The following is a 71,651-nucleotide window of genomic DNA, read 5'->3' on the forward strand; positions in this document are numbered from 1 at the left end:
CCATTAAATGAGCACGTACTAAGTGCCAGGCGTTATTTTATGGCCTCCTCGCAACTCGAGGGGGTCGGCAGCGGAGACTAGTGCCCCCACCTCCACCCTTACGTACAGCATGCTCTGGCTGACATCATGTGCCAACCCCTGCATCATTCTGCTGAAGGCTTCCTCCTACTCGAGCCAGCTGTGCCCACTCACCAGCACGCCAGAAGGGCCCCAGAAAGAATCCCCCACCCCCAGAGCAACCTCAGCCAATGACGGATGGAGCTGGTGGAGCAATACCCCAGCTTCTCTGCTCTTTGAGCGGGAGAACTGTGTCGTCTTCATCGGTTCCCAGTTGGGCTTAATCCCAACAGGATGAAGCTCTGGTCACCCAGCATAGTCGTTTGCTTGATAACGGATGTGGTATGGGCTGCCTTCCTTCCCTGTCTCACCCTTGCCTCCACAGTCCTCTTAGTGCGTCCTGGGGTCATTTTCCCAATAAACTACTTGTGCTAGAATGCTTGTCCCAAGGTCAGCTTCTCGGGGAACCCAACCTAAGAGAGTTACAGCACCATTTTACAGGTGAGAAAACTGAGGTCCAAAGTGTTTAAGAACTCACCCTCTTCTGCCTGACTCAGAGTGCTCTCAATGGCTATTCTCTACTTAAAATTACTATGATTTTCTGAATTCTCTGGGTGCCAAGTATACCTTAGTTCAGGCCAGACAAATCCCAGAGGATGCACCCCCACTGAGAGGTGCTTGCAGCATGTGGATCTGGGGTGCCCTGAAGAAACTGGATTTCACCCTACCCGATTAAGAAGACAGGCTTTGGCATCAGGAGACCTGAGTTTTCCTTCTGAAGATGCCACTTAGTTCTGTGGCCTTGAGCAAGTCCCTTAATCTCTCTGAGCCTCCTCGGCAAATGGAAGCTACAGCAACTACCAGGTGAGGTGGAAATTCAGAGCAGTGGCCACCCAGTAGGTGCCCTGGACCCTGCACTCCTGTGAGAAAGAGGACAGCAGTGTGGGAGGGGCAGGGCCAACCAGGGGAACCTGGGTTACCCTGCCGTGTGCCGGCCTCGAGCCCTGGGACAAGCTGTTTAGCCTCTTGTGCCTCCCTTCCCACCTGGGTCAAGTCTGGGTCTGTGAAATCAGACCCTGAAGGGGAAGCACTTGGTGGGGCCCGGATTCCTTCCTTTCTTGTCATTCTTAAGGTTTGTTTCTAACTAGGTTGCTCTGAGCCCCCAGGGACATTTAAATAGAGTTAGAAATTTTTAAAACCACTCTGATTCTAGAGCACTCCATGCAGCTCCCAGTGCTCAATTAACATTGTAAATTGTGCCAGGGAGCCAGCCCAGGAGGGTCTCCAGAGATGAGCAGCTTCTACAAAGTGCCTCCCAAGCCCGGAGGCCAGTCATAGCTGGAGGCACAGCCGTGGGCCACTGGCCAAAAACCTGGAGACCACTTCTTGGAGAGAAGACACAGATCAAAGAGCACTTGAGGTTTAAGGGGAGCTTTAGGATCTCTGAGCAGAAGGTCTCCACTGGGGGAGCACAGCTCCCTGGAAGGCCTCAGAGCCTTCATTGATGGACCAGCGGGCTGGAGACCTCCAGATCCACCGGCCATGTTTGTCCACCCTGCTCTGTGTCCTGGGAGCCTGCCCTGGACAGAGTGTATCCACAGGCTCCTTTGCCCTCTGGCCTTCCTGTTAGCACTGGTAGGACACTGGAGGGTGGAAGGAGAGACAGACCTGTGCTGGGTTACTGCAGGTTAGCAGCATCCCTCTGCCCCAGGTCACACCGCTGTCAGGAAGCTTCTTCCATCTGGCCCCTCTGTCCCAGCTTCAGGTCATGGCTTACTCCCTTGCCCTTTTAGCCTAAGGGTTTTGAGCTCCAGGCTAGTAGCTCTGGGGCACTAACCAATCTCTTATGGTTTCCCTAAACCCTCTGGAGACCTTTGTAAATCGTCCTTTTATTAAAATCTCCTCAAAACCCTGTTTGAATATATCGTCAATTTCCTGCTGAGACCCAGACACAGCCACCAAATTCAAAGCATCCTGTAAAGTTTTCTGTTGCCAGAACTAAGTTTATATGCTGTGAGTATGATATGCATCAGTCTCAATGCCAAGCTGAGCAGGTTATATGGTGCATCTGCTAAAATGCCATTTGGCTGCAAACAACAGAAAACCAAACTCACCCTGGCATAAAGAGAGGGGACCACTTGCTCACATAACAGAAGGTCTAGAGGTGGGTAGTTGACGACAGATTTTAATGAGTTTGGAGCCATCCTCTGTTATCTTCTTGGCCTTTCTCTCGTGAACACAAAATGGCTGCTTCAGCTCTAGACATCTCATCCATGCTCAAGTCAAAAATAAACTGGCCATAGGAAGAAGAGATAGCATCACTCACCTTTCCCAGAGGCCCTGCCCAGCGGATTCTCAGAGACTAGAACTGTAGCTAACCGCCCTGGCTGCAAGGGAAGCAGGGAAAGGAATTATCCAGGTTTCTATCCTCCACTCAGGAAGGCAGCGAGGGAAAGGAGGTTGCAAACTGAGTGAGGGTAACTATTCAGCAGGGTCTTCCAGGTGCACCAAAGAATCACACAGGCACAGAGAGGAATGAACAACAGAGCTCAGGGTCAAGCCAGCCACTGCCACCTCCCACTTCCTGTGTTTACTGGAGCAAGTGAGACTTTTGCAGGTCAAGGGAACAAATGACCCTATTCAGGCATCAACCCTGTCCCTTCACGTATGCTGCCAAAAACCTAGTATTTTGAAAGTCCAAGAGGCCTACAAAAAACTTACAGTGGGTTTCCCTGGTGGCAGAGTGGTTTAGAGTCCGGCTGCCGATTCAGGGGACACGGGTTCGTGCCCCGGTCCGGGAGGATCCCACATGCTGCGAAGCGGCTGGGCCCGTGAGCCATGGCCACTGAGCCTGCGCGTCCGGAGCCTGTGCCCCGCAACGGGAGAGGCCACGGCAGTGAGAGGCCCGCGTACTGCAAAAAAAAAAAAAAGTTACAGTAATTCATGTTTTCCCAGTGCTCAGAGCCAAATTCCAGGCTTGCCCCATAGCTGTATAGCACAGAAGTTTGGGGCAAAGGGTAAAAGCCCCTAAAGGGCAGAAGCCAGTTTGAAAGACTGAAAACAGGATCCAAATTCGGATCCCACCCTCCTAGCTCACCGCTCCCTCCCCTAGAATTCTCCTGTCTTTTCAGCCTCCAAATGTATCTTGTATTGTAAGAAACATCATTCTTCTTCCAAAATGTTTCACCCACCTCTGCCTTCCCTTCCAACTCTGCTTGAATATCTATGTATAGGACCATGGGACCATCCCATCACAGTAAAATGATACCAGATCAGTTCTTATTTTCTTCTTTGTGTTCATCTGTCTCTTCTCGTTTTCTTGACAATGAACATGGATGGTATGTAATCATTTTTTTCAGTTAGGTTTTTTTTTTTCCCACCACACCAGGCATAGACATCAGAAAGGAAATGAAAATACCACCCTAGCAAATTATACCTTTGCCTCCATTCTGCCCCTCCAAGGGTGACTGAAAAATACCCCCAAACGGGCATACGCAGCTGCCAATCATTTTTTGCGTCAGGCTCAAAAGCCTTTCAAATGAGTAGTTCAATTTGGTGGACCTCAACCTGCCCCTGTGAGCTTTCTGCACAGTCTGGGGAGAGAAAAGTTAATTCCACACTGCTTGTGAGGTTTATCAAACATACCAAACTTTCCTTAAACAGTTTCAGAGACGGCCAAGCGATGGAGCAACCCCGCAAAGTACTTTCCCACTTAATTTCGGAGCCTATGTGTATTTTGATGGAAATATAATCCATATGTTGGCTTCATTTCTATATCCTCGTTTACCCAGTTCTCAGAGCTAGCTGATTGATGTCCAAAGGCCCTCAGAGACTTTTGCAAGAAATTTTTTTTCCTCAAAGAGAGGAAGCTGTCTTCGCTGGCAACAGCAAGAGCCTGCCTGCCAGTGCCTGAGAGTGACTCACAGCACGGAAGCCAAAGGTCTGGAGAAGCAGATGAAAGACCAGGTGGCAACCTTCTCTGGGAAGGAGGCTCATGGCGGCTTTCCATACCCAATATTTATTAAGCACCTACTATTTACAGGTTGTGGTGTTGGGGGCAGGGAGTAGGAAGGTATAAAAATGGCTCGTCTGTGGATTCTCTTCCACAGGAGCTACCGCTTATATAGCGAGGCCAGCAACCTCGATCTGCAAAAGGCCAGATAGTAAATAGTGTGCCTTTCAGGCCAGAAGGCCTGTGTGGCGATTCCACAACTGTGCCATTGCAGCCTGAGAACAATCACAGACAACGGGTGAATGAGTGAGGGGGGCTGTAGCGCAATAAAACGTGATTCACAAAAACAGGGGTGGGACCGATTTGGCCCCCAGTCTAGGTGAAGCCACGTGACATTGTTGACATTTGGCCATCCTGACCTCCACAAACAGCAGTTTCATGTGGTTCCACGTAATGGTTGGAGAGATGAAATAAACACAGATGACTGTGAAATGAAGAAGAAAGTATAAAAGGCCATCATCGTGGCAGAGCTGACTTCGTTTCTTTAACGGTTCTTCCAAAACCATCTCTGAGGGAGCTGACGATTCCAGCCAGGTGACCTCAAATGCAACTCTCTTCACCCTGCCTGGCGCCCAACATACACTTAGGCAACCGGATGGAGCATGAAGCCACTCCCTAACTGATTTGTGCAGGAAGATTTCTGTTTGTGCAAAGCATCCCTCCAAATTGTGGTTCTGGGAACCACCCTGTGGAAATAGTGCACTTTGTGTTTCTAAGAAGGCCAGTCTCCCCTCACGACAGATTTCATTGCTAGTGCCCCAGTGACTCTCATGTGACGCTAAGAATAAGGTGAGTGGAGTGAGGTGGGTAAGAAGAAGATTCTGCTGTCAGCCTGACATGTGTCCTGGACCCCAGGGGACAGTTGTAACTGGGGCCGGTCCCTGAAGCGGCAGGCACTGATTAGATAACTGCCACTTTCCTGCTTTAAAGGATGTAATTTGACACCCAGACTTGAACCTTTCTGGGAAAAGTCATGTAATGACATTATGACATCTTGTGGCCACTTTGAGGAACCCACACTATTCCCGCTGGCTTTCGATCCTGAAGGAGAAGAGCCCCATTGAAAGGCCACCACCCAAAGGAGCCCCAGGAGGACGAGTCCCCCTTCCCCGCCCCTCACTGGCCAACTGGGGACATTTCTACCATTATTGTCTTGCTACTCAAAGTGTTGTCCTCGGGCCAGCAGGGGCAACAGCAGTGCAGAGTCTCCGGCCACCCCAGCGCAAGAGTCAGAACTGGAGTTTTAATAAGAGCCCAGGGGACTGGTATACGTGGTGAAGTCTGAGGAGCATCACTTTAGTCTACACTTCTTTGTGGGTAAATGCCAAGTTTTGCTTCTTTTTTTGGTAATGGGAAGAAAAAGGCAAGTATCAGAGGCCAGCGAACAAAATGTGAAGCCAGACAGGCCACTGGGCAGTTCCAAGGACTTCCAAGGGCCCTCGGATAAGGTCAATAATTTTACTTAGTTGTTTTCCTAGTATTTACTGGATATTCTTGCCAGACCCGATACGAAGCATGCCACAGGCACTATCTCACTTAATTCTCACCAACTTTGAGGCAGAAACTATTATGAGCCCATTTTATAGTCGAGGAGACTAAGGCTGTGCAGAGAGGCCGACTTCCAGCTGATGAGCAGACGTTGATCTCTGCTCAGGCCCCAGAACTCATTAGAGTTAGGACGAAGGAAGAACAAAGCTATAAGCAGAGAAGAAGAAAGCAAACAGGAGAGGGAACAACTGCAAAAGGGAAATGTCAGCACAGTTTAGGAAGATGGAGAACAGACAGACGAGTGACAAGAGATCTGGGTCTCAGCTTCCTCCTCTCTGCTAAATGCCTGCAATGAGAAGCAGAGAGAACGCACTGCAGAATCTTGGAAGTTCAAGAGGCACCAGGTACCTATGGAGACAGGTGAGTGGGGTGGCGCTGAAACAGGAGGGTGGGTTGAAAGTTAGTGCAAGCTCAGACGCCCCCCAGCTCCCTTCCCCAGGCCACAGCGCCAGGCAGGTGGCAGCTCTGCAGCTGTGGATGGGAAACTATCAGGACAGGCTACGCCAGGGTCTCTAGCTTGGGGCCACCAGCCCCTGCCAATGGTAGGAATGAGGAACTATACTAAAAACAGGTAGAATTAATGTCCATCCACTGAAGAGTGAGGCTCAGAACCTTTCGCCCAACTCGGCCCCAGAATACCTACTGTCCAGCATCCCGCTGCCACCTCCAACACACGTGTGCATGCACACACCAATCGTCAGAGGGTTCTTATCCAAGGATGTTGACTGAGCCAAAAGGCAAGACCAAGAGAATTTGATATTTGGGGTCCTTAGAAAAAAATGTCCACCCCACTGGTTTTCCAGACAGCTGCACACCCTAGACATTTCAACAGTACTTCTACTTTGACAGAGAGAAACCAAAAAGATGCAAAGGGAAAAATTCAGACTTAGAGAATGCAAGGAATTGAAGAAGGTTCTTGAAAACACCCTAAGAAAGAAAATGTATCCTTTAAACAAGAACAGGATACTCTCAAAAGTGAATAGAAAATGACAAAGAGTATCTGGAAATTGAAAACAGGATAGCAGAAGTGTTCGGTAACCAAAGTGAGATAGCTGATGGGGTCATGATTTCTAGCCTTTGTTTCTTTGCTTCTTCTCTTCTCCAGTTCAACAAATGCTCCACCCAGGCCTCCTTTTAACACTGTCACCAGTAGTCCACTTACACAGCCCTAGGAGAATGCTATGGGCTGAACTGTGTCCTCCTCAAATTCAATTGTTGAAGCCCTAACCCCAGAACCTCAGAATGTGACTGTATTTGGAGTTAGGGCCTTTAAATCAGTAATTAAGTTAAAATAAGGCCCTTAGGATGGGCCCTAATCTAACATTACTGGTGTCCTTATAAGAAGAGGAAATTGGAACACACACAGAGACACCAGGGATGCTCATGCCCGGAGGAAAGGCCGTGTGAGGACACCACAAGACGGCGGCCATCTACAAGGCAAAGGAAGAGGTCTCAGGAGAAACCACACGTGCCAACACTTTGGTCTCGGACTCCCAGGCTCCAGAACTGTCAGAAATAAATTTCCATTGTTTAAGTCACCCAGTCTGGGGTATTTTGTTATTGTAGCTCTAGCAAGCTAATACAGAGGGCCGCATTATTTAATTAAAGATTGACTTGCTTGTTCCAAGAGAAAAAACAGAAAAGCTAAAACACAGAACTGAGCCAGAAAAAGTAAATCTTTTCCCAGAGAACAGAACTGTGTGGGCATGACCGAGGCATAAACGGTCTCGATGGTTTCCTCCATCTTCCCAAGAACCGAGGATGAAATCAAAGGACCCCTTTGGGCAAAGAAGAAGCAAAGACTTCTGGTACAACAGCCACAGACCAACATGGTGCCAGGATGACCAACTGGCTAAGGCCCAGGCCCAGGGACGAGCACATCCAGGCCTAGACTCCCTCTGCCTTCACGTGTTCAGCACCCCTACCCCACCCCCAGCCTCACCCCTGCTAAGCCCCAGGCTCTTTCCCATCTGGGAGTCTGTTGCCTGGAACCTTCTGTAGCCAGAAGTAGCTAATCTAATCAACTTACAAGGTGTTTCCCATACTGCTTGATCGTAACTCTCATCTGGGGCAAGTATTAAATAGACAGCATTCCTAGACCTTCCCTTGGAGATTCCGATTCGGTAGGTTACATTTGGAACGTGTTGGCCAGAAAATTCTAGTGAAGGCACATTTGGAAAACATTAGACTAACGCCGGGTTAGGAGGATGGCATCTCTTCTGGATCCACGGCCCTTTGAAATCCACGAGGTGGCCCTTGGAGTCCCACTCTCTAAGTGATCCTGACGTGAAGTGACCTCTGCCAGAGCAGAGCCATTCAGATGAGGGGCGGCTCAGATGCACAGTGGCTTCCCTGGGTTGGGCTGAGCCACCCTCAGTGGGCATGGAGAGATGCGCTTTCCAGAGATGCTATCTTCAGCTCGATGAAAAGAACTTGCTGATCATCAGAGCTGCTGTCCAACAGTGGAATGGGTCACAGAAAAGAGGGGTTCTGTGGAATTCAAGCCGGAGCTCTGTAAAGGGAGATGGTTCCGTCTGCCTGGCACAAAGGGGCCTGATGGATGCTTCCCAGAAGAACAGGAGGATTGTGTAGAGCCTCGCTACTCAAATGTGGTCCCTGGTCCAGAAGCATGCCTATCATCTAGGAGCTTTTAAAAACCTCTCTAATCAGACCCCATCCTCCAAAATTCCAGTATCCCTCATCCAAGGTCAAGTCTTGGCATTAATACTTTTGGAATCTCCCCAGTTTATTCTCCTGTGAAGCAGACACTGAGAGCCACAGAGTCAGGGACCCAGAGGGTTCCATTCAGCTCTGTGTGAACAACACTCTGTCTGAGCCAGTGGGGGATGGACTTGCTGGAAGAGGGAAGAAACATACATCACAAGCTCCAGTCTCTTTTTCACTTGCTTTTCTGCATGCTTCAGCAGGACTCTGTCTCCCAGCTGCCTCCAAAAGCAATGACTCAGAGAAGTGATGTGACCTGCCCAAGGTTACCCCTCCAATGATGCAGGACAAACAGGACTTGGGATTCCTGCTCCAGTGCTCTTACGGCCTCCTGGGCCACTAAGGCCAGGCTGCGAAGTAGAGAAAGAGGAAGAAGACAAGTCCCCACCCCTAGAGATAGCCTGGCAGCTAAATCAAACCAAAAATCAAAATATCGCAGAAGCAGAAATAATAATAAACTTTTCCTGAGTATTTACTCATGCACACTGGCCACTGTATTTTCTTTGCTTCCATCATGTTCCTTCATCTCTGGAATGATGGGTCCCCTGCGGACTGTTAGGCGCTACTATTCACCCCCATTTTACTCAGGAGGAAACTGAGGCCCAGAGTACTGCGGTCGCTCGTCCGAGGTAGCACAGCCAGTCAGTGGTAGAGCTGAGACTCAAACCCAGGTGGGCAACTCCTTGAGAGCCCAAACTCCTAGCCTCTGTGCCCCACCGCCTGCCCCCAAATGTAAGTGTGGGGCTGGGGTCTTTGTGGGGGCCGCCAAATTTAGGGGGAAGATGACTTCGAGTTTGACCACGGAGGTCAAAGACTAGTACCTACGTGGGGCAAAGGTGAGGCTGGAAAGCTGAGGACATGTGTCCAAGCTGAGCCCGAACTAGGAGTGAGGAGAAAAGGATGGGCTGGTGGCACCCTTGGCAGATGGGGGAGGAAGGTTTCACTCTGAAGCCCTAGAGAAAATGAACGTGAAGGGCGGAGGATGGGAGGGATGTGTTCCCTTTAGACGTGAGTGGACTCTGAGCTCCTACAAGAGGGTGGGGAGGACACAAGGGGCTGAGGAAATCTAAGACCCTGGGAGACATGGGGCCACCCATGCCTGGCGCACGCCCAGGGCTTCCCATGTGTTCTTTGGTTTATTATTATCCCACTCCACTCTTCTGACTTTAAAGGGGACCCAGGCTTTGAAGGACATGGGGCTCAGAGAGATCATGTACTTGTCCAAGGCCACTTAGCTGAGAGACTGAGCCACGGTGGAGACGCAAGTTGGCCTCACACGTGGAGGAAATGAGACTTCCTGCTAAAAATGTCGGACAAAACACGTGCTTTTCTCTGCTCCTCCCTGTGAATCCCTAACATGAGAGTAAAGGAATTTTTTTTCAGTCATAAAGAAGCCTGGCAGGAAAAAAGAAAACAGGAGACAAGAACAAGCAAGAGATGTCGAAATAAATAAATAAATAAATAAACGGGGTGGGGGTGAAAAGCAGGTGGATGAGAGCTAAGTGACGTATCAGAGCTGAGAGAGCTCCAGCCAAGCCCAAGGGAAAACGATAGGAAGCCAGGGGATCTGTGTCCCCAGGACCCCAGAAAATATCAAGAACGGAGGCACCACATAGCCCTGAAAGCAAGGGGCTGGTGGAAAAATTCTTTAAAAAGAGAGTTTAGATCTCCAGGTTTCTTCCTAACCTCAGACATGGAGATGACTAACCAATTCAGTGGAAGAAAAGAGGCTTAATCTCTAGCCAAGTGCGGGCAAATAGGCTCCGGACTGGAGCTTTGGGGCACCATGGAATGCCAGATTCAAAACAGGGGGATGAGGCGAAACCCAACACGTTGAACAACGAGGCTCTCCCCAGCCAGGCTGAAGCCTACGGGACCCACCATCCCTGTTTGCCTGAGACTGAGGGGCTTCCCAGGATGATGGGCTTCCAGTCCTGGATCACCCAGGATGACCTGTCACCCTTCTTAGACCCCTCTGAGACCAAAAGATTCCTTTCTGGGAAAAGGGACCAGCCCAGGATAAAAGACCTGCGAGCTGAGAGGGAGGAAGGAAATGCCCTCAAGATATGGCAAGGCCCCCATCCTGTCATGAAACCAGGGGTCCCCAGGTCCTATCCCGACACAGACCTTGCATCCAGAGCATCACAGGACGAGCTCGCGGGTGGAGGCTCAGGGGCTCCAGCGGTGCCACCTGGGTGTGGCCAAGCTGTCCGCCCACACAAGGCAACCAGAGAAGGTTGCAGAGGCTGCAATCAGGTACCTGGAACAGAGCTTCAGTCATGTGAAACCCCCCAGGGACACCCAGAAATACCTGGGGGAGACTTTGCGGTGGCAGTTGTCACTCCGTGAGCAATTGTGCTACTGAGGGACTGAGGGGGTTACATGGCAGCACTAGTCACAGAAGCCAGAGGATGGAAACCACCAAAATGCCATCCCCAGATGAACCGATACACTGAGGTCTAGCCATACAATGCACCATCATTCAGTCACAAAAAGGAATGAAGCACTGACACACGCTAAAACACGGAAGAACTCCCAAAACACTGTGCTGAGGGAAAGAAGCTGGAACGAAAAGGTCACACACCGTATGATTCCATTTATACGAAACGTCCAGGAAAATCCATATTGTTAGGAAGCAGATGAGTGGTTACCAGGGGTTGGGGGATGGGAAAATGGGGCGTGACTGCTTAATGGGTATTTACCTTTAGGGTGATGGGAATGTTCTGGAACTAGAGAGGGGTGATGGTTGCACAACACTGGGCATGCACTCAATGCCAATGAACTGTGTACTTTAAAGTAGTTCACTTTCGAGTATGTGAATTTCATCCCAATGTCTATTACGTGCATTTCACCTCAATTAAATAAAAGAAGAAAGATCAATCTGGCGAGAACGGAAAGGCCCAATCAACAGGCTCGTCTAACCCAAGCTAAGCCCAACAAGCATGGCTCAGACTCCAAGAGCTGTTCAAAGTTATCCCACCAGGCCCCACTCTCAGGAAGCCCCAGACAAGCCAGGGAGACAGCAGGCTTGCTTCCAGGAAGGGGGTGGCTGAACTGAGCCCCGAGGCACTCCCCGCCCCTAGAGCTGCAATTAACAAGTAAGCCCCAAAATAAAAGAGGAAACACACACAACGCAGCTCTGATCAGTTTCCTCTCCTCCCGCCCCCGCCCCTGCCCCCCCCCCCCGTCACACCCCCAGCAGGCCCACAGGGTCCCAGACACATGCACACACCCTCCTGGTGAGCCCCGCAGGTCTCTGCGGGGCACGAAGACCCGCTGCTTTCCGGAATGTTCTCATGAGAAACTGTCGATAATCAGGCACCACAGACCACGCTTTGTGTGACTCGGGTTAGGTTTGTTTAAGAAACACAATTAGAAAGGAAAGGCACACTTTTTTTTTTTCCTTGTTAAGACCTGGGGAAATTGTTCCTATTCAAGCTGGGTCTCTGGAGGCCTTGCTCTCCTCTGAAGGAGCATAAATACCCCGCATTCCAGCTGCCGGCCACAAACCCACCAGGAGCCTGTTACAGACCCGGGTAGGAATGCACAGCCCCCAGCAGCTACGAGGGCCCAGCACAGCCGTGTCTGCTCCACACACAGTTCTCAGGAACTTGAAAACTCCCCCATCACCTCCTGCGCTGCAGCAATCTTACTTACTTACTTATTTACTTACTTACTTACTTACTTATTTTGGTGGCAACATGCTTTTTCTTTTTCCTCCAGGAATTTTACGTTTGAAGCCTCAAAATACAAGGCAGACTGGGCTTCCCTGGTGGCGCAGTGGTTGAGAGTCCGCCTGCCGATGCAGGGGACGCGGGTTCGTGCCCTGGTCCGGGAGGATTCCACATGCCGCGGAGCTGCTGGACCCGTGGGCTGTGGTCGCTGAGCCTGCGCGTCCGGAGCCTGTGCTCCGCAACGGGAGAGGCCACAGCAGTGAGAGGCCCGCGTATCGCAAAAAACAAAATACAAGGCAGGCTGACAAATGGAGCTTTTCTGGTTGGGGAAGAGACAGGGGACCCTGGTGTCTGACCTCCCTGATCTCGTTAGCATCCACCCTCAGGGATTTCTGAAGACACCCCGGGGTTCCCCAGAGCACAGTTTGTTAACCGCTGATCTATTTCCAAAAAGTTAAGATCACGACCCTCACACAAACAGAAAATGCGCACGTGGCAAAGATTCCTCTAACCTATTAATGGGGGAACCAGCCGAATGGGAAAGCCAGCTCAAAGGCTTATGGGAGGGACCAAAGTCAGTAAAGGACAGAGAGAATGCTGGAAAAAGATTGCCAAGCTAGACACGGAGATGATGGATGTCCTACAGGTCAATAAAATCGTTTTCTTTGGGGGTATCTTTTATACTGGACAGAAATCACTTTCATGACCACTGGACCAAAATCATTTGCAAGTTATCAATCTCCCACAAATTAGCATCACACTTTCCAGAGCCTGAGCCCGAATCAGTAGTAAACAGTAAATCAAATAACACTACGTTCCCCTAGAGCAGAGGTCAGCAAACCTTCTCTATAAAGGGGCAGGCAGTAAATAATTTTCAGCTTTCTGGGCCATCTGGTCTCTGTTGCAACTACTGGGCACTGCCTGTTGTAAAGGCAGCAGTCACAGTCCCCAACCGAATGGGCGTGGCTGTGTTCCAGTAGACTGTCATATACAAAAGCAGGCGCGGTCAGATTTGGCCTGAGCCCTAAAGACTTAGATAACCTTTGGGCGGGCGTCTCAGCTGGTGGTCGGGTATGGCATGCACAGGACACACCGTCATCCTTTTGCCTCATTTCTAAGTTTGGGATGCTTTTTCTTAACTTTTTCTTATGGATGTGGAAATTAGAGAGGGAAAGCAACTTGGCCAAGGGGACGCAGCCCAAGCTGGTTTCAAGTCACAAGTCTCCCATTTCCTGGTTCTTTAGAAGCAGAAACGACACCCATCTCTCCCACCTGGAAGGCAGGCTGGGTCAAGATGGAAACAGCCAAGTCTCCAGGCAAACAGCTCCTCTCACTTTCCCCAAAGGACCAGGCCAGAGGGAATTCCATTCTCTGCCTCTGTGTCTCCGAGGGGGACCCTTGATGGAATGAAGACTCTGCTCTCTTCACTGAAAGCAGATGCTCTAAGACAGAAAAGCACGGACCCTCTGCAGATCTCTGTTCTTTCTCGGGACAGGATCCACCCTTTAAACACAAGTCAAACAGGAAACATCTCTGCCACAACAATGACCCTGAGAGAGCAGTTCATTGTCAGGGTCTCTGGCAAAGTGCTGAGGGAAAAAGTGAGGAAATGATTTGACATTGAGTCTTGGAAGTATTTTCTCCTTCAACAGGGAATAAAAGGACTTTGTTTCTTTTTCCTTCCAAAATCGGTGCCCCCCCCCCACAAATCTACCACAAATGTTTCTCACTGCACTACAGTGATGCAAAGAGATTTTTAATGGAATGCTGTCCCGTGAGCACTCAGCCAAGGCCATATAAGCAAGTAACTCACTGTCCAAGAGGAAAGAGGAATGAGTGGGGAAAGGGACAAACGGGGCTGCTGTGAAATGGTGCCCAAGTAAGAGCGTGAGGAGATGAATCTGTTGCTTCAGCACCCGGCCATTCTCACATCGTGATCTCCAAACTCTAGTTCTATCCATTTTACCCAGCACATGCTACGCGCTTTTCACCCATATAGCCCGTGCCGCCTCCCTGAGTTCAGAAACCTGGCACGTGACAAAGGTTACACAGTGTATCTAAGGTCACAGATCTGAGGAAGAGAATGGGGGCGGGGGGAGTTAGAAGTGAGAGAAAGGAAAGAAGGAAGGAGGGAAGGTGGGAAGGAAGGAGGGGACCCATGTCCATAAGAAGGATGGGGCTCATTTCTTTAAAACCATGGTTCACTCCCGGGAGCTGTATACCAAGCAAAAGCCAAGGAGAATTTCTTGTATTCACTCAAGGAACATGACAGGGATCCAGGATAGAGCCTGGATGAACTTCCCCAGCTCTGTAGCATCCTGGGTCTCCCTGCATGGAATTCTCAGCAGAGGTGCTGGGAGCAGCGAGGTAGAGGATGGAGAGAGAAGGATGAATGGGAGGGAATGGAGGGGGTGATGAGGATAAGAAGCGGGGTGCTGCCCAGAGAAGGGCCCACCAGAAACCCGAGGCCCGAGCCCGGGCTGTGGCAGCAGGACCCGTCCTCTAGGCTGCAGGGCCGGCCTGGAGGCAGCGGGCTTCACCTGCTGGCCAGGCCTGGGACACGCAGCAGGGAGGGACCGTGGCACAGCAGAGGGCCCTTTGCGCCTAAGCCACCAAACTGGGGCCTTTCCTTCATCAGCCATTCCTCAGATGTCACCCGTGCCAGAGAGGGACAAAAGGGCAGTTGGGGGGAGGGGGGAGGGCAGCGGGAGCAGAGAATGCGGAAGATGGGAAAGGGGGTGCCACAGGGATAAAAGGAAGGGGAGCTGAAAGCAAAGAAGGAGAAAGGGAGGAAGGGAACAGGCCAAACGGCGGGGTGGGGGGGGGGTAAGAAAGGGGAAAAAAGATGCGGAGAGCAGGGGAGGAAGAGGTCCTTGTGAATTCAGCAGAAGCCTAGGAGTCTTCCCGGGTCCCTCCTGGCTTCTCCCCGGCCTGTCGCCTCCCAGCTCTAAGGGGGACGAAAGTCCACTCATGTCGCACAGCAGTGGCTCCACCAGGGCACCCTGTCCCTCGGGATGGGTCGGTCGGAGCCACTCCATGCAGGAGTGGCCAAGAGAATGGGCAGTCAGGAAACTGGGGCTCCCCTGGAGCTGGGGTTCCAGCCCCCAACCTCCACTCACTGGGTAATCAGTTGTGGCAAGGCCGCCCCTCTCTCAGCCCCAGGGTCCTCACTTGGAAAGTCGGGGAGCTGACTCAATGATCCGCTGGCTCTCTCTCGGTCTGTGCTTCTGGAATCAGAATCCAGTTTCTCTAGCACCCTGTGCAATAAATTCTATCCCAAGCCTCATTTCACAGATGAAGAGAGGAGGCTTAGGACTTCAGTAACTTGCCCAAGGCCACTCAGCCAGGAGCTGGCAGAACTAGGCAGTGAATCCAGCCTGGACAACCTGGAAGCTCACCTCGTTTCCTGAACCACCGCGCCGTAAAGCCTCTCTAACCTGACAGCGTGCTGTAGAGCTATCTGATTCCCCTGCTACGGTCACAGAACTCAGAACATCCGCTCGACACTGGGCTGCCCAGGATCAAGGTGACACGCACAGCTTCCCTGCCAGCCGTGGCGGCGGTGACCCCGTCCTGGCCATCGGGATGTGTGGGGAGTGATAGGTCTGCCACAGGTCAGGCTCTTGCAAGGAAGGGGCACGCTCCCTTCCCCTTCCCTGCTTCCTGCCGCACATCGTGAGGCTGGAGATAAACCATCCTGGCCAGGAAGCAAGGAGGTGGGCGTCTAGGGCACAAAATGTAAGGAGGCACCCACTGTTAGGGGTGCACAGCCCAGACAGGAATGAATGCCTCACTCAGTTCTGCTTCCTGGGCATCTCACTTACCTCACCCTGGCCCTGGCCCTGTGTCTTGGACCCTGTGGATGAGAAGCCCTTGCTCACATCACAGAGCAGAGCCAGCTTCTCTATTAATATAGCCCTAATGGGGGGGCAGAGGTGGAGGTCGGGGGGTGGTCCTCGTGGAAAGGAACCAGAAGGGCTACCTCGGTGGGCATGTCTGACGTGGTCTCCGGCCACCTTCTCAGCAGGAGCTGAGGCCCTGCTCTCCGCAAACACACTCCCGACCCCCAAATCCATTCTCTAAGCTACAGCTGGAACAATCTCTCCAAGACAAGATGTTTTCCCAGTGTTCTCAGAATAACACACGAGAATAACAAGCAGAAGAGCATCTCTCATCGGCGCACAAAGTCCTGCCACCTCCCGGCCCTTCCTTCCTCCACGGCCCTCTCTCACGCCACTCTCCGTGGTTTTACCTCGGGGCTTTCTTTACTTTTTTGCAGACCCCCATTATGGCATATGAGGTGGCAGTGCCTGGAATATCCTTCCCCACCCCTCTCTCTTTGCCTCTTTGTTTCCCATCTTTCAGGTCTTAGCTGAAGTGTCACTTCCTTGGGGACACTTGTCTGATGTCCTGACAGGTCAGCGCCTCTCCTATGCATGCCCATAGCACCCTGCACCTTCCCTTCATAGCACCCCTCACAGCTGTAGCTGTCCCTCAGAATGTGCAATTCAATCATGTCATGTCCCCTGGAGACTGTGGACACCAACACCATTTCTAGCTCATTCACCTCACCATCGCCCAGGTCTAGCATGGCATCTGGCCTCTGGTGATGCTCAATAAGTATGTCATGAGTAAGTGACAGAGGCTCTGGGGCTCTGCAAGGTCCCAGGCACCGGTCGCATGACTAACATGGCAAAATGCATGTCAGTGTGGACCTTCCAAGAAATGGGTCCTCACCCAAGTGACACCCTCTGACTCCATCTGGTTTGCTTCTCACAATACTGGTTCCAAGGAAGTCATAGGAACGCTTCAGAACTTTCCTTGACCTTTCCTTTGTTCCAAGTCCATGGCTTATGAACTACCTATCTGCCACGGGCAAGCCACACGAAGCCTCTGAACCTCAGTTCCACCACATGCAAAGTGAGAAAATTCAACGGGATCTGCCTAATCTACTTTTTAAGACTATCGTGACAATGTGATCAAGATAATGTGAAGGAACGTGTGGTGAATTAAAGTCCTTTGTCACTGCCCCCTTGAGAAATGGGGTCAGTTTTCTTCATCCCCTGAGTCTGGGCTGGGCCTGTGCCTGCTTTCATCAATACAATATGGAAGAAGTGACAATATGCCAGTTCCAGGTCTAACCTTTAAGAGAACCAGCAGCTTCCACTTCCTCCCCTTTGAAACCCAGTCTCCATGCTATGAGGAAGCCCAAGCAGCCTCATGGAGAGGCCCACAGGAAGGAGAACTGAAACTAGCTGGAGCCCCAGCTGGGCTTGCAGCTGATAGCCAGAAACAGTCTGTCTGCTGTGTGAGTGAACTTTCTTGGAAGAGCCTTTTGCTCAGTTGAGCTGCCCCATCAAGCCCTGCCAAAATTGCAAAACTGTGAGCAAATTTTAAAAAAAACTACTGTTACTACACTACAAAGCTGCAGTCATTAAAACAGCATGGTATCAGCACAAAAACAAACACACAGATCACTGGAAGAGGACAGAAAGCCCAGAAATAAACCCATGCACCTATGGGCAATCTATGACAAAGGAGGCAAGAATATACAATGGAGAAAAAGTCTTCAACAAGTGGTGCTGGGAAAACTGGATGGCTACATGTAAACAAATGAAATGAGAACACTCCCTAACACCATACACAAAAATAAACTCAAAGTGGATTAAAGACCTAAATGTAAGACCAGATACTAAAGATATAAAACTCCTAGAGGAAAACATAGGCAGAACACTCTATGACATAAATTGAAGCCATATTTTTTTGGATCCGTCTCCTAAAGTAAAGGAAACAAAAGTTAAAAAACAAAAACAAAAAAACAAATTGGACCTAATTAAACTTAAAAGCTTTTTTGCACAGCAGAGGAAACCATGGACAAAATGAAAGGACAACCTACTGAATGGGAGAAAATATTTGCAAATGATACGACCAACAAAGGGTTAATAATCCAACATCTATAAATAGCTCATACAACTCAACATTAAAAAAAACAAACCACCCGATTTAAAAAAAGGGCAGAAGAACTGAATAGACGTTTTTCAAAGAAGAAATGCAGATGGCCAACAGACACATGATAAGATACTCAACATCACTGATCATCAGAAAAATGCAAATCAAAACCACAATGAGATATCACCATTCACCACTCAGAATGGCCATCATGAAAAAGAACACAAAGAATAAACATTGGTCAGGATGTGGAGAAAACAGAACCCTCTGCACTGTTGGTGGGAATGTAAATTGGTGCAGCCACTGTAGAAAACATTACGGAGGTTTCTCAAAAAACTAAAAATAGATACCATATGACCCAGCAATTCCACTTCTGGGGACATATCCAAAAAAACCAAAAGAAATAATTCAGAAAGATACATGCACCCAATGTTCATAGCACCACTATTTACAGCATCCAAGACATGGAAACAACCTAAACGTCCATCAACAGAAGAATGGATAAAGAAGCTGTGGTATACAAGTATACAATGAAATCCTACTCAACCACAAATTTTGCCATTTGCAGCAACATGGATGGACTTGGAGGGCATTATGCTAAGTGAAATAAGTCAGACAGAGAAAGATAAAAACTGTGAGGTATCACTTTTATGTGGAATCTGAAAAATACAACAAACTAGTGAATATAACAAAAAAGAAGCAAACTCACAGATACAGAGAACAAACTAGTGGGCGGGAGCAATATAGGGGTGGGGGAGTGGGAGATACAAACTATGGGGTGTAAGATAGGTTCATGGTTGTATTGTACAACATGGGGAATAGAGCCAATATTTTGTAATAACTATAAATGGCAAGTAACTTTTAAAAATTGTATAAAAATTAAAAAAAAAATTTTAAACTACTGCTGTTGTTTTATATCACTGAATCCTTGGAAGGGAGGAAGAAAAGGGGGTTATTACCCAGCAATAAGTAACCAAAGCAACATCTTTGGACTAGTTTATTTCTCAATACTTACATTTATTTCCAACTCAGGGCAGTACTGCTCCCTTAGGGGTGTTCTGGAAATTGGCAGGGTGGGGGGCATATTTTTGTTGTCACAGTGACTGGGGGTGGAGGAGATTTTACTATTGTCATCTAATGCCCATGGGCCCAGGGATATTAACTGTATTAAATGGCCAATAATGCCTGAGGTAGTCACCCACACCTAACTGCCCCCACATGAAATAACAATAGTGCTCCCACTGAAAAACAGTAAGGGCCTGAATAGAAAAGTGGCTTAAAGATAAAGATGAAATAAAAATGTAGGGACTTAATATAAACTGCTTTCTCAGCAAGGAAAAATAGGATCCATCTTGATGCCAACTTTAATCACCGGAGAGGCTGCTGGAGAGTTAGTTACTGAGAATGCCTTGGAGGATCAGCAAGGACTGGGTGCTGCCATCAACTAGTGATGTCTGTCACTGGCAAGGGAAGGGAGAGTGATGGAGTGATGGCCTTGAAGTAGGGTAGTACATAATTTAGCAACCAAACTGGAACACTTTGGGGAGTAAAAGGGGTCACTGTTCGTGAGTACACCAGGAGCAACAGGCGTAAACTAGGACTGCCCCAATAAAACCAGGACATACGGTCACTCCACTTCTATGCCAAGGATGTCATGTCTGGAACATCCTGATATGTAGCTCAGAGGTAAGCAAAATAGGGGTTGTCTGGACCTACAAGCCCCTGAGATCCTGAACGTTAATTTTCCTTTTAGGTACTCTGTTTCAGAATGTGGTTAGGTATGAAGAATTGTTCTAAAGAATGCATTAAAAATTAATTAAAAGAGTTTCCACTAATATTTAATCTTACCAGCCATGTACTCTGAGTGATGTATTCCCAGTCAGCGTGTCAGGTCCTGAATAATTAAAAGAGAAGGGGAGGGTGATTCAACCCCTTGAAGAGGCTTTCTGGAGTTTTAGATGCAGCACAGAACCTGGGACAGTATCACCCCAGGAAAAGTTCCACATTGAACAACAGGGTCCAGTCCCATCAAGACCCCTAACACTGGCATTCATCAAGAGGGTAGCCTCAGGGAGACAGAGATGGATTTGGCTCCGCGGAGCCATCAGCCCCTGAGCTGTCCCAGCCTCGTCTTCTTCCTCCCAGGAGGAAGGAGGGGGAGTCAGTAGTGAGTTATGGAAACCTTCCCGGGGCTCCTCTACATGCTGAGAGCTTCCATATTTCCTCACCTCTAAGACACATGCTTCTTCATTTTGTAACATTTCAGAAATCAAAAGGTGACTTAAAATCGATGGGAGGATATAAGGTAGTATTTCTTAGGAGATGTTCCAGTGAGACAGTTCAGAGCAAGGCTCTGGAGTCACACTCCAGGCTCTGCCGTTTCCCAACCCTCCGGCCCCAGGCAAATCACACCCCCTCTGTTGCCTCATCTGGAAATTGAAGCTATTCGATAATAAATGAAAGAGAGCTTGAGTGTAGCACCTGGCAGATAGTAAGCTCTCAACATAGGTTAGCTATTATTTCCTTCTCTTTACCTTCTGCATGGTGTCGTTAAATTGCCGATGTGTCTAAAAGTTGACAGCATCTTCAGCGTGTTTGCTGTGCTGTCACCTTCAGAAAGAGTTCTAAAGCAATGACTTTTGAGCTCACTCTATGGCGACCCCCAGAGTATTGATTGTGTCCCACGTTTGGTGTATCAGGTAGGGGAGATTCGTATTTGACAGCAGGACTTTGTCGAACATCATTTCTATTTAGCCAAATGTAGGAACCATGAAGAATCTCTAAGAACGACCCCCTCCTAACTTCCAACCCTCCTCCTTCTCTCATTTGATGCACTAAACCCAGGACCAAGGCTTCCTTTTCATTTAGCAGTGGCACAGTGCAAAGGGAGGCAAAAAGAGGGAGTGTAATCTCCATCTGGGCTTTTGTACCAAAGTAAGATAGGAGGTCTCCACCCATCATGGCCTATGAAGGATGTCATAGGTCTGATGGTTCCAAGAGAAGGTGAAAAACACAAGTGTTGCTGTTGGTGGGAATATAAATTGGTGCAGCCACTATGGAGAACAGTATGGAGGTTCCTTAAAAAACTAAAAATAGATTTGCCATATGATCCAGCAATCCCTCTCCTGGGTGTATGTCCAGACAAATCTATAATTCGAAAGACACATGCACCCCTATGTTCATAGCAGCACTATATACAACAGCCAAGACATGGAAACAACCTAAATGTCCATCGACAGATGAATGGATAAAGAAGACCTGGTACATGTATACCATGGAATATTACTCAGCCATATAAAGGAAAGAAATAATGCCATTTGCAGCAACATAGATGGACCTAGAGATTATCAAACTAAGCAAAGTCAGAAACAGAAAGACAAGACAAATACCATATATCACTTATATGTGGAATCTAAAATATGACCCAAATGAACATATCTACAAAACAGAAACAGACTCACAGATGCAGAGAACAGACTTCTGGTTGCCAAGGGGGAAGGTGGGAAGGGGAGGGAAGGAATGAGAGTTTGGGATTAGCAGATGCAAACTACTATATGTAGAATGGATAAACGACAAGGTCCTACTATAGAGCACAGGGAACTATATTCAATATCCTGGGATGAACTATATTCAATATCCTGCCTCCACTGTTCCTGGAGGGCAGACTTCCCAGGCCACCATGCTGGCCGGAAGTCAGGTTCCCTTTGTGGGGCTGCTTCCTTTGGCACCCAGTTCTGAATACTAGGCTCCCACAGATGCACTGAATTTGCAGGACGTTGCAAATAACACTCCAGAAAGCAAGAGACTCTAGCAATTTGTGTCTTCTTCCTTAAGGCAGGATTGAAAAGGGGGAAAAGGATCCAAAATGTAGGGAGAGGGCTCCTGGGTGACGGGCAGCCACAAATGACCATGTCTGTTCCACGCTACTCTGTCCCTTGGGATTTGGGTAAACGTGGCATAGACCCCCGCAGCCCAGCCTGTGTGGTTCACCTCCCAACAATTTCGGCCGATTGCCCAGCTTACCTCTCCCCTCCTGAGCCTACTGTGTCAGTTCACAGAGTCTGAACTCCCACGAAGCCTGGCCCCATCACTCTTTTCACAAGAAATTCTGTTACATGCGTGGATTTTGTGGTTTACTAATTTTCAGGAGGACTTGAAGAGTCCCTGGGGAAATCATGGTGCCCACATCTCAGGCCCCCGTCATCTTATTCATCGCCTCTGCCTCCTTCCAAGAGCCCAGGCTCCCAACCCAGGACCCCTACCGCAGGTGGAATAGCCAGGGAGTAACAGCTCCATCTTCCCTATGATTTTGTGAGAGCAGTCCCACCAGCCTGTCTGACTTCCCCAGGCCTGCGCCCCGCAATTCTGATTAATACTATTCTCTCCCTCTTCATGGTCATCGACGTCATCGTCTTCTTCCTGAGACTGGACCGTCTTTGTGGGCCGTCATGGTCTTCAAAGTCTCCCATGCGGTTGAGGACTAGCTACTGGTCCATTTAGCTCAAAGGTGCCAACATCTGACCTTCCATCTGTGACCAGGAGGAGAAAGAAGCTGCTACTGGAGTGTCATTCCGGGCCTGTCTTTATCTTGGGTCTCCCCAGAGCAGGCCTGAGATGAGGCTTTGGACACAAGCGGTCTGTTGAGGAGCTGATGCCAGGAAGCACCAAAAGGAAAGTAGGGAAGGGAGAGAAGATGGGAAGTTAAGTAAAGGGTACGTTACTGGGTTACCACCGTGGGCAGTGGGAGCTCCATCCCACTGGTTGCCTCTGTGACACTGTGTAGCACTTGCCTCAGAACTGTCCCACCCAGGGTTGAGGAAGCCGGGGTGTTTATCCGCCAACTCCCAGCCCCCACTGGCTACGGGCTGCTCCCAGGGGCATTCATTCTTGGGCACTTGCAGCCTGCTCTGTGCCCAGCTGTACTGGATGGCTTCTGCTCTCAGAGAAAGCCTGCAGGCAGAGAGCCGCCAGTGCTGGAGATGAGAGCCTCGCTGGGTGACCAAACTGCAGGTGACCACCAGGGTAGCGTGGGGAAGCTGGGCAGGCGCCGGTGGCATCTGCTATGAGGAGCCGCTGTATTTTTTTTTTTTTTTTTAAAGACAGTCCCAGTCTTTATTTATTTATTTACTTTTGGCCATACCGGCATGTGGGATCTTAGTTTCCCGAGCAGAGGTAAAACCCATGGCCCCTGCACTACAAGTGCAGAACCTTGACCACTGGACCACCAGCAAAGTCCCGAGGAGCCACTGTTATGTGTTTCTGTCACCACCACCAAAACCCAGGTGGCTTAAACTAATGGCAATTTATTCTCTCATAATTCTGGAAGCTAGAAGTCTGAAACCACGGTGTCAGCTGAGCCAGGCTCCCTCTGAGGGCTCTAGGGAAGAACCTTTCCTCGTTTCTCACAGCTTCTGGAAGCTCCCGCAGTTCTTGGCGTTCCTTGGCTTCTGGCGGCATAATCCTACCTCTGTCTTCCCACGGTTGTCTTCTCTGTGTCTTTGCTCTGTATGTCTGTCTCTGTGTCCAAACTTCCCCCTCTGATAAAAACACGTTATACTGGATTAAGGGCCCACCTACTCCATAGGACCTCAGCTAATTATATCTGCAAAGACCCTGTTTGCAAATTCAGTCACATTCCGAGGCACTGGATAAGGACTTCAACGCATCCTTTGGGGGGCATACAACTCAGCCCAGGGCAGGCACCTTCTACGTGTAATATCCTCTCATCCCGGCAGCAGCCTGCAAGGTAGGTGTGATTATCCCAGTGTCACAGATGAGGAAATTGAGGTTCTGAGGGGTGACAAGGGCCACCCAAGGACACCCAGCCGGGAGACTGCAGAGCTAGAAGCTGCCCTCGGTTCCACGTCAGGCTGGTCTTTCATGGGCTTGCCTCTCAACAGCAGTGTCCCTTGTCACTGACACTAGTCTCAACTCAGACTATACAAGTCCTACCGGGAGGAATAATTAGGGCAACAGGTGAAAAGTACTCAGTTGAGGGCCAGGAACGAAGCAAGTGCACAGTGACTGCTGTCCGCTCTTACGTCATCACAGAAACGTAACATCCACGCTTGAGCCTCCATATAAAGCGCGATTTCCAGGCCACAACCAGGATCACTTTTGCCTTTTGCTTCTTGTCACAGCTGCTCCCAGTGAGCCCAGGCAGGGACCTGACGGGCTGGAGGGTCAGGTGGCCCCTGCGGTCGCTCCCCCTGCCCTAGGAGACCGTGCGAGATCAACACAGCAGCTCTTAATCTCCTGCCCGTGCTGGCGGCTTTATCTCAGCCCCTCCTCCCAGGCCGCTGGGGGCTGGAGAGGAGGTGGGCCGATGGAGATGGGCGTTGCCGACAAGCCCTCCCAGCCCCTGTGAAGTGGGGCAGCCGCCAGCATACTTACCCCAAGCCCAGCGAGGCCTCTGGAGGAACGCAGGGCCTCCCAGGCAGGGCACAGAGGCGCTGTGATGGAAACGCTCAGAGCACACGGCTGGGGGCCGGGCGGACAGTTTCATCTACAACCGTGATTGCACATTTCAAGGGCAGCAGCTGGTAACACGAGACACCCTGGACTCATAACTCATGCATTTCCCCTCCTCCTATTGAAACAATGTGGCGCGGGAGAGGGAGGGTGGAGCGAGGGCGAACCGCTGGTCTGAACAGGTAGTTATTTCTCTGCCTGGGGCTCAGCCTGGCTGAGAACCAACATTTCAAACGTGGAAGGTGAAGGCCAGGTACTGTTGCGTAGGTGGCAGCCAGCCCAGAGTTCCTGAGAGTGACTCCCAAGACTGGCCTTTCCTGCCTGCATTCTGTGTGCTCTTTTCAGTCCTGGACAGGATTGTCTTGCAACAGTTAAAAACCAGAGAGAGGGCGCGGACCACAGCTGTGTGGCTGGGCGCACCCCAGCATCACCACCCGCGCTCAGGATGATGCCCGTGGTACCCCACCCTCTCCGGGCCCGGTGTGAAGCCCAGGATTGGGTGAGGAAAGCCTGGCCCCTTCCCTCAAGCAGCTGCCAGTCCCAGGAAGGGGGGACATCAGGGGAGGAGAATCAAGCAGCAGCGCACACAGATTACCACGGGAGAACTCAAGCAGCAGTCCTACCCCAGCCCGGCAGTCGCGGAAGCTCCCTGAAGAAAGGGACATCCAAGAGGAAATGTGAAGGATGAATAGGAGTGCGCAGGGAGAACCGAAGGTACAAAAACAGCTTGGCACATTCTGGAATATTCTGGAACATGAAGTTGAAGGGGCAGGGTGGGGGCGGGGCGGAATGGAAGGGTTAGAATTAAAGAAGCAAATAAGGTTTAAAGAATTAACTGGAGCTTTCAGCTGCTAAATTTCTAAAGACGTACCAGTAGCCACAAAGAGTCATGAGTGTATTTTACCTGAGAGAAAGCACTTGGTGCTTTCTTTCACGCTCTCACCGTTCATTCGTGTAAATGAATGTGTATTGAACACCAAGCGTGTAGCAGGTCCTGGGCTAGATACTGGTGATTCGAAGGTAGTCCAGATGCAGTTTTGCCCTCAAGGAACTCGAAGAGCTAAGGTTAACCGCACACTCACTCATGAGCCCCACTCACGAGCCCCAGGCGCTCCATGGGTTCTACCCCATTCACGCCTCTCAAGACTCTGCCTCTAGAGTCGGGGGTGGATTCGGGGGGGGATGGAAACTTCGGGAAGCACTTGCCCTCCACAGTCACCCAGGTCCCTGTATCAAAAGGAGCAGGGGGCAGCGCTCAGCATTAATGAACCAGACGGTTGTGGGTTTTGTGAGGCGACGGAAATGCATGGGGTGGGAGTGGGGCAAGATGGAGCGGGAAATGGACAGAGGGAGAGACGGACACTGAGACAGAGGGACAGACAGAGAAACGGAGATAAGAATAGAAAGAGATGGAAAGATGGAGAGAGTCAGACATGGAGCGACAGAAAAGAGAAGGAAGGAGGTTGAGAAGGGGAGAGAGAGAGAGGCAGAGACAGGCAGAGAGACCAAGAGGGAGGAAGTGGGAGCAGGGCACAGCATCATCACAGAAACAGACAGAAAGAAACAGAGTGAGAATGAGAGACTCCAGACTGGGAGGGACAGAGGCTGGGAGGATAAAGCCTGCAACCGAGGGTCTTTCCTAAGAAACCCAGTCCCTTTGGCCGAGGTTGGGCATGGCCAGCCCTCCAGGTGCCCCTAAGGCCCAGCTGAGTCAGGGCCACGCCACTGGGAGAGGCTTGGAGGGGACTGGCTGCCAGGAGAAGTGGAAGGAGGCCGTTTCTACCGAGGCTCCCCACCCCTCCCCTGAGGTTCCCACCCAATTCCTCCCCTCCTAACCCCACCCCCCAGGCCCACAGGCCAGACAGGGACAGGCTGGTGTTCCTGAGGAGTTAAAGTCACCGAGCATCCTCCAGGGCTGCCACCTGCAACTGGCATCCTGCACGGTCCAGCCAAGGAAGCAGGCCAAGAAGTCTGGCCAAAGAAGCAGGCTCCAAAGCCGCTCTGTTGGGATCCCACGGGATGTCTGAGGCACTCATCTCGACAGCCACTGTGTATGGCGGGCTGTATGTGTGCTGCCCTGGTCTAACGGCCATAAAGGTTAAGGTGACTAAATGCTCCCTAGGTGCCAGGCACTGCATCCTCATAGTAAGGCAGGCAGTAGTAGCAGCCTCTATTACAGATATGGAAACCAAGGACCAGAGAGGTTAGGAACCTGTCCAAGGTCACACAGCCAGCACACTCTTAATTATTAGGTTCGCTGTTACTATGCCAGGCATTTTTCATTCATTATCACAGAAACCCCTGAAGTATCAGGACCCCTGTTTTTTAGATTAAGAAAACAAGGTCAAAGAAGTAAAGAAGCAGGGCTACAGAGCTGGAGAGGGGACACGGCATGAGAACCCTGGCACACTCCACTCCAAAGTTGGGAATCCCTTCCCTACACACCCCCAGCTCTAGGACACACACCTTTTCCACTGGAACCTCAGAATCCAGGACCCAGTGGAAAAGCGGGTTGGACGTTGTGATGGAAACACACCATGCTGTTACCGGCGGGGTAACCCCTCTCCACAGCACTCCTGCAGCCAGAGATCTGCCTTCAGTCTTTTCCTCTTTTCTGAGGGTCCTTAACCTAGGGTCATGGAACTCCAAAAGTCCATGGATGGAATTCACAGGGCCAGCAGATTCAGGTGGAAAAAAATTAGATCATTATTTTCATTGACCTCTAACCAAAATTCTGCCCTTTCTTCTACTGTAACATATAGGCAAGAACCCACCGTAGGATTAGCAGTGCCTACAACTTTGTCACCACTATGAATCACAGGTACTTTTATTTATTTATTTATTTTTGCGGTACGCGGGCCTCTCACTGTTGTGGCCTCTCCCCTTGCGGAGCACAGGCTCCGGACGCGCAGGCTCAGCGGCCATGGCTCAGGCGCCCAGCCGCTCCGCGGCATGTGGGATCTTCCCAAACCGGGGCACGAACCCGTGTCCCCTGTATCAGCAGGCAGACTCTCAACCACTGCGCCACCAGTGAAGCCCCACAGGTACTTTTATATCACAGGACAGTTGTTGCAGACATCTTAAAATATTATGTAGCTCACCACTACTCTGAACTTCCAACAGTTACTAAACTCACTGCTAGATCTTTGTTATTTAATATGTTAATAAAGCACATATATTTTAATCATAACTTTTTTCCTTAATACCTTGAAAATTGTATTTCCAAACAACTGCTTTCCTTAGTCCTGTCGCATAAAATGAAAACATGTTTCTGAGAAAGGTCCAGGAGTTTCCGTAGATGCCAAGGGATCAATAACACACAAAAGATATAGAATATCTGGTCCATCCCCTTCTCACTCAGGTGCAGAGAGATGGTCTTTGCTTCCGACCAGCCCCACGGAATCCTTGGAGTCAAGGCCAAGGGTCCGAGCCCATTGGCTCCCAGGTGCAAAAGCTGAATGTCTGAGGCACGTGAGCTGGAAGCAGGCAGCACACATTCCCCCGCATCCCCTCCTAGAGACCAGCAGAGCACATGTTCAGTGTTGGACGGCAGGACTCCTCACCAGCAGTGGGTTTGCAGCCAGCCACTCAGAAGCGTTCAAAGCAGAGCCTTCTTACAGTCAAATTAATTTAGGAGGCAAGAAAGTGGAAGGCACTGGTTCTCTACCTTGGCTGCCCAGAGGAATGGCCCATGGGAATCTAAAAGTACTGATGCCTGGGTCTCCCCCAAGAGATTCTGAGTTGATTTGGGGTGATACCTGGGCACTGAGATTTTTTAAACTCCCTGGATGATTCCAACGGGTAGCCAAGGCTTAGAATCTCTGGTGTACTGAGGACAGCAAATCCCCAGACTAGCGCTGAGGGCACCCGAGGTCCAGTTCTGTGTCTTGGGCATATGGGGACCTGACTCAGTTTCCTCATTTATAAACATTATGGGTGGGGAGAGGGGATCAATGCTTATGAAGCACCCACCACATGCCAGACACGCTACGGAAGTTATTTCCTTTATTCCCCTCAACAATTTTCTGAGGGTGGTGGCATTACCCCATGCCTGAAGCGACCCAGCAAAGTGACAGCTAAGTGATGGAGCAGAAACCCTAGCCTACCTGCTATACCATTCTCTTAAATCAGGTTCCCCAACTTGCCAAACCTTGTTAAAGGTTTAAAGATGTTGTAAAAATGCATATTCCGATTCCATACATCAGGGGAAGGTCCCAAGATTCTACATTTCCAACAGCCTCCCAAATTATGCCAATGCTGCTAAACCAGTAGCTTGCTTTCAGTAGCAAATGGTTAACAGGTCTTTGTGGTCGCACTGGTTGTGACTGGTGAGTGCCTGTGCCAGGCTGGTTGGTTAACTACTTAGGCTATTTCCCCTGAGGACAGCACCCAGGATGCTGCCCCTTGCCCTGCTCAGCCACGTGGCCTGCGTGAGATTGACATCACCCCCACTCCAGCCTGTGGCAATCAGCACGTCGCCTCCCTCAGCCAGGCGAGATGGTTCAGGGATGGGCACCTGGCTCATTCCAAGCAAATGGGACACCAAGAGTTTGAGAGTAGAAGTTCCTCTATCTTCCATGGGAGCTCCCAGAGGGGAAGTTCTTTCTTCCCCAGGCTGAGGATTCAAAGGACGTAGCTGCTGCAGCTGTTTCCTTCCACGAGGGGAGAGTCCAGAGCAGCGGACTGTAAACCCAGTGGCATGGAGCCTAAGAATGAAAGCAGGCAGAGCAGAGAGAAACCAGGTCCTTGGGCAAAATGGCTGGATTAAGCCTTGCCTGAAACCCACATCTGGGCTGTAAATTCACAAAGGCCATTCAATCCTCTTAGTGTGTCAAAACAAGTTGAGTTGGGTTCTATGTCTCTTAACATCAATAGTCCTGACACAAGCTCTAGCATCAGCAAGACTAGAGCTTGAATCTCTCAGCTCAGCTACTCACTAGCTGTGTGGTCTCCAGCAAGCCATTTGGCCTCCCTGAGCCTCAGTTTCCTCATCTACAAAATGGCACTAGTAATGCCTATCCCAGGGTTGTTGCCCAAAGCCTGGCATCTATGACATAAATGATATTATTATCAAAACTCATCATTAGTCCCATTCTGGCAGGCCTTCCTTCTAAAAACTGTATATGTCAGCAGTTGTTTCTAGCTGTTGGCAAAAAAAAAAAGGAAGCAAATTAACTTAAAAGATTGGGGCGGGGGGTGGGGGGGGGGCGGCGGGAGGCGGGTGCTGCCTCAAGGGTTATGAGTAACATTGAGAAAGAAGAAAAAAGAGGTTGAATTCTCTCAGTAACCAGGACAGATGAGAAAGCTTGTCCTGGCGAAGAATGCAAGGCTTGCCCGGGCCACAACTGAGTTGGTCATAATACGCTCAGACCTTGGCTCCGTCCAGCAGGGCTTATGGAAGCCACGATCTGCCTCTCTGGATATTTGATGGTCTGATTGGCTCAGCCTTCCTAATTGTGTTGTATTGACAAATATATTTGTTTGGAACAAGCAAATGTATTGCAGGCAGGAAACAGACCAACTCCAAGAATTTATTTTGCTTTCTGGCACTGCTGCACTAAGTTTGGCATTCATTATGCGCCCGTGTAAAGCAGCCTCGGGGAGAGCTGGCCTGAGCTATCTTTTTTCTTTTTTTAATAAATTTATTTTATTTTTGGCTGTGTTGGGTCTTCGTTTCTGTGCGAGGGCTTTCTCTAGTTGCGGCGAGCGGGGGCCACTCTTCATCGCGGTGCGCGGGCCTCTCGCTGTCGAGGCCTCTCCTGTTGCGGAGCACAGGCTCCAGATGTGCAGGCTCAGTAGTTGTGGCTCACAGGCCCAGGTGCTCCGCGGCATGTGGGATCCTCCCAGACCAGGGCTCGAACCCGTGTCCCCTGCACTGGCAGGCAGATTCTCAACCACTGCGCCACCAGGGAAGCCCCGATCTTTTTAATTATATTTATTTTTTCAGCTGCATTTCAGATCATGAACAGACTTGCTGGTGCCAAACAGGCCTCATTGGGTGAAACCTCCTGCCTCCCTCAAAAACACGTTGCACAGATTAAATGTTCAAAGACATCAGACAAACCTAGGATACTGCCATGGGTCGTTATCACTAATGGACGAGAGATGGGGTTAAGTCAGTCAAATCCCTGCTCTGAGCCCAGAAAAGTCCACAGAAACCAAATCCTGGTCACCAGATTGAAACTGAAATCAGGTTTAAGCAGAGAGATGGAGAGACGAACGGCAGGCAATTGGCATGGATCACGTGAGGATGACCATGACCCATTCCACTGTACCCCTCACCACAGTGGCACCTGGCAGCCATACTGGAACCATGCGGCCCTTCTACCTGATTGGATAAGGAATAAGGACCTGACCTCAGAAGAGCCGATCAGAGTCCCCTCTGGGGTTACTAGGAGAGAGAGTAACAGCAGACAGACACACTGACTCGCCGCATGGCAGGAGCTGTAACAAGAGAACTGGAAGGTGTAGGCAGCCATCTTGGATGTCATGTGGACAAAGGTGCAGCAAAAGACAAAGGAAAGGAACCAAATGATCACAGGGAGGTACAGAGAACAGACAAAGGGCAAGATCTTTACGTAGGTCTCCGGGTCCTGTCCTGGGTTCTAGGCGCTGAGGCACTCTGCCTCTTAGAATCCATCTCCCCTTTCTGTTCCAGCAAAGTCAAGCTGTTCTCCCACTTACATCCATACAAGGGCAAACTATGCAACCAACCAAACAATGCTGGGGAAGAATATTTATTAACAGGAAAAATGTACACAAGAATATTGTTGAGCGCAGACAGTGTGTTTCTTTCCTCCCTTCAACAGCTATATATTGGGCACTTCCCACATGTCAGATGTTACATATACACTGGGGAGTAAGGTCATGGCCTCTGCCCCTGTCAAGTTTACAGTCTGGTTACCAAATGTCAGGTAAGATCTCACTTTAGTAGAAAGACAGGTATAATATAATTGGCTTGCGATGGGTTTCACACCTGGGAAAACAAATGCAGGGCACTTATAACAACTGCAAAACTAATGCTGCTCCAAGTACCGCCTGTGGACCTCCAGCCCGGGCACCACCTATGAGCTTGTGAGAAATGCAGATTCTCAGCCCCTGCCCAGATCTACTGGCCATAGGGTCCAGCAATCTGGTTTAGCAAGCCTTCCAGATGATTCTGACGCACTTCCAAGTTTCAGAACCACTTGCCTAAAACACAATAGCTCAAAGCCCTGCTTTCCAAATCAATAAGAATTTCCAGCTTTTCCCAGGGTTTCCCTTCCCAAATGCTGCATTTTCAAAACGACCCAGGGATGTATGTGAGTCAACAATTAGTTGTAAAAACCAGTTATGTACAAAGTTACATATATTAATTAATTTGATCCCCACAATAACTCTATTAAGATAGGTACTATGTATCTCCCACTTCACAGGTGAAAAAACTGAGGAACAGAGAGGTTAAGCCACTTGCCCAAAGCCACACAGCTAATAAGTAGTAGAGATGGGATTTAAACCCAAGCAGTCTCGCTCCAGAATCTGCACTCCTAACCACTAAGTTAAACTACTTGGCAAATGAGTCCTGAGCATCTTTGCCACCTGGTGGAGGTGGGGAATCCGGTCTTTAGGACTTTACCCTGCAGCTGCTGCTGGTTCCCTGCCTTGGTCTACCCCTCCCTGAGCTGATCATGCTGGGACCTCACATCTGGGGAGACCTCATTGGCCCTTCAGATCAGGGTGTGATGGCTCCCGCAGTTGAGATGGGCCCTACAACAGTGCTGCCCGAGCTTCAGAGAGTGAGAGCCTCTAAGTGTCACGTACTCCCCTGCCCCATGGGGTCCCCACTCAGCTAGGGTGGGCTCTAGTACTCGCCTCAAACCACGTTCGGAAGAACCCTCGTCTCCAGCTCCCTGGGCCTGAGTGCTAAGTCTTGGCTCTATCCAGGCTCTCCCTTCCCTTATAAGGAAATCTAGAATCTAGAATCCTCTGACTATCTAGCCTTGATGAAAGCCAGCCGAGCCCAGAAGGTAAGGAGGTTTTACCTTTGAATCCCAAGGTGAAGGCCGGAATCCTAGATTCTTCTCTTCTAGGGAAGTGCTTGGTTCCTGTTGGGGGAAATATTATTAATTTAAAAAGATAAGGGGGTATGTGTGGCCCAGCTCAACCTCCAGGATCAACAACGCTCCAAAAGCAAATAGAAACACGGGCTGGGAAGTGGCCTCCTAACTCCGCCCACCAATCACCCTCCCCAGCCCAGGCCAGTGTGCCCAGTCACACCCTCAGAGGAGTGAGGATGGGCACCACCGATCATTATCCGGAAAGGACCAGCTCAAGTCGTTCAAAACTTAAACTATTTCCAGTCTGGTTGATAAACGTTGCTGCCTTAACTCCACGCACCACATGTCACCCCACCTGTCCTGGCCCCAGACCCAGGACCCTAGACCGTCCCGTAATCCAGCAGCTCGAGGGTTAATGCCTGGCCCAGCAGGGGTCCCACCCCGCCCACCCCAAGGCTATAGCCATCATCTACTCTGATGGACTAGTGTCCGCGCTGCCCACGTCTGGAAAGACAAACACCAACTTGCTGAAATAGTGCTTTTCTCTAGGTATTAGGATGACAGGTAGGTCTGCTGATTCACGTTTTTCAACCTTTCTGCAATAAGCATGGTTTCCTCATGTAATCAAGATTACTTTTTTAAAACGTTAAAGATAACGGCAGGTTTTCAATTTCCTGAGGTGGAATAGAGGGCCCATTTTTCACTCCTGCCTTCACCCCCACCATGACTGCTGGCAGGCCCCCATTACAACACAGCAAGCAGGATCAAGGGTGGTGTCAAGAGCCTCCTGAACATGGCCTTGAATATCTGCAGAAGGAAGGCCCACGCCCTGGGTCTCAGCAAAGAAGCATTGTACTTCTCTGGCCATGAGCCCACCTTGTGCCCCTGGTCAGCATGACTAACCATCTAATTCTGCAGAAATGGGAACTCATTGAGTGATCTGGCTTCCTCCAAAGAGCAGCCCATTCGTTTCCTGAAGTGACTGGTCCACTGGGAAGTGGGCCAGGATGAACCTTTGAAATACTCAATGGCAAGAGAAGGAGAAGGAAGGGAAAGCACAATAGAGCAGCCAGGGACTAGGAAAGGGATGAAAGAGTTCATGTCCTGGTCAAGAGCAAAGATTAGATCAAAGCTAGCAGATACATGACACACACACCACTACACTCATCTGCTACCCAGGGCAGACATTGCCAATCAATCACAGCACTTTCTCCTCACCGAGACGCAGCCTCAGAAGCCTTCTCAGTGCAGCTCCAGGCAACCTTCTCATCAACTGCAAGTATCACTAGAGCAGAATCTCATTTGTTATCCCTGGAGTGCTTGCTGCTGATGCTAACCCTCCAGACGAGTCCACGGGGACATCTTGGGTTCAGGGATCATCCGTTTTCCCTGGATCTGTAGCCTGTACTGAACGGCATCGGGAGGTTTGTTGTTGTTAATTCCCTCCAACTCATGGAGACGTCACTCTTTCTAGCATCAGGGAAACTCCCAACTGGGTGTGACTCTACCCTCTGCCAGATGGAACATGAGAGGTCATCTCCCCATCAGCCTCTCTTGAGTCATGGAGCCCTTTCTTCAAATCAAAACTTAGAGGGCCAAATTACAAAACAAATCACGGCGGAACTCCTGTGCCTGAAGAGAAGGTGACAGTCCCAAGCCACAGCCAACCAACACCTCCTCAGCCGCTGCCATGGCCACAGAAAGACTTCCTGAAACTCCGAGGGCTCGGAGGGACAGTGGAAGATCACTGATCTTATCCAAGTGCCGTGTTTTATAGATGGCGAGTCTGACGCCCAGAGAGAAGTGACCCATCCAAACTCACACAGCCAGCGAGTGCCAGACAAGAACCCAGGAATCTCCTGGCTCTTGATCCAAACACCCAACCCAGTGTCAAATGTTCGGTGCCTTCTTTCCTTGAATGGCACAGGCTCTGTGAGCTACTGCAGCTGCTCTTTGCTTCCAGTCCTGTTTGTCTGGCTTTACCTCCCAGGTCTAGATTTGCAGCCCAAACCTCCCCCTCACCTTCCGATTCATGAAACTGCCTCGTGCAAACCGCCACTGTGAGATTCACAAGGATCCCCAACTCATCATCCAACCTCTCCTCTTCCCAAACAGTTCCCCACCCAATGTCCCGCTCCCTGCCAGCCCCACCAGCCCCCGCGACTGCTCAAGGCGTGAAGCTGGGGTCCTCCTGGATCCCTCCTGCCCCGAAGAAGCAGTCCCTACGGGCATTCGCCTTGATCCTGACCTTGACCTCCATGCATTTCTCTCCATCCCCACTGCCATTTCCTTATTTTAAGCCACTATAGGTTCTCGCCTGGATTTTGGCAACAGCCCCTTAACCGATCGCTCCATCTCCAGGTTTCCCCACTCCGTTATTCAGGATGCAGCCAACGTAATCTTTCTAAGAGACAAATGTGAGATAGCCACTCTCTGGCTTATAATTCTTCAAAGGCTTCCCACTGATCTTTGAACAATGTCCAACCCCCTTGGTGTGGCGTATTATACCGTTTGTAATCTGACCCAATTACCTCCCCACTGCCATTGCTTGCTAGACTCCTGCAAGATGGAACTACAGCCGTCCCTCCCTATGAGTGGAAAGATTGGTTCCAGGACCCCGTGGGTACCAAAATCCGCGGATGCTCAAGTCCCTTATATAAAATGGTAAATACAGTTGGCCCCCTGTATCAGCGGGTTCTACATCCCTGGATTGGATCGCACTCATCACCCCAAAGAACCTTTGCTTAGCGTCCTGTCTGCCACCCACACTAAATTCTAAACCCCTGAGGTCAGGAATTCTGTCTTGCTCCACACTGGAGCATCACCCTATGGAACGTAGTACGTGCTCAATAAATTGTCAATGAATTGATAGTGAATTGATCCCATGACATATCTGTTCTTGATGAACCTCATTGGGGCAGGAAGTTAACGCCCTCATCTACTCACAGGGCACTATTATTTAATGTAGAATAGAAGATGAGAAAGGAAAAAAAAAGACAAAAAAAGAAAAGAAAAAGGACAAAGAAAAAACTGAGAGCAGGCCCTGCTATGAAGGGAATGGCGCTCAGGGCCAGGCCTTGAGCAACGTGCTCTGTACACAGATGCGGGCTCCCTGTGCATCCCAGAGGGTGCAAAGAGTTTTCCAATCTCATGTATTTTAATTTTGTCTACAGTCTCTTTCCATGTACAAAGAGGATCTAATTCCCAAAATTCATCTCAGTATTGTTCTCGAAGAGCACACATCTCTTCTCTAAGCTGATACTGCAGTTTTATTTATGGTGCCGCCCTAATTGTTCATACTGTGCCTTGAGGACAGAAGCGCCTTAGTCATGGCAGTGTCCCCAGAGCTTAACACGGTATCTGGCACATAGTAGGCCCTCAGTAAATATTGGGTGGGTGGATGGATGGATGGGAAGTAAGGAGTGAGGGAGCGGGAGAGAAAGACGGGGAGGGGAGGGAGATGAGAGGGCAGAAAGGGAGAGGGGAGGGGAATGGGAAAGATGGCTGAACCAGGGAAGGAAAGTGACATCACTAAAGAAAATGTGCTCCGTACATGCTGGGGGCTGGCCGCTCTCTGGACTGCGGTCCCTGGCACAAGCGTGGCTCAGCCCAGCAGCTGCTGGCCACTGGCTCCCAGCCTGAGTGACACACCTGCCTGGCAGGGCCGGGCTGTGCTTGGCAAGTCAGGAGCCCAGCCCTTCAGCGCTGCAGGGCAAATCTGAGCCAGGAGCCACCTCAAAGACTCGGATACATCGCGCTCGGCCTTGGGGCCTCCCTTAGCCCTCCAAAGCCAGGGGCGGGATCAGCCCTTGACAAGCCAGGGGCGGGATCAGCCCTTGACAAGCTGCCGTGTTAGGGATGTTAGAGAACGTCTGGTCAGCCTGGAGAGCAAGGTGGCCTCTGTCCTCTTGATCTAAAATAACAGCCCTTCCTTTCTTCTGCCTTGTTTCTCTTCCCAGCACTCATATTGCCGCTCTATTCATTGGAGGCAAAAGGAGGTGATGAAAGCATTCGCACTACAGCCAGACAGCTTGGGTTCAAATCCCAGCACTGCCCCTTCCTGGCTGGGCAACCTTGGGCAAGTTTCTTAACTGCTCTGTGCGGTTCTGTTTTCCCACGTGAGACGGTGACGTTAACACCTGCCCCACAAAGTTAGTTACCGTGAGGGTTAGAGGAGATGGGGAACATTGAGGGCACCCAACAGCAGCTGGCACATAGTAAGGGGCTCACCTGGTGTTAGCTGTCATTATTATTATTACCATTCCCAGGCCAGAATGAAGCTCTGGGAGGAGAAGTGTGTGCTCTTTCCCAGCCACTCCCAGAGCCTACAACAGAGCATGGTGTAGGCACTCAGTTTGACAGCTGGCAAAAGAAAAGCCTAGAGAGGTCTAGCAACTTACCCAAGGTCACACAGCAAATTGGAGGCAGAGTTTCTTCTACCTCTACTGCTCCACACGCCTTCTCTGGGAGGTCAGCTGGGGAGCAGCCGTGGGCACCTGGGTGCAAAGGCCAGAGCTGTGCCACCCAGTATGGTAACCACCAGCCACGCGTGAGACCTGGCAATGCGATAAGAGTGCAGTTAATGAGCTGAATTGTTCCTCTTATTTAATTTTAATTTACATTTAAACTGAAAAAGATACTTGTTCAGTTGTTGGAATACTTTTCTCTGGGTCTGAAACAACTTAGGTAGGTGAATCTACTCTTTGAAAGATTCATTCTGTGAAATCTAAATACAGATCAAGTATTCCCACGAAAACTTAGCATCCGATTTGAGATGCGCTGTAAAAGCGTAAAATGCACACCACGTTTGCAAGGCTTACTAGGCGTGAAAGAACGTAAAATATCTTGTTCATAATTGTGCATATTGGTTCTATGTTGAAAAGATCACATTTGAAATACTTTCGGTTAAACAGAATGTGCTATTAAAGTTTCATCTGTTTCTTTTTATTTTTTTTAACATGGCTACTAGAAAATTGAAAATTATTTACGTGGCTCACGTTATACTTCCACCGGACAGTGCTGGGCTAGGGGAACAAAGATGGGGTGAAGAGGAAGGTGGCTTGCTGGCTGCAGGGCTGCCCGCCACAACTCCAGGATGACTCCAGGACCAAGGGCCGCGATGCTGGGCTCCGAGCTCGGCTGGGCTACTTGGGAGGCCCGAGCAGGGCTGGCTCCCTGCTCCCGGCACTCACAGGCTTCCCTGACAGGGAACGGGAAGCAGCTCTGGGGATTAACGTTAATTCTTTCCCTGGAGGGCAGATGGGGAGAAGGTTAAGTACCGAGTGACTGCAGCTGCCCAATTAAGCCCCCGAGAGGGATGAGGGCGGAGGAGGAGGCTGGAGAATGTTCTTAGGGATTCCCAGGGAGACAGGAAACAGCAAGGGCTTGACCTCCTTTATCTCATTTCCCCTTCACCCATCAGTCAGCCGTTTCCCCCCAGGCTCAGCAGGGATGGTTCACTTTCCCAAGACCACACAGCAGGTTCAGGCCTGACCCCGACTCGAATCCCTTGTCCCAGTCTCCACTCCAAGCTCTTTAAACAGCAGCCCCGGGTTCAAAAACAGTTGCCTGCTTTGCCGTTGCTCGGGGAGGACACTGGAGGCAACGGGACGGTGCAGATAGAGAGGGATTCAGCCAAGACTGACCACTGACACGGACCCAGCAGGCACCCTGGGCCACTGCTTCCCTACATCACCCCACCGAATTCTCACGACTCTCCTGTGCTGTCAGTACTGTCACCACTGTCCCCATTTAAGAGATAAGGATGTTGAGGCTCAGAGAGGTTCAGCAGGGTGCCCAGGGGCACCCAGGTAGACAGTAGGGAAGCCAGGGGATCTGTAAACCAGGTGACCCGGTCTGACCTAAGCTCTGAGCTTAACCACCATGTTGTGTTACCTCTTGTCCCAGGCGTCTTCCCCCCAGTGTCAGACTTGCCAGCAGGGAGGCCGAGGTGGTGGGATGGCTGCCTGCCTGGAGCCTTCCTCTGGCTGTCAGATTCCCTGACCTGGAGGTGAGGGAGGAGGGATGTCATGATCCCCCAGCTGACTCTTACTTGCCCCAGCTTAGATGCCTCCTCCTCCAGGGAGCCCTCGCTGACTCCCCACCACTTCCCTTCCAGCCGAGTTACCTGCCCACCCTCCCCACTCCCTCTGCTCTCCTGAGCTCTATATTCATCCACATAAAAAACAACCAATATACAGTATCTCAATTTACCCTTGTGACAGTTTTCTATGTCTACTTAATGAGGACCTGGGATGCCCAGATTAAACATCATTTCTGGGTACCCCTGTGAGGGTGTTTTCAGAAGAGATGAGCATTTAAATCAGTGGACTGTAATGCAGATGGCCCTCCCCAATGTGGGAGGGCCTCATTCAATCCCTTGAAGGCTTGAAAAGAACTAAAAGGCAGAGGAAGAGGGAATTTGCTCTCTCGGCCTGACTGCGCAGTTGAGACATTGGTCTTCCGGGTCCTTAGCTGGGACTTACTCCACTGGGCCCCACCCCCCGCCCCCAGTTCTTAGAACCACTGGCTTTCTTGGGTCTCCAGCACACAGATGGCAAATTGTAGGACTTCTCAGCCTCCATAATCACACGAGCCAATTCCATATAATAAATCATATATACATCTATATCCTATGAGCTCTGTTTGTCTAAAGAACCCTGGCTAATCCAACCCTCATAACCATCCAATTAAGAAGGTACCAGTATTACTTCTATTTGACAGTTGAGGAAAAAGAGGCATAGAAAATATCAAATTAATTGTTCATGGTCACAGAGCTCATAAGCAGTCACAAGCCAGACGTTTCCAGCCAAAGTGCCCACTCCCTAAGCCACACGATTCCTACTTCCTACACAACATCCTGTCAGATTACCAGTTTTCCTCTGGGTTTTCACAAACTACACGAATGTTCACAGCGGCGTTATTCATAAGCCAAAACAACGCAAGGTCCACCAACCAACGACTGGATAAATGAAACGTGGATAAATGAGCCCATGTTCCCAGCTAGGTGACTGCAGCACGTTATGTAATCTTTGGGGACCTCAGTTTCTCAACCGTAAAATGGGATGATAATAGCATCTCCCCCCAAGGAGACTTCACTGAGTGAATACTCATGAAGTGCTCAAAATAGTGCTGGGCACACGGGCAGGTCCATAAGAGTTTGGTAACTTATATAAATAAGAAGGTCCTCAACCAGGTGATTCTCACCCACCTGGGGAGGGAGGCCAGCCAGTTGAGATCCGCTCTTCTCGGCTCTGAAGAGCTCTTATTACCCTCGCCAGGCTCCATCCAAATAATTGCTCCCGAGGCTTCAATACAAATGGGCTGTAAATCAGAGGCCAGGGGCTCCTGTTACCCGCAGCTGGCTGTGCAGTCCCTCCGCAAGGTAATGGGAAGCAGATGCGGCCCGCTCCTCTGGCCTCCGGAGGCCTGTGTACCTGAGCGGCTCACGGCCCAGCAGGAGGGGCAAGAATTTCCACGAGCCCTTAAAGCGAGGGTTGCCAAAGAAAACGGCCTCCTAGGGCTTCCAGATGTTCAGCGGCTTGTTTCAAGGAGGAGGTGGGGAGCTCCTGGGGGTCCATGCAGGCTGAGACAGGAAGGCAGGGTCGTGAATAGCACTGGGTTCCTTCCAAAGGGCTGACCAGCAGGCAAAGGTGTGGGAGCCAAGAGGTGGCAAGCTGTAAGGGACCAGCGCCGGCTTTGCAGGTGTGAGGACCGGTTTAAAATTCCCCGCTTCTCACTTTCTCAGCCTGTGCTCTAAAGCCAAGGATGCCACCTTTCCAGACCGCTGTTTTCTCACCTGTGAAATGGGTGTGATGTTACCAAAGTCCAAGACATTTGAAGGGTGGGAAGTCATTTAAGTGAAGTCCCCAGTACAGTGTCTAGCACATAGTGAGACAGGCTGGGACCTGGGACCCTTTGCTGCAGGGCTGCGATGCTTGCACCTGGACACACCTCTCCTCCAGCAACAAAATACAAAGAAACTATATGGGACTAAAAATAACTGCGTGCACGGACAACTGGGGCAAATTCTGGACAAAAGATACAAAGAGACCAAAAAACCCAACTGCCACTTTTGAAGAGCCTGGAACAAAAGCAGGGCATCGGGAGCAAAAGCAGGGCATCGGGAGCAAAAGCAGGGCGCTGCTCGCATGCCCCCTGCACACACCACCACCTAAGGGGTGGGCAAAACACCTAAGCCATCCCTCTGGCCCAACCCCTGGACACACCCCTACCCTCACCCCATTGCAAGGAAGCAGCTCGCAACCCCCTCGGGGCACAAGCAACTGTTGCTTGTTCCCACTCCCCCCTGCGACAGCAGGGGCCCCAATAACGCCTTGCCTGAATTTCTTGTCTGGCCTCTGATCAATTTCTATTGATTAAAGAGGCCGAGAACCCTGGTCGGTAACAATAGTAGATGCTCAAAGAAATAAAAACAATTTATTATAAGGGAGCTAAGCCCAGAAACTTGTTGTTCCATAAACCTTTAATCCCTGACCCTGAGCACGGTGTCAGGACAGGAGGAAGCATAGGACACGCTTAGGAGGCTTTCTTTCCAAGCTTCCCAAGGCCAAGACTTTGAGAAGGTCCAGAAAATTCCTTAGCAGTTTTGCAGCTGTAAATCCCTAGGTAGTTTGGCTTTAGGTAAGTTTGAATTTATTTCATTATCACAGTGATTCCCAATGGAGGGAGAGACTAAGGGCTCAGATGGTGTCTGTCACCAGGAGCTATCTCCTCTTTAGCCTCCTCTGATAGGTGGACAGATTTAGCAAATAAAAATACAGAATGCCAGGAAACCCTTGGACACTGTTGGTGGGAATATAAATTGGTGCAGCTACTATGGAAAACAGTACGGAGATTCGTCAAAAAACCAAAAGCAGAACTACGATAGGATCCAGCAATCCCGCTCCTGAGTATATAGACGAAAAAAACCATGAAAACACTAATCTGAAAAGACACATGCACCCCAATGTCCACAGCAGTACTATTTACAATAACCAAGATGTGGAAGCAACCCAAATGCCCATCGATAGACGAATGGATAAAGAAGATGTGGTGTGTATATATATACAATATATAAACAAGAATGCAATTCTGCCATTTGTAGCAACATGGATGGACCTAGAGAATATTATGCTTAGTGAAATATCAGACAGAAAAATAAAAATACTATATGATATCACTTACACGTGGAATCTAAAAAATAATACAAGTGAACATATACACAAAATAGACTCACAGACATAGAAAACAAACTTATGGTTACCAAAGGGGAGAGGGAAGGAGGGAGGAACAAATTAGGGGTATGGGTTTAAGAGATACAAACTCCTATAAAGAGAATAGATAAGCAACAAAAGTATATTGTATAGCACAGGGAATTATAGCCATTATCATGTAATAACTTTTAATGTTGTATAATCTGTAAAAATACTGAATCACTACGCTGTACACCTGAAACTAATATTGTAAATCAACTATCCCTCAATAAAAAAATACAGAATGTCGGTTTAATTTGAATTTAAGATAAACAAGAATTACTTTTGTAGTATGTCCCAAATATTTAGTGGGACATACTTTAAAAGAACTTTTTTATTCACTGTTTATCTGAAATTCGAATTTAACCAGCCTCCTGTATTTCATCTGGCAGCCCCTTAGGCTGAGCCCCCCGGGGTAGCCATAGGGCAGCAAACCTCTCGGAGCTTCTCACTGGCTCAGACTTGGTCATCCCAAAACAGTCGCTGCAGCCTAAGAAAAGTTACCCACTGGTGCCATCACGCTGATTCCGGGGTCAGTTTGCCCCAGGCTCCTAGGAGGAGGGCGGCTCCCTGAAAGCAAAGTCCAGGAGTTATGAACACAACACGTTCAGAAGTAGAGGTGGAATGGACAAAAACAGAAGCTGTTGTGAGCAAACGCAGAGGGGGGAATTCCTGAGCTGGAGGCGGAAAAGTGGGGCCCCCAGGGGGCGGGGTCACCAAAGCAGGTGGGGTGCCAAGAGACGAGAGTGAATCCCTTAGGGCCAGAAAAACCCCCATGTTGTGCCTGACTCTGTGGCAGCATCTTCGGGTGAAGCCCACCTCCAGGAAGTCCTTCCCCAATTACTTGTCTTCTCTGAGCCTCAGTTTCCTCATGAGCAAAATGGGGTAACAGTTCAGACTCCTTTGGGGTTGTGAGGATTACCTGAGGTTCAGTCGACCCTTGATTTGGGACCCCATCAGTTCTTACAACATGTTCACAAATTCAGTGGGCATCTCTCAAAACTTCTTTTTTTTTCCTTTTGCGGTACGCGGGCCTCTCACTGTTGTGGCCTCTCCCGTTGCGGAGCACAGGCTCCAGACGCGCAGGCTCAGCGGCCATGGCTCACGGGCCCAGCCGCTCCGCGGCATGTGGGATCTTCCCGGACCGGGGCACGAACCCGTGTCCCCTGCATCGGCAGGCGGACTCTCAACCACTGCGCCACCAGGGAAGCCCCAAACTTCATTTCTTAAGGATAGATTTTCACAAACTGGGCTTCCAGTCTTAGAGATCTATTTCATTCCTTGAAAATAGCAAAATGAATTATGACTGCTGGATAATTCTTTGCTGTGGGGGCCATTCTGTGCAGTGTGGGATGTTTAGAGGCATCCCTGGCCTCTACCCGCTAGGAGCCAGTAGCAGATTCCACCACCCCCCCCCCCCACCCAGCTGTGACAACGAAAACGTCCCCGGACAAATGTCCCCAGAGGAAGGGGGAGGGTAAAGTCTCTGTGAATCACTGTGATAAGGAAATAAAATACAAATATATGTGCTCATATAAACAGGTTTTAAACTGTTGGATCAAAGGTATATCGTAAACCCTATATTATACGTGTCCCATCGGGAACACATCTACATGGGTTGAGCCCACTGTAGTCTCTGAAAATCAAGTCCAGGTAAATTGGAGTGAAGATACCACTTCCAGAAGTAAGCAAGCCTAAATGTTCTTCCTGCCCCCAGGGACTTTCAGACTGCACTGGAAATGAGAATCATCGTCTCAGAAATGTTGGCTTGTCAAGTTAATTGAATGGGGAAGGCCAGGCACGGGGCAACGCCCGAGCCTCTCTTTAGCTTCCATTTCAGCACATGCCAAAGGCACCGGATTTGTGTAGTGTCTGAGTCTTACAGTCCTGCTCTGCCTTTTACTATTCTTTTTAAGTCATGGAAATCAGGGACAGAGCCAAGCTTCCATCAGCCGTGGTGGGTGGGAGGGAGGGAGTAGGGGCACCTGCAGGTGAAAGACAGGAGACAGCAAAATTCAGCTTAACGCTGTCCGAGGACTTGTGCTGAAACCTGGGCTTCCGCGCACTAGCTGTGCTCTTGAGGTACTGCCTCATCTCTCCGACAGGTCTGGCTCCGTGGGCCCGGGTGTTGCGCAGTCACACAGGGCCCCAAGCTCAGAAGGGTCTCACGCTTGGTTCAATGCTCTGATATCAACATCTTGAAAATTCTTAGTCATCTCTGAAAAAGGACAACACATTTTCATTCTGCACTGGGCCCCGTAGACCATGTGGCCCCAGCCTGCTCTCTGAACTCAGTGTTTGCATCTGTAAGCCGGCAGTAAGGACTCCCTCCCTCCGTAGGTCCCGCTGTCAGGATCACAGACTGGTCCGGCTGCTGACAATTCAGGACACTGCCAGTCCCCGCCTGGCCATCCCGGGAGCTCAAGGAACAGTGGCTGCAGTCATTTTCAAGACCTATCTCAGAAGGAAGTCTTTAACTACAGGCCTGAGACCATGACTCGAAGCTTCCGGAACCTTTGAAATTCTCACTGTTTATTATTTTTGTGACTCCCATCTGTTTCCTGCAGCGATGAACTCTTTAAATAAAAAGGCCTGTGCTCTTGTGAGGGGTTGGGGACTAGGGCCAGGCAGGGCCATTGGGAGACTCCACCCCTTGGGCGGCCTGGCTGGGGAGGAGAGGCCCCGGGGGAGAACTGTCAAGCTGAGGAAATAGACTACGTCCTCTGAGCTTCTGCAAGGGAGGAAGGAAGGGGGGCTTCTGTCTTACATTTGCACCCCGTTAAGGTTTCAAAGAGGAACAGAAAAGGTGGAGTTACAGCTGGTCCTCATGAACCCCCAGCCCATCTTATTCCTCCTTCCCATGCTGTAAGCTAAGGAGCTTCTAAGAGCCCTGGGGTGCGCCCTGCCCCACCTCAGCAGGTACATCTTGGCAAGTCCACTTGGGGTTGGGGGCTGGGAGAGATCAGCAGCTCTGTCTCTTCCATCTCTATCACCCCTGCAGGTGCCCAGGACCCCAGCCACCTGTACAGTTTAAAGCCCCTGTGCGTTGATGGTGCATGATGACCACGAGAAGAGACTGCACTGTCGGGAGGTCCCGACTGAGCTCCCCTGGGCATCCCTGCCTGAGGACCCAAGTGCTCTCTCCCAGGGGGCCAGGCAGTATCTGGAAGCCGAGTCCTCTCTTGCCCACATGGCCCCAGGTCCACCTTCCTTTATCATATCCCCTCCATCTCTCTCCCTTCCCCCACCCAGGGGAATCCTTTCCATCACCAGGTTGAGAATTTTCCCTCTTCCCCAACCCTTCTCCCACATCTATTATTTATGCCTGTCACTCCCTCGTGTCCCCCTGAGGCCTAAGCTTTTGAAACTCCAAAGCCTAGAGCTGACACTCTTTGACCTCAGAGTTTCTGCTGAGTCATTCCCTCCCCGAGGCAATAAGTACAAAGGGCACCGCTGGCAGCATGAAAGAGGCGGCCAGGTAGAAACACCAGGGGCAAAGAACACATTGCATCCCACCACGTGCTATCGGGTAGTTCGGTCAAGACTGGGATGATGATGTCTACCTGTTTCCCGGAAAGTAGAGCTATGCCTGTGGGTATGTGTCACATAGGAAAACCACCGCTCAGGTGACAAGATGCTGGAGGAGGGAGTTGTAGTCCTGCTGAGAGAAAGCCCCACAGCCCAGCATTGCCTGCATTAGTACTGTTACCGAGCAGGGCCCTGTGGGGCTCCTGGGCACAAAGACTTTCTGTGTCTCCCTTTTCTTTGATTACAGGAAACAGCCTTCATTCAGCCTCCATGACCTTCCCTGAGTTCCACTGGGCAGGTTCAAGCAGTAGTTGGTTAGGGAAGGGAAGGGAGGGGGTGCGAGACCAGGGAGAAACAGTTAAGAGCAGCCTTGCCACAAGGCCCTGTTTCCCTATCAATGGATACACACGACAATATGTTTGAGCTATTCTGCAGATACTAAACCCCCCCAGGTGGGAGAAGTTAGCGATTAATGAAGGTACGCTGCCCACAAGCATGCAGACCCCAGACCCGCTGGACCTCAAGGTTAATGATGCTGACTCCCACGTACCTCACCACCAACCCATCAGAAGACCGTCCAAGAGCTGATCACGTCCTCTTTGAACCATTACTAGGAAACCTCTCACTCACTTCTCCAAGTGGGGACACATAGTTTTTCGAGGCAGGAGCCCGCTGTGTCCCACTTGGCCTGGCAAAGTAATAAAGCTTTCCTTTTCTACTTCACCCAAAACTGTCTCCGAGATTGGATTCGGCACCGGTGTACAGAGAAGACGCTGAGCTTTCAGCATCAGTACCAGCGTCTTGAGGTTGAGACTAAGCAGGGCTTCTCAGCCCCCTGCCCCTTTCCTTCTCCCCTCTGAGGCCTTCATCCTTAGGAAAGTCACTTTATCTGAGACAGTGTGGTGGTCACAGAGTCCGTGATGGGGACCGTGGGAATGGATAGGGCTCTAAAGCTCAGTCAACAAGGAAGCCCGGGGCTTCCCTGGTGGCGCAGTGGTTGAGAATCTGCCTGCTAATGCAGGGGACACGGGTTTGAGACCTGGTCTGGGAGGATCCCACATGCTGCGGAGCAACTAGGCCCGTGAGCCACAACTACTGAGCCTGCGCGTCTGGAGCCTGTGCTCCGCAATGAGAGAGGCCGTGATAGTGAGAGGCCCGCATACCGCGATGAAGAGTGGCCCCCGCTTGCCACTAGAGAAAACCCTCGCACAGAAACGAAGACCCAACACAGCCAAAACTAATAAGTTAAAAAAAGACAAAAACAAGGAAGCCCACTTACAGGGAAGTTAGATGTGCTTCAAACCCGAGCTTCTGAATGGGAACATTATTGACTCAGTGAATCTTAATAACTCCATCAATTACCATACAAATTTTTTGGAAACATCCTCACCCACTTGGGGAAGACTCCCAGTCAGGGGATGAGGGGAACTCTTCTCTTTTCCCCTTGGTGAGCGGGACCAGCCACCGACAGTTCACCGTGTTCTACAGTCTTGGCGGCAGCAACTCTGCCATCGCCAGCACCAGAACAGTCCCGAGAATGAAGAAGCTTGTTCAGGGCCTAAGCTGGAAAATAAAGCGCCTCATCTTAATTTGGAAGACATTTCCATGCATAGCTTTGCTAAAAGACACCTCCTTTAGGTGTTCCATGCCAAATCAACTCCTTTCAGTCAGTGCGTTTTCAAGCTCAGGGCTGGAATGGGTCTCTGGAGGTCTGTGAGGCCTGGAGGATGGGAGGGAACCAGGGGCAGTGAGAGGGAGTGTGGAGCTGCCATCGCAGGGCCCACTGGGACCCTTGTGTAGTGTTGGTCCTCCGTACAAGGCCAAGCCACAGAATTTCTCTGCTGAATTTGTCCCAAAGTTAGTAGCACTTCTTGTGCTCCTCCCAAGTTCCCGCATGGTACTGAGGGAGAGCCCCACCACAAACCAGTCAGCTGATCTTGGGCACATTTTATAACCCCCCCGAGTCTATCTCCCCAGCCATAAAATGGGAATAATTACACTAATCCTCCCTCCTAATACAGTGAGCCCCTCCTATCAGATCATCAGCTATCTGCAGACAAGACCATGTCTTATTTATTTTCCACAGGGCCCAGTAGAGATGTCCATGTTGTTCAAGAAGAACAACAATGATAAAAGTACCCTCTATTGAGGACCTACTATGTTCCTGAACTTGGCAAATCACTGGGCTTATATTATCTCATTGAATCCTTACAACAAACTTCAGTATGGTATGCTTATCATTCCCATTCTACAGATGAAGAGACTGAGGTTCAGAGAGAAGTATAACCTATTTGATTTTTAATACAGGCACACCTCATTTCACTGCACTTTGCTTTAGGGTGCTTCACAGATATTGGGTTTTTTTTTACAAACTGAAGGGTTGTGGTAACACTGCATCAAACAAGTCTATCAGCGCGATTTTTCCAACGGCATTTGCTCACTTTGTGTCTCTGCCGTCATATTTTGGTAATTCTAGCAATATTTCAAACCCTCCATCAGTGAAAAGATTACAACTTGGTGAAGGTTCAGATTATGGTTAATATTTTTTAGCAATAAATTATTTTAAAATTAAGGTAACTTTTTTTGACAATGCTATTATTGCACACTTAACAGACTATAATGTAGTGTAAACATCACTTTTATATGCAATGGAAAACCAAAAACTTTGTGTGACTCACTTTCTTGTGATATTCACTTTACTGCGGTGGTTTGGAACTGAACCCGCATATCTCCGAGGTCTGCCTGTACTTGATCCTCGCTCATCTGCTTTTCCTTCTTTCCCCTCCCCAATCCTTCCCCTTTAGTAAAAAAAAAAAAAAAAAAATACAGCCTGGTATATGAAAGGATGTTCCGTAAATGTAAATGCAAATAAATTTTGTCCAGAGCATCTGCAGCTCCCTCTCCTCCCCCAGGATCATTGGCCATTTACCTATTCAGGAAACAATTATTACAAGTCTCCTCTGCACACGCTGAGGATAAAATAATGAGCAAAAATAATTATTATCCAGCCCTTACAGTCTAGGAATATAGTCAAAACTGCTGGGCATCTTTGTAAGCAAAAGGTGCTCTCTACCTTACCTCCACCCCCTGCCTAGAGTTTATTCATTCATTCTTTAACATGTACAGTTTTTTGAACTAAGATTGGATTAGGCTGCAAGTAACATGAAACCCAAGTATCACTGGCTGCCTGAAACTATAGAGTGAAGAGGTTTTTTTCTCTTATGTGACATTATGTCTAGTAGTAAATTGTTTTCTTTTTTTTATGAATTTATTTATTTTATTTATTTATTTTTGGCTGCATTGGGTCTTTGTTGCTGCGCATGGGCTTTCTCTAGTTGTGGCAACTGGGGGCTACTCTTCATTGTGACGCGTGGGCTTCTCATTGCAGTGGCTTCTCGTTGAAGAGCACAGGCTCTACGTGCACGGGCTTCAGTAGTTGTGACTTGCAGGCTCTACAGCTCAGGCTCATTAGTTGTGGCACATGGGCTTAGTTGCTCTGCAGCATGTGGGATCTTCCTGGACCAGGGCTCGAACCTGTTTCCCCTGCATTGGCGGGCAGATTCTTAACCACTGTGCCGCCAGGGAAGCCCAGTAAATTGTTTTCTAATTAAAAGCTGTAGGAACAGTGAGAAATCTTGATGGTTCTGTTGGTCTTTTCCTCGTGGACATAATATGGCTGCCACAGCTCCAACCATTAAAACTATATTCTAAGCAAGAGGAAAGTGGGAAGGTCATAAGCAAAAGAGCCCTTAGCTGAGTCAGGCTACCTTTTGTGGGGCTTTTCAGGAAGTTCTTTGCAACAACTTATACTTCTATAAAAGACACTGTTGGTGCCTGCCCCTCCCAAGTCCCCTGGACACTCGCCAGTTAAGCCACAGAAACTACTTCTACAAATATTTTCCTTTGGCCCCAGTAGCTTGCTCAGGTCACCACATAGAGCAGACCCAATGTGCCAGAGTTAATGGAGCCCAGGAACAGCCGCAACCAATGACAGACAGCAGCTGGTGGACAAATACTCCAGCTTTCTCGCCCTCAGAGGCTCCCAGTGGGACAGAGCCCCAGCTGCCCCCAGCAGTGCCTCGCTCACTCACAGTGTCTGCGTTTGGCTCCTCCTCTTTGTCTCATTCCTCCACTGCCATACAAATCCTTCCTGGATTTCTCTTCCAAATAAACTGCTGGCCCTTGAATCTTTGCCTTAAAGAGTCTGCTTCTGAGAACGCAACCTCAGACAGCCTGGTTGGTCTGCGGTCACAGCATCACGTGGCCACTCTGGCTGCCAGAGCCTGGAAGGTGTTATTCTTTAGATGAATACATTAGTGCTCCCATCGACAATCAGGCGAGAAGAGGTAACACCTTGGATGAGATTGCCTCTAGCAATTTCTACCACACCTAGATCGGGTAACCTCTAGATCAGATCCAGAATTTCCCACGTTTGCACCAAGGACTCTCCCAGAACCGTGTCACACCCAGCATCATGGTGGGCACAGGGTTCCAGGGGAGACTAGGACAGCCTCTGCCCTCAAGGGGGCTTACAGTCTGAAGGGGGAATCAGACAGCCGAATAGCAACCATAACGCAGAGGTGAGGGCAACAGGGCAGAAACGGGTGCTGACTTTTGGCAGCGCTAGTTCTGAGCGAGGCTCTGTCCTAAGAGCTTTACACGCATGAAAACGTTTAATCCTCCCAGGAGCCTCAGAGGCAAGGACTATTTTTACTCTTTTCTTTCTGCAGATGAAGAAACTAAGAATCAAGGAGGTTGAATAACTTGCCCAAGAACACCGGACTGGTACATGTCAGAGTTCCAACTCAAAACTCAGTTTGCCTGACTGTTGGAGGAGGTGATAGCTCAGCTACGCATGGACGGATTCACAGACAGACAGGTGGAGAAGAGGGCAAGACAGTTCCAGGCAGAGAACAACACGTGCAAAGGCCAGGAGGCTTGAGATGCTCAGGAAGGATGCCCAAGCCTCAACTGACCCACCCACGCAGAAAGGGAGCCACAGCTGGAGAGGCCCTGCTCCAGCCTCCAGCGTTGCGACCTGGAGCTATTCTCACCCACCCATCCTGCCCCACCCACCAGGACACTGCGCAACCATTCCTTCTGGCTCACTCGCTCACTGGCTTGCCGTCTCCTGCACACACACACCGCTCCTACCTTCTGAATCCACACTGACCTGCCAGCCTCACCATGTCACCCTATCATCTCTAGCTCAGGTCCAGAACTCCCCATGTTTGCACCAAATCTTCTAAGCATCACTTTGAGAATTAGAGTCAGGTGTTCAAATCCCCGCTCTGGGACAATCACACAGGCAGTCTGATCCTCAGTTTTGTCACCTGTAAAACGGGAATTAAAATACCTACCTTGGGCTTCCCTGGTGGCACAGTGGTTGAGAGTCCGCCTGCCGATGCAGGGGATGCGGGTTCGTGCCCTGGTCCGGGAAGATCCCACATGCCGCAGAGCGGCTGGGCCCGTGAGCCATGGCCGCTGGGCCTGCGCGTCCGGAGCCTGTGCTCTGCAACGGGAGAGGCCACAACGGTGAGAGGCCCACGTACAGCAAAAAGAACAAAAACAAAAAACCTACCTCACAGAGCTGTAGTGAGGACCAAATGAGATTGTATCTGTAAGTTCATAACACAGTGTTTACACGTGGCAGTCTTATCTTGTTACTATTACCATCACCAAAAGCGCTACCTTAGCAGATCCATCCATATGCTGGATACTCCTAATATTGCAAAGCACGTTCTCACCTGGTCTCTTTTGCTCCTGCTATTCCACTCACCTGGAGTGCCTTCTCTTGCCCTGACTAGTCAAGCCATTCCCTCATTGAGGTCTGGGAATCTTTCCCCTCCAGGTATTTCTCCTCTGGCTCAGTGGGTCTCAAACTTGGCTGCAGAGTAGAATCACTGGGTAGCTTTTAAAAATCCCCCTGTGAGGGGGGTGGGGGGAAGGATGAAGGGAAGGGATAGTTAGAGAGTTTGGGATTGACATGTACACACTGCTATATTTTAAAAGGTTAACCAACAAGGACCCGCTGTAGAGCACAGTAGCAGTCTGCTCAATGTTATGTGGCAGCCTGGACGGGAGGGGAGTCTGGGGGAGAATGGATACCTGTATATGTATGGCTGAGGCCCTTTGCTGTGCACCTGAAACCATCACAACACTGTTAATTGGCTATACTCCAATATAAAATAAAAAGTTAGAAAAAAACAATCCCCCTGCAAGACCTGGAGGGCATTGTGCTAAGTGAAATAAGTTGGATGGAGAAAGACAAATACTGCGTGATTTCACTCATACATGGAATATAAAAAAAATAAAACAAATGAACAAACCAAACCAAAAGCACAGATACAGAGAACTAAGTAGTGGTTCCCAGAGGGGAAGGGGCCAGGGGGAGGGTGGATGGATGAAGGGGCCCAACAGTATGGTGACAGATGGAAACTAAATGTTTGGTGGTGAGTGGGCTGTACACATGAAATTTTTATAATGTTATAAACCTATGTTACCTCAATAAAAGATAAATTTTAAAAAATCCCCACCCCTAGGCCCCCAAGGGACAGACTGCTTCAGAACTGAGCGGATGGGACCAGGACATCACTAGGTCATCAAGCTCCCGCAGGTGATTTTGATTTGCAGGTAGGCCGGAGAACCGGGACGCTGACCTCTCTCTTCTATGGAAGACCTGCACTTTGACCCAAACTTACCGAGGGACTTGTGTTATTCAATAGCTGGCTTATGTGTCTTTTTGTCTCATGGAAGCAAAACCAAGTTCTGGCGAGGAAGCACCACGAAGAATCCCTCACGGGTCCCTGCAAGCCAAGTGCTGACTCTCCTTTCCACACTCAGTCAAGATGCTGGGCCGGGAGGTCAGTGGACACACAGGGGGTCATTTATCTCTGTCTCTCTCCTCCTCCCCTCAGCCCTTCCTGCTCAGCGGCGGCCGTCACTCGGATCCCCCAGGAGCTGGCCTCTGCCCTGTCCACATGGCGCTCTCGGTGGGGACTCCTCAAAGCACATCCAGAGGGCCTGCCCTGCCCTCCAGGCAGCCTGCCCCTGACACGGGTGAGGCAGAGGGCCCCCGGGGCTGGTGGGAGCACAGCCAGCCCGCCCCTGTCCGGCCACTCCCAGCCCCTGTAGCCACCCCAGGGCCTCCTCCGCTGCTCGCGCATCCTCGGAGGAGGCCTGCAGGGAAGAGAAACGTGCAGACTGCTGCAGAAAACGCTCTCCCAAATGGCCCTGGAAGCATCTCTCACTCCGCAGACTCTTCTCCCCGTGAAATCCTGCCCCTGCACCATCAAGGTGGAGTTCGCATCCGCCCCCCCGACTTTTGTTTCTGTCTCCACCGATAAGCACATCGGCAGTGACTCAGACGCTAGATCATAAAGGTGTGTCAGCTTCCTCCTGGCTCTGCGTCTTGGGACCGTTGTCCTGAGTGCCAGTCGCTCCTCGATGAGGAAATAGGGGGCCCTAGAGAGGCCACGTGCAGATGTTCTGGCTGGCCGTCCTGGCCCAGGCCTCAGCTGACAGCCAGACCGACCTTAGACACGTGGGTGAAAGAACCTCAGGAGAATACCAGCCCCGGCCGCCACTGACTGGACGGCAGGAGAGACCCGCGGGAGGACTGCTGCGCTGACCTCACCGGCCCCAGAGCCATGAAAGGTAATAACAATGAGGTGATTGTTGGGACTTCCCTGGCGGCCCAGTGGTTAGGACTCCGCCCTTCCACCGCATGGGCCACAGGTTCGATCCCTGGTCAGGGAACTAAGATCCCACATGCTGTGCCGTGCATCCAAGAAAAAAAAAAGAGAGAGAGAGAGAGAGATGACTGTTGTTTCACACAACGCAGTTTAGGTAGCTTTTTACAGCAACAGAAAACTGATACACTGGTGCGAAAGCAGGCTCAAGGCCTTGGGGTAGGGAATTCTGAGGTCGCCAGGCCCCAGAGGCTGGTCTAGAAGAGAGGGTGTGAGCTCTGGGTGGGCAGAGCCCTCGGTCCAGCAAACTCTCCTCTTCTTCATGGGCGGGGGCACAGCGGAAGGTGACCTTCTGAAGTGTGGAGCCAGCGGGGGCCCTGACTATCTGGATCGAAGGGTGCCACTGTCCCCAGGCATCCAGCCTGAAAGTGGCCCAGGGGTGGCCATCCAGACCGTGGGCCTTGAGCTGAATTCTCAGTCCTGACCCCTGCGTGGAGGAAGCCGAGGGCCGGGCAGACAGACTGGGCTCTGCGGTGGGAGCAGAGCGATTGCCCCAAGCCATGTTTGACTTGGCTCCCACTGTGCTTTTTTAAGAGAAGGAATGTGCTGCCAACATTTAAAAATTGGAATACTTCAAATAAAAACCTGTAGATGTATAAATATATATTTTCCCCCTGATTCTAGAAACAAGCATGCCAAGATTTTCTCTTGAAAATCAGACACGCTGACCCCAATGGGTCCACATTTCTTTGTGGCAACAACTCACTAGAGCTGAGGATTCCACAGGGGTTTCCTCTCCCCTGTGCTCCAGTCCCAACCACTCCCAATTGCCGTACACTTACCAGGCTTCGCTCATTAACCTTCCCATTCCCTGTAGACACTGAGCCTTAGAATCGCCAAGGCTCATATGCTCAGCTGGCCACCCAGGTCCACCACTTACTAGCTGCGTGACCTTGGACAAGCTACTCACTTTTCTCTGCCTCTGTCTTCTACCTTGTAAAACTATGACACACCTGCCTTGAAGAACCGGGGTGAGAACTAAAACTGAAATGCATGGGAAAGACTTATCCCAGCATCGGACATATAGTAAGAACTTTGTAAGTAATTGCTATTCTGATCACTGTAGTTATTTTTGTTATTTGAGGCCTTGGACCTGATTCCCTGTCCACCATCTCCCATGGCTCCCGCTCAGCCCACACAAGTAGTCCCCAACACCCCCCGCTCTGCAATTCCATCCGCTGGGCCCAGGAGAGCCACGGGGACGGGAAGCAGCCCTGAGCTCCAGCCTTGCCTTCAAAAGTAAATATTAGTGTTGACCCAGCCTGGAGGTGCTGGATGCAGGAGAGCGAGCGTGCAGGAGCCCAGACAGCACGTCTGCCAGGAGCTGCCGGGCACAGGGACTGCCCCTTATCCCCAGCACCAGCCTGCAGCGCTCCGGGTTGCTTGCAGGAGACCAGGGCCGGGGAGAACTCAGTTGGCAACATGTGTGCCCTCGCCTGGGGTCAACCCCACCAGGCCTGGGGTCTCTGACCGCAGGGGAGCAAGAGATGATGCTGGGGTCCAGGACTCTGACTTCCACATCGCTCACCCCAAAGTAGGCAGTGGAAGACCAAAGGCTTCCCTTGAGAGGGGCAAGTCCAGGAGGGAGGCGACTGGCTTCTGCAGCCGAAGCTGAGTGATCAGCTTTGCTTCAGCTGCCATGATCTGGTTATTTTAGGCAAAAGCTAGCAAACCAAAAACCACGGGCTTTGGATCGGATGGCTGCCTGAAACCAGAGCCCCACCCTGGCTACTTAAAACTGTTGAGCTGGGGCAGGGAGGATTATTGTCATACCCGGGACTTTAGGAGGCTCGGGGACTAAGGTGCAGCTGTGTTCTCCTATCTTCCCAGCATCAGCTGACCTCAGCACGTTTCCCGAGGACCAGGCCATCTAGGGATACGGCAGTTACAAGAGTGGGCGGCCTTGGGGTCACTCAGGGCCGGGTTTGCATCTGTTCTGCTATTCAGCTGTGTGATCTTGGGCAAGGCTGTTAACTTCTCTGGCCGTCAGTTTACGCATCTGTCAAAGGGTGAGAATGGTACCTACCGCATAGGGCTGTTTGGAGGATGAATGAGACGCTCCCCTTTCCCACAGCAGAGGGATGAGTATATCTGGCCCGGAGGTGAGTGCTGTGATACCGACCGGGCAGGGCTTCATGCCTGGCACCTCCTAAGTCGCTGACCAGCCTGTGGGCCATCAGCCCTGTGCCCACATTGATTTAATCTGTGGCTGCCTTCTCGCCCTCACAGCTGCTGCGTCACGTATGTACAAGGGAACATAAGGCAGCAGTTGGAAAAGGAACAAGGCCTTCCTCCGTGACCTGATGTGGAAAGATGGAGCACCCCCCTCTGGATGGGCTGGCGGACAACCAGGATGGTTGAGGGGTAGGGTTTTCCCGGCTCATCTATTCCTTCCCTGTTTGTGGGCAGGCACTGCAGGTAGATGCCCAGATGCCCATAACCTCGGCTGGGCACGGAGACCCTGATGGCTGCAACCCCCCACACGAAGCCACCGCCTCCCCCTGCCCCCCAGCCTTCTCGCTCCCCGCCCCAACTCCAACTACAGCATCCATGACAAATAACCATGGACACGCCGAGTCTCTGCTGGGGAAAAACTCGTTCTCCACTCCATTCGCTACCAAGCCAGGTGAGCGCTCCAAGTGGACAGAATTATCAGCTCTGAGCTAACAGTGAGAGATGGACGGAGAGGTGAGTGGGGACAGCCCGCAAACACCTCTATCTCCCAGCTCCAAGATTCCATCTGGGCTTGCCCCCAGCAAAAGATGACTTCGCTGCGGAAGTGTTCATGGGCCCTTGTGGTGGAGTCAGTTTTCTTCCCCTTGGCCTTTGCCGAGCACTTGAGGGAGGGAGCAGAAGAAGCCCCGGCAGCAGACCCCTGGCTGCAGCCCTGAGCATCTTCCTCCCCAAGGAAGCTTTCCTTTGATCCTGCCCAACATGCCCATTGGAGGACCAGGGGGATAAAAAGAGTCTGAAAAATGCAGTTCTTTTGTGAAAAGATTGGCTGTCTGGGGGGCTGAATGGAAAACAGTCAACTTCAATCCAATGGGAAATTCTTCTTTCCCCAGGCGTTCTATCTGATGAGTTTGCTCAGCCCATCTTGAGGCCCCGGCAGCCCTCTAGGGATTGGAACTGCTTGTGCAGGGGCTGCGGCTCCTGGTGGGAAAAGGCGCCCAAGCTGATAAAACTGCAAGGCTCCCAGTCCACGATCTGCGGCCTCGGACAGGCCAGGTGGTGCCCAAAGATGCATAGCCGTGAGGGCTGTTGACCCCTGGAGCTGTCGCTCTGAGTTGAGGGGAAGCCAGCGCCAAGGGCTCCCCAGTCTCTGGTGGGTTCCCAGGATGAGCTGCTAAGTGACTTCACAGCTCGAGGCCTGGACAGCCCCATCCATCAGATGGGAGGGGGGACACCTGCTCTTGCCAACTGGGTGTCCACCTAAAGATCACTGTTGGTGTGTTGTGGTGTGTAGTGTTTTGGGGGGCTGGACACCTGGAAGTAGCACACTGGATCAAAGGGCATACCACTGGATCAAAGAGCATACCACGAAACATGCTGACAGACGGCCAAAGCCCTCACGGTTTTCACTCCTGGGTCAGGCAACTTCTACTGGGTAACAACCTGGCGATTTCAGCTGCACAAAAAACAAGCATTTATCTTTCAGCTCACTTACCTGCAGTTCAGCAGGGGTTGGGCTGCTCCAGGCCATGTCTCCCATCTCCTTGGATTGGTAGCTCCCTGGGGAATGTCCCTCTTCTGGTGATGGCAGAAGGACAAGACGGACGATCGGAAACATTTGAGGCATCTGAAGGCTTAGGGCACCGTCACCCCTGCCCTCACTCCACTGGGCAAAGCAAGTCCTGTGGCCAAGCCTGGCGTCAATAGGACAGGGAGGCATCCTCCTGTCACAAAGTTCAGAGTAAGGGAGGAGTGAGTACGTGCTGAACTGTGATCTGGTCTATACAAATCTGTCTGTCACGTGTGTGTGTCAGCTTATGCTCACTCGTGCACAAAGAGGTGCAGACAAGAACATTTGCTGCAACACAGGTTGTGTTACTGACACCTAGAGAAACAAAAGTATCCATCAACAAGGAGTGATTAAGTAAACTATACCACATGGATATGGTGGGATACTATGCAGCACTTCAAAAGGAATGGGGCCGAACTCCATGAACAGATAGGGCAAGATGCCTTAAGACAGGGTAAGTGAGAAAAGCAAGTCACAGAAAAACAGATTTACTATGATCCCTTTGGGGGAATAACACCCCACCTATGTGTCTGTGTGCGTGTCTCTGTGTGTGTGTCTGTAACTGTGTGTGTCTGTGTGTATGTCTGTGTGTGTGTCCGTGTATGTCTGTGCGTGTGTCTTGTGTGTCTATGTGTGTGTTTCTGTGGTCTGTGTGCGTCTGTGTGTCTGTGTGTGTATATGTGTCTGTGTGTGGTCTGTGTCTGTGTGTGTCTGTGTGTGTTTCTGTGTGTGTCTATCTGTGCATGCATATATGTGTTGCCCAAGAAGGCCATGGGCAATTTTACCTGTAGGGAAAACCTTCTGAATTATTTTAATCTTTTACACAGGGAATGTGTTCATATATTATATACAAAGGTTTTTTTTCAATTAGAATACCAGAAGAAAAAATTAGAAAATACCAGTGTTAGGGGCTTACGACCTCCTTAGGTGCAAATATTTTAGAACCTCGGGTATGCGAGGGCCCTGCCAACACAGAGCCACCCACTCTGCCCCGCCACACACACTTCTGTCCCACAAAGTCCCTGTGGAAGACAAACTCACACGAGAGATCAGGAAAGAAATCTAAAAGTGGCTTTTTTATTACGAGCTGGGCTGGTGCCCAGGCAGGCAGAGCCCTTGGCCGGGACACCGAGCTGGAGCATAGGCGCGGGCCCACGACCTCCATGGGCTTCTCCACTGAGCCCCGGCCTCACGTCCTGCTGTCTGCTGGGTGGATAAGACCCGGATGTCGGAGATGCTCCTGGGAAACGGAAAACAGAGAGGCCAGGGTGGGCACGTGGGCCCCAAGGGGGCAGCCCAGGCTCTGCTTGGCTATCCAGCCCCGTGAGGAGGGAACCAGGGCAGAAGAGAATAGACTCTTGTCTTTATAACCATGCAGTTTCTTGCAAATCTCTAGACCTGCACTGTCCACTCAGGCAGCTGTTAAGCCCATGAGGCCACTTACATTTAAATTAACTAAACGATCCCACTGCCCAGCCACACTCAACCCGCCTCACGTACTCAATGGCCACGTGTGGCCCCTGGGTACTGTACTGGGCGGCCCAGATGGAGAGCACTGCCATCGACGTGGAGACTTCTAGCGGGCGGTGCTGCTTCAGGCTTTCACAGTAACTCCCAGTGGAGGGACTGCGGTGTCCGGCCGAGGCTGCCCTTGGTACGCAAGTGCGGGCGGGAGCCACAGACCTGAGTCTTCCGTTTTGAACGTGGTTAACATTTAATTTCAAAATGTCTGTGATGTGCAGTATCCCAGGAGGCCTTCGAAGGATGTCAACAGTTCAGCCGCCCTTCACGGGGGCAGGGGGCACTGGCCTCACGCTGGCTGCTCTGTCCCGGCCCCATTCTTTTCTAGGGGCCGCCCTGGTCTGAAGCAAAGACACTGCCATCTGTCTCCCCTTGGTTGTCCCTTGCAAGGAGGGTGGAACCCTTTCGGTACAGGAAGGCGAAACCTGGCTTCTGCCCTTACCATTCCACAGAGCTGCCTTGTGAGGCTGTCCTGTGATGCCCTGAAGGCCACGTTTCTGTTCTAAGACTCCTGGCCCTCGCCTGACGTTCAGCACTTCAACCCACTGCTGGCTGAGCATCTCAACCTCCTGTGCCTTCGGCCACACAGCACCCGCTGTGACTCCATCCCCCAGGTTCTGCCCGAGGGCCTTTCCCTCATGATGTCAGCTGATTGCCCATGGGCTGAATCTGGCTCACAGACATGCGTTCTTTGGCCCATACAGCACTTTTGCAAAGCTTGAATAAACTATCTCAAAACAACAATCAATTTCACATGAAAATCCAGATTTCCGGCTTCCATCAACAAACCAGAAGATCTTACAAGCCCAGACCTGTCTTCCCACCTGGCAGTGAGCCAGTGGAAGCCGAGAGAGGCTCCATCTTCTTCCAGCAGGGATACGGGCACTTGTGTTTGCTACAGGCCCCAGTCCTCCCACATGTGACCCGCCTGGTTCCTGGGGGCCTCTGTCCTCACTGTTCTCTCTTTGTTCTCACAGTCCGATCCCTCGGGGCTCCACCCTCCTGGGATTCCCAGGATTCTTCCATGCCGGGGCTTTCCACTACACCCCGTCCTCACTTCCGTCACTGACCTAGACCTCACTTGGACACCCCAACAGCACCTCCACCTCGTCCCACACCAACACAGCATCTTCCTCTCCCTCCACAGCCAGCCAGCTCCTCCCGCTGCATCTCCAGGGATGGGAGGCTCCCCGCATGGACCAGAACACCAGGAGTCATCATCACTCTTCTTACCCGCCACCAGATTCCACACCCCTCACCTCTGTCCTCACCTGGAATAGCTCAATAGTCTCCTACCTGGGCCCTCCAATAATGACAGCCAACAGCCATTCATTCATCACTTGGCAAGTATTTATTGAGCACCTGCTGTGTGCCAGGCACTCTCCCAGGGGCGGTGAGCAAAACAGACAAAGATGTCTGTCCTCACGTGCTCACATTCTGGGGGACGGAGACACAGAAAACAAGGTGAATGAGAAAAAAAAAGACATCAGTGTGTTTTGTGGTGACGGGTGCCATGGAGAAGAATGAAAAGGGGGAGGACAGTAGAGAAGGGGACTGTCATTTTATTTGCTTTTTGGTTTTCTGTGGTTGTTTCTGGCCGTGTGGCAGGTGAGGTCTTTGTTCCCCAACCAGGGATCAAAGCTGAGCCCCCTGCAGTGGAAGCGTGGAGCCCTAACCACTGGACCTCCAGGGAAGTCCCAGGGGCTGTCATTTTCAACAGGAGAGCCCACCAAAAGAAGGTGACATTTGAGCCATGGCCTGAAAGAGGTGAAGGAGTGAACCACGTGGACGTCGGCAGGCAAAGCAATTCAGGCCGAGAAGCAGCCCAGGATGTGCCGGCTCGTTCTAGGAAGAGCAAGGAGCTCCTGTGACTGCAGTAAGTACATTGGGCCTGGCGGGCATCTCATGACATGCATCAGGGAGGAATGTAATGACAAGGGAGTCGCAGATCACGTAGCACCGTGCAGGCCATTGAAAGGACTTGTTTACGCTGACGGAAATGGGCTGTTCCCAGAAGGTCCGGGGCAGAGGTGAAAGATCTGACTCAGGTTTTATCAGGATTTCTCTGGCTGTTTTGTTGAGAAGAGACTGAAGGGACCAGGATGGGAAGGAGGGAGAAGGAATGACTTTCTGCATCCAAAGGAAGTAGCACCAGATGGATGTGCAGACATGTTAGATGGGTGATGTGAGAGGAAGAGAGCATGGCGGCTTCAAGGCAGCCCGACTTCCTTAATGAAGGTTCAAGGCTTCAGAGGCACATGTCTCAAGAAAGGCAGAGCCAGGAGGAAGCTGTACCGCCATCCTGATCTAGTCTCCGAGGTCACATCGGCCATCTCTATCTCATTCTACCCTTCAGAACCGAGTTGTTAATCCCAGCTCATATTTAAGGGAAAGAGAATCAGACTTCATCTCTTGAAGGGAGCATCATAGAATTTTCAGGCATGTTTTAAAACCATTCTAGCACTTTCCTGGCGGTGCTGTGGTTAAGAATCTGCCTGCCAATGCAGGGGACACAGGTTCGAGCCCTGGTCCGGGAAGATCCCACATGCCGCTGAGCAACTGGGCCCGTAAGCCACAACTACTGAGCCTGCGCTCTAGAGCCTGCGTGCCACAACTACTGAAGCCCGCATGCCTAGAGGCCGTGCTCCACAACAAGAGAAGCCACCGCCATGAGAAGCCCGCGCACCACAACGAAGAGTAGCCCCCACTCGCCGCAACCAGAGAAAGCCCGCGCACAGCAACAAAGACCCAATGCAGCCAAAAAGAAAAAAGAAGTTAATAAAACCACTCTAACAACTTCTGTCCCTCAATTTCCCCTTCTGTAAAGTGGGGAAGATGGTGATAATACCAGTCAACCTCAAAGAGCTATCGCAAGGATGAAATGAGATATTTCAGGTGAAGGATTTATACAAGGTCCCATACATAGCAAGTATTTTTTTTAAAAAAACACATGGTTAATCATTTCATTCAGATCAAAACCAAGTAACTTTCAAGCCAACAACCTGCCTTTTCCTAGATTTTTCAGGCACCCACCTAGGTTCTGGCTAAGATGTTCTGAATTCTTTGCAGGTGCCTGTCAGCCCTGGAAGGACCCCGCAGCTGAGTGGCACCCGGCTGGGCCTGGGAGTTGGGCCCTCCAGGTTCTGCTGTACACCTGGCAGATCGAGGTTAACTCACTTCTGGCTTGTTAGTGAATTCAGTTGCCGAGCATAGGTGCCAGGCTTCCAGCCAACCTCCCCCGCTCTCCCTCAAGGAACCATGTGAGAAGGGGAAAAATAATTAGTCATTAAAACAAGTGCTTCAGGAACATGACAAACGTCAAGACCCAGTCTCCCAGCTGGGTGACATCCTGACATTTAAAACAGTTCCACAACCCCCTCTCGACACACGATGCGTCACCCACCTGGCTTCCCAAGTCATAGCTGGTGGCCCAGAGAACCCTCAGGCTGCCCTGCTGGCTGCAGACTCCATGTGCCCTGGGCTTCCGTACATAACTCACCCTTTGTCATCTACCTGGCAGAAGTGGCATCACACACAGAGTGCCCATGCTAACAAGGCCAAAGTCATGGACCTGTCTCCCACCCACCCAGCTGCTTATCTAATCATACACCCACCAACCCACGCAACCATTTCTCTATCTATTCACCCATCCATCCAATTATACACCAACCTACCCATCCATCCATCCATCCACTCATCCACCTATACTCCCACCCATCCATCCAGGTACTCGCCCACCCACCCATCTCTGCATCTATTCACCCATCCACCAACCTACCCAACCAGCCACTCTACCATCCAATCACCCATCCATCCACCTACAGCCCAACCCATCCAGCCATCTACCAACCAAGCCATTTATTCACGCAGCCAGGCAAGAGACACTTAATGAGCACCGACTGGCCATTCAGGTATTCATTAATATATCCAGCAAGCATTTATTAGTAGCTACCATCTATTCATTCATTCAACCAACACGTCTAGAGAGCTTACTATCTCATTCATTTATTCCAGCAATGAGCACCTGCTCTTTATGCATTCACTTAAGAGTGATCAGGCAACAACCATTTATTCATTCACTTAACAAACATTTAAGTAACCATTATTCAGTCAGTCAGCCAGCTAGCAAGCATTAATTGAGCACTTACTAATGCCAGACCCTGTTCCAGGCACTTGCGATGCTATGAGTTAGGACAAAGTCCATGCCTTTAAGCAATAAACATTCTAAGCCAGCAGACAGACCCATCAAAAGATAGCTATTCTACAAGGCTGCCAGTACATTGATAAAGACACACATGGAGTGTAGGAAGGCTCCAAGACGGTGTACAAAATCCAGTGTGGAACCTTCAGGGGAGGCTTCCAGGGGAGTCAGGTGAGCTGTGACTTACCTACGGGCTTGAAATTCAGACCACCTTAAATCCCAGCTGTTCTCTAGCTCCGTGACTTGGGGTTATGGCTTGCCACCTGAGTGTCAGTTTTCTCATCACAGAATTGAGTTAGTGACAGTGGATAGAACGTAAATAATAACAGTGCCTACCACATAGCATTGGGAAGAGGGAGGCCTATATGGTGATTCATCAATAAGCAGTCATTCTTACTACCTACACTTAAAACGTGAGTAGCAGTTAGCCACTGCTAACTGGTGGAAGTGGGGGGAGGCGAGGCAGCAAGACCCAGATCCAGGCCAGAAAGTCTTATCGACGGCAAGGCCAGGGCACTGTGGACTAACAGTGATGTAGGGCTGCTACAAGAGGTGATGCGAACGGAGAAGGAAGGGAAGGAGCGACTCGGGGAAAATATGGGCCACAGCATCTAGGGCAGCGGTTCTCAAAGTTTGCTTCCTGGAGCACAGTGTCCGCATCTTGTGGGAATTAACTAGAAATGCGAATCCTTGATTCCAACCCCACACCAGAGCTTGGATGACAAACTCTGGGGCAGGGACCAGCATCCAGTGATTCACAAACCCTCCAGGTAACTGTGAGGTACTCAAGTTTGGGAGTCTGGAGACTGGTCTAGCGGACTGGGAGTTATACTGGGAGGAGGAGGGGCAGAGGTGGGGGGAGCCCAGCAAGCTTTCCATGGGAGAATGTTTGTCCACAGGTTTACTTTCATTACCAAACAACAGAATACCTTTAGTTGCAAGTTGTTGACAGGAGAACAAGGGGTAGAAAGTGTAGGTAACAGAAAAAAACCCCCCAAACCAAACATCTTTCCTGCTGGCAAAGCAATTCCCTGCCTGCTCCCAGGTGGAAGGATGGGGTCAGAGGGTCCACACATGGGGAAGCTCTTGCCTTGGGGTCCCCCTACTCCTGAAGGCGAGGGGCGGCTTCTGGCTCGGACCCGAGGGCCCCAGGCTGTGGATCTGCCAGCTGTAGGGGCTCTGCCTCCCCCGTGCCCTCACCCTCTGCCTGTCACACGCGGGGATGTCACAGGAAACAATGCGCTTTTGCTAGCACCCTGGCTGCGTTGGCGGCGGCCTGGCGTCAGGCATCACAATGACTCTCATTTCCTAGGAAACAGGGAGTCGCACTTGTACCTTTGCTGGGAGCCTCCGCATTTGGAGCTGTCATGTGACTCGGGGAGCTATTTTTAGCCTCCCCCAGCCCTGTGTTGTAGGAAGAATGATTTGATGAAAATACTAAATTCATTAAAAGCCTGGGGGGTGGGGACGGGGAGGAGGGGCTGCCCGAGCAGAGAAACTGCAACCTCCAAGCTTCTGGTCCAGGCTGAGCAGCACAGAGGGAATGACAGCTGGGAGCTGGCATTTCCTTGGCATCTGTGCCCTGGGGAGGTGGGTGGGGGAGGGACGATTAACTCTAGTACCTGCTACTGCTGCTATGAACTGTGGACCAGGCGCCGGGCTCAACACTTTACCTGCATCATACTATTTCCACCTCACAATCCTCCTAGAAAATAAGAGCTAACAACACCCACTATGCAGATGAAGAAACTGAGGTTCAGAGGGTTAAAGAAGTTGCTCAGGGTCATTAACTAGGAAACTGGGAATTCAGGAATCAAACGCAGGCCACTTGACCCTAGAGCTTGCCCTGTACTCATCCTGCCACAGAGAAGTCCATCTGTTCAAAGCAGGAGTACAGAGCCAATGACCTTACAGGTGCGTGACCCAAGTGGTCACACGGGTCCTGCACTTAGAAGGGCCACGCATTCAGTTTAATGCTGTGCTGTCGCCATCTTGAAATTCTCCATCGTTTTGTAACCAGGGGCCCCATATCTTCAGTTTGCAAATTATGGAGTCCAGCAAATTATGTAACCAGTCCCGCTGGAGAATTCTCCTGCCCTCTTTGCAAATTCCTCTGAGCTGCGTGCTAGACTAGTTCATCACTTGGTTTTTCCTCCTGTTCAGAATATAGCAAGACTTTCTTTTAATTGCATTTGTGGAGAAGATCCATATTGTAGAGTCACCCCCCCAGACATGGGTTCAAGCCCAAACTCTGCCACTTATTAGCTGTGTGTCCCCCCGGGAAACTGCTTCTCCCTTCTAAGCCTCAGTTTCCTCATCTATAAAACAAAGGCAATAATATTCCCTACCTCATTTCATTGCTGCATGGATAAAATATGATTTTTTGTGGTAAGCACTCAGCATGGTGCCGAGCACGTAGTAGACACTCAGTCAAGGCTAGTTTTTGTGAGTAAAACAGCAAAGCATTGGGACTTCCCTGGTGGCGCAGTGGTTAAGAATCTGCCTGCCAAGGCAGGGTACACGGGTTCCAGCCCTGGTCCGGGAAGATCCCACATGCCGTGGAGCAACTAAGCCCGTGCGCCACAACTACTGAGCCTGCGCTCTAGAGCCCACGAGCCACAACTACTGAGCTCGTGCGCCACAATCACTGAAGCCCACGTGCCACAACTAATGAAGTCTGAGCCCCTAGAGCCCGTGCTCCGCAACAAGAGAAGCCACCGCAGTGAGAAGCCCGTACACCGCAACAAAGAGTAGCCCCCGCTCACCGCAACTAGAGAAAGGCAGCACGCAGCAACAAACACCCAACGTAGCCAAAAAATAAATAAAAGTAATTTAAAAAAAAACTATTCCATTAGGGCTTCCCTGGTGGCACACTGGTTTAGAATACGCCTGCCAATGCACGGGACACGGGTTTAAGCCCTGGTCCGGGAAGATCCCACATGCCGCGGAGCAAGTAAGCCGCCCGTGTGTCACAACTACTGAGCCTGTGCTCTAGAGCCCGCGAGCCACAACTACTGAAGCCTGGGCGCCTAGAGCCCGTGCTCCGCAACAAGAGAAGCCACCGCAATGAGAAGCCCACACACCGCAACGAAGAGTAGCCCCCACTCGCTGCAACTAGAGAAAGCCCGTGCGCAGCAACAAAGACCCAACGCGGCCAAAAATAAAATAAATTTTTTAAAAGAGGCCCAATGCCTTCTTTAAAAAAAAGAAAAATCTGATATTAAAAAAACAAAACAGGGCTTCCCTGGTGGCGCAGTGGTTGAGAGTCCCCCTGCCGGTGCAGGGGACGCGGGTTCGTGCCCCGGTCCGGGAAGATCCCACATGCCGTGGAGCGGCTGGTTCCGTAAGCCATGGCCGCTCGGCCTGCGCGTCTGGAGCCTGTGCTCTGCAGCGGGAGTGGCCACAGCGGTAAGAAGCCCGCGTACCGCAAAAAAAAAAAAAAAAAAAAACCAAAACAAAACTACTCTATTAATTAAAAAAAAACAACAACACAGCAAGCATTGTGTAGCTCCATCCCCACGGCACCACCAGGATCCCTCCTACTCTGCCCTGTTTTCCCTGGGTGTGGTGAGTTTCACACAGTCTTATGAACCTGCTGCCTCCAGAGTTCGCCACGGACACCCTCCCCTCTGCAGCTCCTCCTCCATCAATCTGCATTGCCTGGAGTCTCGGGAGGGGGTCCTCAATCATGTCCCCATTGCCAAGATGGCCAATAGCGTGTGTGCCTCTCTGGATCCTCAAAGGCTCAAATCCTCCAGGAACACACCCCTAGAAGCCTCGGTTCCAGGCTGCAGTGGGGGACACTCTTCAGCCCACTGTATCATTTACCAAACGCATGCAGATCTAGTGCCATGCTCACGTTACCCCTGTGGGGTAGAGGTGAAATAGAGGTGAAGAACTGGCCCCGTTTTACAGATGCAGAAGGATGAGCCTGGAGAAGAAAGTAACTTGTCCAAGGTCACGGCCAGAAGGTAGCTCAGCCAGGCTTAGAATCCAAGCCTGACATCAAGTGCAGTGCCGAGGTCAGGCCCCATCTTGTGCTAAGCAGACAGCTTCTCGCCTCATCCCACAGAGAAGGGTGACCTCAGTTTCTGCTTGTAGCCCCTTGCTCCAAAGGACCCAGAGCCACACGTGGGGCTGCAGGGAGGAGCTGGGGAACGCAAACAACAGGCCAGTGGTTCGTGCCCAACCTCCAGACACCTGTGCAGGAAACCTCCCTGCTCCTTTAGCCGAAAATGTTTTAAATGCTCTCGTCCGAACCGACTCCTCCCAGACCTGTCCGCCAATTTCCCAGCCGGCCCCAAATCTGCAGTCTCCGGTGGGATGACCTGGTTCACAGGCTATGGGGAGAAAACGCCGGAGAAGATGCCAGCAGGAGGAAGGTGTGCTCAGACAGACACCCATCGTTCTGTGGGGACATTCAGAGTGTAAGGGACGGCGGAAGACCACAGGGTGACCATGTACAGAATCACGTGTTGCCTTTGAAGGACGTCCAGAACCAGGGAGCCCTGAGAGCCCAAACTGCACCCGTAGGTGCTTCACCTACATCCCTGCTCTGACACCCAAAGGCTTCTCAGGCAAACACCTGGGCTTCCTGTCCATGGGAGCCCCTGGCCTCTGGAGTGAGCCTGGCCGTGCAGAGTTTATGCCCTTAACGTCCCCAGGAGCAGCCTCAGGCCAAACAGTCGGGAGGTGCAGACCGAATACCCAGCTTTCTCACACCTCACGAGGGACAATTCTCCCGGCCACCCAATGGCACTGAGTCCCAGTTGCCCACAGCAGTGACCTGTTCATTAACGCACCCTGTCTAGGCTGCTTCCCTTCCCTGTCTCGTTTCTCCACACCCCTACCTCTGTTTTCTGGGGTCCTCCCCAATCTTGGCACCAGAGTCTGCTTCTGAAAGGACCCCAGCCTAAGACAGAAAACATTCATTCATTCATTCGTGTATGTCACAGGTCCTTCTTACATTTCTGCCTTTGTATGGCCATAAACAGTGATTTCAAGGAGCCCCTCCGTGGGCCCCACCTCTGACCCAACTCCGTTTCAGGTGCCTGGGAGGCAATGGATACGAATAAAAGTAGACACCTCTACAGAGGGTGTCACGTGTGCTGGGGGTGGTCCTGAGCAAAGACCTCCACATGCACCATCTCCTTCCCTACCCACAGTGAAGCATCCATTCTCAGACTCCTTTTTCAGACAGGGAATTGAGCTCTCGGGGAGGTTAAGTGTTTTCCCAAGGGGACACGACAAGTAAGTGGCACCAGCGAGGTCTGTGGGAATCCTGAGTCTGTGGAAACTTGACTTGGTCACCAAGCTACACTCTTGGAAGCCAGTCACCATGCTGTGAGGAAGACCAAGCAGCCCCATGGAGAGAGTCACACGAGAAACCAAGGTCCCTGGCTCACAGCCCTGGCTGAGCTCCCAGCCAGCATCTACTTGCTGGGCACACGAATGAGTCACCTTAACTCCAGCGTCAGTCAAGCCGCTTCAGCATTCATCACATGGAACTGAGAAAAGCTCTCCCCACCGAGCCCTGCCCAAATTGCAGATTTGTGAGCAAAACGTATGATACTTGTTGTTTTAAGCCCCTAGACTTGGGAGTGCTTTGTTTGCTGCAGTAGATAACTGACTCAGAGGAGGTGAAGGGACTTGCCCAAGGTCACAAAGCTGGTCAGTGGAATAAAGTCTTGAACCGAAGTCCCCAGCATCCTGGAGCAATGCTTTTCCCTTTCACAACCCTCGTTTAACACATGGGAAAAACAGGGTTCAGAGAAATTAGGTAACACACCCAAGGTCACAGAGTAATTTTAGGGGTTGAACTGTGTCTGCCCCAAAAGATACCTTGAAATGCTAAGCCCCAGTACTTCAGAATACGTACAACCTTAATTAGAAATAGGCTTTTTACAGAGGTGATTAAGCTAAGATGAGGTCATTAAGCTGAGCTCTAATTCAATATGACTGTTGTCCTTATAAAAACAGGACATTTGGACACAGAGAGACCACACAGAAGGGAGACAGTGCAAAGACACCGGGAGAAGGGCATTTACAAGGCAAGGAATGCCTGAGGCTCCCACAAGCTAGGGGAGAGGCACGGAACAGCTCCTCCCTCACAGCCCTCAGAAGAATCAACTCTGCTGATGCCTTGATTTTGGACTTTAAGCATCCAGAATTATGTGACAATACATTTCAGTTCTTTGAATCACCCAGCTTACGGTACTTTGTTACAGCAGCCCTAGGCAACTAATACAGCCAGTAAGTGGGAGTCTAACCCAACTGTGCCTGAACTCCTAGCAGTTATAAACTACTGCCCCTCCCCTGAAGCATTCTGGGAAGGTTTCTTGGAGGAAGTGACGTCTCGGTCCTGAGGGCTGCATAGGAGTTGGCTAAGAGCTAATGGGAGAGAAGAGTGTTCTCTACAGATGGGGTAGCTTGGGGTGCCAGGAGACCTGTTCCAAGGACTGGAGAAGTCCTAGTGGCTGGAATAGGCTGCATGTGACAAGGGCACAGGCTGGAGCAGTGCCCCGGGGCGGGATGAGGATGGCCTTTGTGGATCCAGCAGGCAGGCCATTTGGATGTCATCCCGAGGGCAGTGGGGAGCACTCTGCCTTTTCCTTCTGCCTTGTCACCGCTGCAGGATTCCTCTAAGAGCATTTCGCACTGTGGCCTGGCCCTCCTACTTGGAACCTGGAAGTGAGGGAAATGGTGGGTTTGCACTCAGCAGGGGAGGAACCGTCTTTGCAAAGCCCCCTCCTCTCGGAATTAAGGGCTTCTGACGCTGCCTTCCACCCTGCAGGCCCTGCAAAAAGTCTCATCACTGCCAAGCGTGAATCGAAATAAAGGCCTTCACGGAGCTGCTGGGGACGGGAAGGGGAGCAACGTTGCTGGGAGGCCACCAGAGGGTCCCTTCGAGAAATCTCTCCTACAGGGCAGCCCCATCTCAGGAGGCACTGGGTGGGATCCTAGGCCCTTATTGCTAATGGGCAAGTTTACAGATTAAGACACAACCCTCACCCCCTGCAAAGCTGGGGCCTGTAAAGAGCTGTTGTTATGATTCCTGTTGTCTGGACCAAGGCTCACATGATGTGGAGATGTGGACGCCAGAAACCTTTCTTCTACCACCTCCTGCACACCCAGAGGACAGCTTCTCTGTGTCTCCCAGTCTTTGCCTACATTCCTTTCATATCCAAATTCCTCAGCCAAACCAGAGTTTCTGAAGTGTCCCTGGGGCTGCCATGTCCCCCTTCCCAGTCTCCCGAGGGCCTTCTGTCTCCACTGATATCTGCTCAACTGTTCACCCACCCCAGGTCAGCAAATCTTGTCAGCAAACATCCTACCAGATACCTACGAGATGGAGAAGCCTGGTGGGGGGTGGGGGAGGGAGGGGTCACTGGGATAAGGAAAACAAGCACCCAGCCCCTCTGCAAAGGCCCCTAGCGCTCTTTTCTAAGAAAAGCTTGAGTTGTCTTTAAACCGGGAGACTGTCCAAGTGGAGGCTGTCAGGAGAGCCTAGACGGCTGGGTGGTGGTCCTGGCGGGAACTTGGTTGAACGGTGCTCCCACGTGGGCCCGCTGCACATCCCCTGCGGGACACAGGGGCTGCCTCCCACACCTACACCCAGACAGGGGGCAAGGCTCAACGGAGATCAAGGGCGTGGAAAACAGGGACTTGGGAGCAGAGAGAAGGAAGGGGGTGGGGAGATGTTTAACCGAGGCCTCTGTTTATGTATGTTTGTTTTGTCTCTGCTGCTGGGAAGGACCAGAAGGGAGGAGAGCTGTTTGTGCTGGTTCACAGTGGCTCCAGCAGGCAGCCAGGCCCTTCGGGGTGACTGCAGGGCTTGGAGACAGCCTCTGGCTGCTGTGAAATCTAGAAGGTGAGGCTGGGCTCCCCCGAGGGAAGAGAGGGGAACACTGCCTAGAAAGGGGAGGGAATGTGAAAGTGCTCCGGGCACCCCCAGGGTGGGGGGCGGGGCTGGAGTGAGCAGATGGTGGCCTCTCCGTGGGGTCCCTAAGGACGCTGATCCCCCAGATCTGATACCAACAAATGCCAGACCTGACTGTGGCTTAGAAGGAACAGCCCTGGGAGACTTCAAAGGATGGGCTGGACTTGGCGATGAGGCGGCCCTATCGTGCAGACAAACCCTGCAGGAAAGATGCTGGGAAGGCTCCATGGGGACTGAGACCGACGAGATGATCCTCCCGTCCCACGAGCACGCAGCCTGGGGCTTGGAGTCCGGGTTAGGTTATCTTACAGAACATGCAGACGTGAGGGTGGCTCCTGCAAACCTGAATTCACCAGAGGAGGAGGGAAGGAAGGAAGGAAGGAAGGAAGGAAGTGGGGGAGAGCTGAGAGGCAGGGAAGGGAGCCGGGGAGGGCCGGGGAAGAAAGGCCGAGGGGCAGGGGAGGGAAGCTGAGTAAGGACAGTCCCAGGCCCCAGAGCTCCAGGGCAAGCACTCCACAGTCCCCTCACACTGTGCCTGGGGCTGGGCCTGAGGACTGATCCCCCTGCTGCCCCCGGCGCCAGGACTGGTTTACACGGTGGGAGTGGAGACTGAAACCCCAGTCCACACTCAGGTCCTGGGGCTGCACTTTCCAATCTACACAGAGCCAGCCACTGGCCCAACCCTGGGCCAGCGGAGCGCAGGCCGAGACAACCAAAGGCTTTTTCTGATTCACAGAAAAGCCATCCTGAAGTCAAGGAGCAGGCCGACTTTGCATCCTATCAGCCCTAACACAGGCTACACACTGTACTGCAAGGGCAGCTGGGGAATGTCATCTCGATCCCAGGGCGTCATGTGCCCACCTAGTATTTGGAGGTTCCATTTCTTTAAAAGGAAGAACAAATATTGAAGAACATGAAGCAGAGAGCAGAGCCCCGGGGAGTGGGAGCCAGAAAGGGGAGTCAGGAAGAAAGGGAGGCTGACAGCGAGGCTTCTCCGGGGAGGAAAGACCAGAATGAAATGTTGGGGGGCAGGGCATGGGGTGCGCATGTGGCTCTCAGTACAGGGGGAGGCGTCCCCTGGGCCTGAGGAGTCGGACAGTCCTGGCTCTGCCGCTCACCACTGTGGCTTTGGGCAAATTACTCCAGCTCATGGAAACTCAGTTTCTTCTTCTGTAAAATGGGCACAGCAAAAGCACGGCCTTCATGGGGTTACTTTGCAAGTAAAATGTTGACAGCCCATGCAG

The 71,651-nt window shown here is 50.9% G+C and overlaps 1 long non-coding RNA gene across 1 annotated transcript; it reads right to left on the reverse strand.

The window, feature by feature from the left end:
• Positions 1 to 25,200: 25,200 nt before the first annotated feature.
• Positions 25,201 to 53,059, reverse strand: LOC115803128 (uncharacterized). Its single transcript, XR_016394746.1, has 4 exons — positions 37,469 to 53,059; positions 33,690 to 37,027; positions 32,457 to 32,519; positions 25,201 to 31,411 (listed from the first exon to the last, which is right to left on the reverse strand). It is a non-coding gene; the product is annotated as an uncharacterized LOC115803128 (long non-coding RNA).
• Positions 53,060 to 71,651: the final 18,592 nt, after the last annotated feature.

This window comes from Delphinapterus leucas, chromosome 10, assembly GCF_059928025.1.
Source record: "Delphinapterus leucas isolate spDelLeu-1000000601 "Yukka" chromosome 10, BTC_Dleu_Yukka2, whole genome shotgun sequence".
Taxonomy (NCBI): domain Eukaryota; kingdom Metazoa; phylum Chordata; class Mammalia; order Artiodactyla; family Monodontidae; genus Delphinapterus; species Delphinapterus leucas.